The 72,089-nt window shown below is 42.4% G+C and overlaps 1 protein-coding gene and 1 long non-coding RNA gene across 3 annotated transcripts; one reads left to right on the top strand and one right to left on the bottom strand.

Moving 5' to 3' along the window:
• Positions 1-26,716: 26,716 nt before the first annotated feature.
• On the bottom strand, positions 26,717-60,333 carry alx4b (ALX homeobox 4b). 2 transcript variants are annotated; one of them, XM_072698182.1, is made up of 4 exons: positions 59,616-60,333; positions 40,025-40,338; positions 33,248-33,451; positions 26,717-31,973 (listed from the first exon to the last, which is right to left on the bottom strand). In XM_072698182.1, exons 1-4 carry the CDS (start codon positions 59,959-59,961, stop codon positions 31,656-31,658), a joined length of 1,182 nt encoding a protein of 393 aa, XP_072554283.1. In that variant the 5' UTR covers positions 59,962-60,333; the 3' UTR covers positions 26,717-31,655. The 2 variants fall into 2 exon arrangements, with proteins under 2 accessions (XP_072554283.1, XP_072554284.1); XM_072698183.1 differs by having other exon boundaries at positions 33,323-33,451; positions 59,616-60,331.
• Positions 60,334-60,453: 120 nt separating this feature from the next.
• Positions 60,454-65,045, top strand: LOC140578158 (uncharacterized). Its single transcript, XR_011982202.1, has 3 exons — positions 60,454-60,615; positions 61,218-61,306; positions 62,367-65,045. It is a non-coding gene; the product is annotated as an uncharacterized lncRNA (long non-coding RNA).
• The last annotated feature ends 7,044 nt before the right edge of the window (positions 65,046-72,089 follow it).

Genomic DNA, 72,089 nt, shown 5'->3' with positions numbered 1-72,089 from the left:
TTGGTGATGCAATTTCTCTGTGTTTGATATATGCTGTCATGATTTTTCAGACTGTTCTCTGTGATAGATTAATTTTGCAGTTTTTCTGACCACTTTAGACACCACGTTTTTTTGTTAACCACAGGATGCTTAAAGGATGAGTCAGAGTAGATTTCCTTTGGGGTATACAGATTCTATTTGTGTGTTTGTTTGTTTGATTGTTTATTTATTAGGTGATAGGCCTAGTTACACAAGTGTTTTTTTAATATTTAATATTTCTGCAGCATTTGCATGATTATATGGGTATAAATTTACTGCAGTATTAAGAGTTTAATTACTCATAATAAATAATCCATGTGTATTTCTGTTACTAATACAATAAAACAATAAACTCATAAATTTTGATTATATAATTTTATCTGCAACTTGATAAGAGAAATGCATTATCTTGTTTATGTCCATTCAATCATAACACTATCTGTGTTTTTCTTCCTGGAAATCTCAACACTGAGAGCCACAATTTCAGGTTTTTATTGGAAACGCATGTGTCTGATGGAACCGTGGCTTTTTTCTCCGTATCTATATGCATCTCCTATTTAATAACAGGATTTTGGCCTCCTCAGCCTGTAGCATGGCCGCTGTTTCTGTTAGGAACGGTGAAAACACGAGTTTGAAGTGTGCCAAAGCCCTGAAAGGGTGTTCACTTATATTGAGATGTAGGGAATTTCCTGGGCTCATCCAGCTGTGGCCCATTTGGCACTAGGCCTTATGAAAAGCAGCTGAGGGTGTAGGGATGTGAACAGGTACAGCCAGGCCTTAAAGAGTAGCGGAACTTGAGTGATACTAACACAATGAAAGCTAAAGTCACTGATACTAAGTGGGGCTTTGTGTCTCTTGGTGCTGCTGAATGTGTGTGGGTGTAGGTATATGTGTGAGTGAAGGTTGCTATTAAATAGGCCTTTAATGGTACAATTTTTTGTTGTGCGCAGTTTGGTTTGTTATTTTCGATTCTGTACTTATGAGACGGATGAATGGATTGACATTAGCGAAATCTAAATTCACGACTGGTTATTCAACGCAGAAAACATGTTAATTGTGGCTGTGAGTCGGTTAGGGCTCATGTTGGTTACAGTCAGTCATGATCGGCAGTTTGGGAGTCGTTTGGTTTCCCAAGAAATTACACTGGCACTGGAGAGAGAGTAGCTGATAAGACCAAGACTGTCTGTCGGCTCTGTTATACTAATCTGGATATGTTGCTGGAAAGACATCCAACACGGCAACTCATTTTAGACGACGTCATTCGAGTGTATGTGTGTGTACGACACAAACAGCCTCTGCAAGTTAGTCTGCCTGTGGCATTTAAGGTGCTTTCATTATTACTTTGATGTTATATGTTTGATATATTCTTGATGTTTTTATTTATTTTATATATTTTTTATAATGTGTGTTATATATAAAAGCGTTGTTGATTTTGTTATTCAGACACGTCAAGACGCATCGCCTTTGACTTACAGCTGTTCCTGAATGTTTGCAGTTTTAATAATAAATAATTTCAAAATACATTTTGTTTTCCCTGCTGTACTGAAATTGCACCAAACCATGAACCCAAAATCAGTCTGTACTGAACCATGAATTTTGTGTAATGTCACTTTCCTCCCTTTTATACATGTATGTGGTCATGCATGCTTGCATAGAGTTTGGATCGTAACATAAGCATTTACAGAGAGGCCTGGGTTTCACTCGTATCTCAAAAAGGCCTTGTGTGGTGATGCCTGCAGCTCACTTCTGCACACCCATGGGAACTGAGCTTGTTTGGTGCTGTAATTTCAATAGTGAATCCAGAATGTGTTGTGTGACAGAGACCCTACCTGTGCCGCATTGTTTTGTTAACTCTACATACGGCGTTGTTTAAATGGGTGTCTTTTGGACTTATTAGCCTCCAGTGAAATGTGATCTGTTTAAGGAGATAGTTCTTGTCAAGCCAAATAACAAACAATTCCTCTGCCAAATCCTAGTCTATGTAGGCACTCCATCAGCATTAAGTCTGCCTTACTGCCTGCATGGTGCTTCAGATTATAGTTGAGTAGTGATGGACAAAATTACGCTTCTTGAACCATTTGCTGTATTTTTTAACCCCACTAGATGGTGCTCTTGGTTTGCTTTGGAGAATGCTTGGTGCCCTTTTTTGAACAGAGAGCACCATCTAGTGGGGGTAAAAAGTACAGCAAATGGTTTATAATGGTTTATGGTTGATAAGAGGCGTCTTTTTGACCATCGCTATAGTTAAGCCATTTTCTGACTGTAATGGGAACTCCTACTGGTAGAAGAAAAATATTCTACAGGTGAGGGCAGACTCTCTACCATGGTGGTTTTATTTGGAGCAGGAAAAAGATGCTAAGTGGTGAAGGGAGGAAATTAGGATGACCGTCTCAGAAGCCTCCTCCATGGCACCTACAGGCCAGTGTAGTCAGGCGCAAACATCAAACTCTACTTATGATTGAAAATATGAACAATGTGAATATAGTGGTCATACATTAACCTCCTGAGACCCAAGGAAAAAAGTGTCCTTCAATTTTTGGTTATTTGTCTTAAGACATCTTACAATTTAGATTTTTTCAAATGTATTTTTATTTTTAATTTCACAGCGTGTCCTCTTTAGTGTACAACAGGAATAAATGTGTTTCCTTACATCAGTGAAAAGGTAGATGCAAAAACAACATGTCCACTACAATGGACATAAATGAATGGATGTGGTCTCAGGAGGATATATAGTACACCGCTACAGCCTGGCCATACACAACCTTGAAAATGATCAGATCCTACCACCAGGTGGTGCTGCAGCAAAGCTTTCCGGTTTCTTTTCCAAAAGACGGCAGGTGGGGAACAGCCTTGTGAATGAAGTGACTGTAAGCAAAGCCAAATTTACACATAAGAATCCTTAACTAGCAAATAGATTCCTGTTTGGGTGGGAATATATGCAACCTTTTTAGAGCTTACGCCACAACATCCTACTTTTTTTTTTTTTGGTTGTCTGTGGTATAGAGTGCAGTAAGATATGAGTTACTGAAGCAGGCAGGACTACAGGGTTGCTATCTTGAAGGGCTTGCAGACAATCTGGGTGCCACAGTTTGTCTCCTTCCCCTATTTGCAGCTCTGCCAAGGGGACACCACAACCACATCTACCTCATCTAGACAGGAAGCGTGTTCATCACCAAGCCTTTGCAGACGCATATGGGAGACATTCCTCTGCACAGTGGGAGTGTTTGGGGTGGGGGGGGTGCAGCTGAGGTGGTGTCTTTTAATCCCCATGAAACCTACCTCACCTACAGTATAAGTGTGCACAACTTGATCTTCCTTTATCCTTGCCCCCCCCGCCCTCCCTCCAACCCCAAGCATATGCACAGACATCAGCACGTATGCAGAAGACATCCCCACATCGTTATGCCTTTGGCTAATGCTGTAATTATGTTCCCTCCAAAAAGTGGTCCATAAGTTACCTCACATGTGTCTCACTAATGCTAATTCTTTTCTTTTGGTAATGGTTATGTTTGTTTGCTTAGCAGAGTCATTTACCCAATACTTTATGGTTTTATGCTGCTTTGTTTATAAAGCTTGATTTTGTTGAGGGGAATCAAATCACATGTGTGGCTCTGGGGCTCTGAAGGCACTTTTCCAGCTTGAGATTTAAACCTGGACTTTTTGGTCAATGTTTTTTTTCGGTGCTTCTAGAGAGCTTCTATGTAGGCCGTAGCTGAGCCACACCATGGGGGGGGGGCAACTTGGGAGTCCATAAAAGATGTGAGCGGGAAGGTAGGCTAATATTCCAATGTAGGTGCATCCCTACGGAAAGTTAGAAGATTTGACAAGAAAGACAGTTTTGGCAGTGTGACCTCTAACCCATAATCCCACAAGGCTATTGTGCTTATAAGTGGACCAGTTATCCAGGATATCCTCCCTAAACATGCCATCAAAAAGAGCAATTGTTTGTGTCAAATTATTATTCTTCAGCTCAATAGGATAAGTAGAGCAGGATAAGTAGAGCAGGTAGAGTCATGGCGCTCACATAAATACAGTGGCAAAGTGGTAGATAGTGCTTCTGTAGAGATTTCAGCTGGTGGTTATATGGGCAGTGCCTCAAAAGTACCCTTTGGCACACCTCTGGGCTCTCCGAGTCTCTTCGGGAGAATATGGAAACTTGGCGTCTATCCCCTCCACCCACCCAATGGTTTAGTCTCCATTGGATACCTGAACCAAGTCACAATAAACAAATGTGAAGACTTTCAAAAAAATCTACAGCTACTCAAGGTGGTTTTCATTCCCCTTTATCGGCTCAGGCCCATCTAACAATTAAAACAACCGAACAGAACAGACAGTTCATATCGTGTTTCCTGCCCCCCGGTGGAATGGCGCTTGGTTTTGCCCAGGACAGCAAGCCTCCAGCCCTGATCCAAGAACTCATTGTCTCCCATTTCAGTGGCCTGTCAGTTTCACAGGACAGAAATGAAGACTGTAAGGCCTATAGCGCCGTGAGGACAGGGCCAGGCTTCATCTTACTGGATGTGCTACACGCTCTCCTGTGAGAGTCTGCATCCTTAACAGCTCGAGCGTGCGAGGAAGCTAGCAACACAAAACAGAGTGGGTCAGGGGGTGAAGGGGCACGACTGTATATCAGCGTAAGTGCATGCAAGACACAATGAAAGAATTTACACAGTAATGGGCTTGCAGGATGTATCTGTCTGTTCCCCCAAAAAAGAATGTTTATATTTTGAGAATAGGAAAAGCTAAGTCAGTGAGGTGGAGATGTTTACCTTTGGACCAGTACACACGTTTCTGTTGTAGATTGAGTTAGGATAGTTAATTTAATGGAAACAGATTGGGTCCTTCTGACAATGATTCTCATTCACCTTTGATATACGGCCTTGGTTCAGACCTGTCTGTGTTCACGATGGCAATGGATTATCTTGTGAAAGCTGTAGTCAGTATACTGATTATCATCTTGGCATTGCTATCATATCACCTAATTGTGCACATCATAATTTAAAGGTCCCTGGCTATGGTACATATGTGTTGCTTTTCACAATGACTGATTAGTGGAAGCCGAGCTCTGAAACCTGCAAGTAGAACTCCTAAGTGCAATGCTACTGCACTTAATCTGAAATGTGCTCCTGAAATAAACTACTTTACAGAGCTATTTCATAAGCTTAAGTGGGTCCAATTTGACAGACTCTGCTTAAATTATTGTTAAATATGGTTTAACCAGAATGTTTTTTCTCCACCAAGTTATAAGTGTACATGGTGGTTTTGGTAAAGAATCACCGTGAAGGACCCATGATGCAACCCTATCAGTCCACCAGTAGCACGGCAGTTAACACACTCATAACCCGATGGTTGCTGGTTCAAGTCCCAGCGGGGGCTGCTTTCGTGTCCTTGAACGAGGCACTTAAAACTGAAGTGCTCGCAGTAAAATGTTCAGCTGTGTATACGAACTAAACCGTCAGTCAGTTTAGATAAAAGCGTCAGTTAAGCTGCAAAATAATAAAGTGGAGCAACAGCCGGAGGCCCTCGGCCCTGGCCAGCCGGCGTCCCTGCGCCAGCTGGGATCCGGCTATCATCTGCGTGGAAAACGTCCAGCAGGCATGCGGTGGAAGTGTTTTCCAGCAAGCCAACAGCAAGAGAGCATGTCTGATATGTCAATATGATTATTAGGGGTCAGAGCAATATCCTTCACTGGTATGTCTAATAATTCTGGGGGTCAGCTGAATCTGAAGAATAGCACTGCCCAGGATGACTGCTGGTGTGTGTTTTTTTTCTTTCTTTGGGCAGATTTAGGGATTGTAGGTGTCTATGAAGAGCTCCGGCTTACACGCGAGGTGGGAGTTTGGGTCAGCAGGCAAAAGGCCGCTCTGTAGGATTGATGAGGTGCCGCCATACGCGGTATGTCCGTCCACACGTGTCCGCAGCTGCATCGCCGCCTGCCTCCTAGCCAGATGGGTCACAGGCAGGTATTTCCTCATGGTGACCTGGTCTCCGCTCAGTACCCAGGGGTCCCCACTGACATCTCAATCCCTCTGGTTTTTCTGTGTTTGCATACGCCACTTGTAGACAGATGTTGTTAAACATGTGATTCTGGTTTCTGACAACAGAGGGCGCTCTTCGCGCAGTCCTCACTGTCCAACTTGAAAGGGCAGCTCTCTGCGTCCCTCCACGTTTACCTCAGTGATGTCACTCTGCCCCCGTGTGCCTGCCTGGTCTCACTCTGCTGTCACAGAAATGGTTTATATGGGTGTATGAACTCTGTCACCCCCGCTGGGCTCGCAGAACCATGCTGCTTTTGGGAATGGATGGACACAGCTGTCCAAAACATCCCTGACGTCAGGAGTCAATCGATAAAGAGTCTAGAATCCAGAAGAAGCGTATTGCCTGCTTGTTTTAGACCCATCGCTTCAGACTGCGTCTTATCTGCTGGTCCAGGTCCCAGTTCATGTGCTCTCACTGTGTGCCACGTAGCTACAAGGTCTGGCCCCACAGTCTGTGCTTGAGTGTGGCCCTTATTACCGTTATAGGTAACGTGGCCCCCTTCGTCACACCAACCATGTCCAGATAATGAAATTCCCACCAGGGGGAGGGGGAAAGCCGTCGGAGACTGACACCAGGAGGCAGAATGAAGAGATTTGGCTTCTGGCCGTGTTTCATCAGTGCCATAAAGTGGCCTATATTAAACTCCTACGCAATCCCTAAAGGTCTTCTTAAAGGGCTTTCTTTATGTATAATACTTCCGCTGATAAACATTAGCTGTTCTTCACTCTCATTTTCTTGTTTTTTTATATATTTCTCCAAAGGAAAACTAGAGCCTCTCATAAACAGAAAGCAGCTGTCAGTATTTGCATCCCTCGTGATTAGATACCTTTAGCTCAGGTACAGCCACTACGACTGGTGTTTCTTCAAAAGGTGCTGAGATTGTTTTTCCGTTTGGCAGAAGCAGCATGGAAGGGAAAGTGCTCTGTTATCTATGCAGTGGTACAAGCTCATGAGATGTTTACAGCTTTGGCAGTAATGGCCGTGTTGTGTGGCCTGTATCTCTCCGCTCCCTGGCTGAGCGGGTCAGCCTCGTCACATGAAGAGCTCAGGCATGAACCATGTCTGTCTCAGTCATGCCACCACCAGAACACAGCACCAAATCATGCCTCTCCTCTGCCGTGTCCCGGACCCTTCCCTCCTCGTAAACATTCCAGCGGGTGCTGTGAGGGAGTGGGCGCCCCCCCCCCTTCCTGGTTTGAGGGAAAACTCTCATCACTCACTGATTTATAGGCCAGCCTTGTGTCTCCTAGGGGATCTGAAAGCTTTTTTTTTTCTCTCAAATCTGCTTCACCCCTAAAAAATTAAAAATTAAAAGCCATTTCTGTTTCCTTCCAGTGTCAGTAGTGTAGGTCTTTTGGACGGCGAGAGGAGAAAATAAGCATCTCTCAGTCCGCCAGCAGTTCCACATGGGCCAATGAAACAACAACAGACGGATGGGTCTGTAAATCACTTGAATGGTGGTTGGGGGGGGGGGGGGGGTGAATGACTGGTTGAAGAATCTCACAGGTAAGAAAATGGAAGGGTTAGCTAATTGAAACTGGGATTATGCTCACCCCAGGAGTCAAGGATCAGCATCTTATGGACCCTCAGCAAAGTAATTGCACATGTTGGTTTAATTAATGGCTGGATTAGCCGGATTGTCAAATTTACTGTAAACAAAAGTCTCCCTTGACAGCCATGCTCCCTGTAGACAAAGGGCTCCTTGAGGGCGCCCCCATCATGCTTGGTGAGAGAGTGAGCCGTTTGGGCTGTCTGGGTCCTGGGTCCTAATTGATAACAGCACTCTGCTGGAGTTGAACCGAGGGTCTCGGGGAGTTGGTGGCTCCAGCGCGGCTCATTGACACGTCGCGCGGCGCACATGGCCTGCCGTGTCACATGATGATGGTGCCGCAGAAACCGGCGGGAAATGTGTCCCCAGGGAGACTGACTGTTTCTTGAACAAAGTGCCATGCTTGTCTTGAGGGCTTTATTTCCCAGCGTTATTCATAATATATATGCTGGATTGTGTCAGCGCCTTCTGGATAATGCTAGTGACAGTAGAATTGTTGGGAGGAGGAGAAACCTCACTATAGAATATTGTAAGAAAAACCCATTAATCACTGTAGCGAATTATAATGAAGGGAACATTGTAAAGTAGCTTTAGGTACAGTTAATCCGAGTGTCCTGTTAAGCCAATCAGGCTCTAAAAATACATAGAAAGTTCCATGTGGCAAGAGGTCTCACAGTCCCTGTCTCTCGTGTATCAACCTCACCCTCCCATTGGCCAGCTGTTCAGCTCTAGGTGGGCGGAGCTCCTTGGCTCGGAATGACGTGGTGATTTGGGGCCGGTACCACCACTTTAAGGATGTCCGATAGAGATCCTTCAATGAAACCTAAGGTAAACACCATTGGTGACATTTTGAGACAGAAGGATGTGTAGGCTTCCCGTCAACATGGCCTCCGATGAGTCCTGGGTGTGTGGCGAAGGAGAACGTCAGGTATCCTGGGACAATGACGCAGGGAGCCTGGCTCTCTTTGTGGATCGTTGATGTATACCTTTGTAAAAGTGACTCGAGCATACGAGCGTGGTGGCTCACGTGTTTGATCTGGCCGTGCACAGGCCATGGGCTCTCGATGGTGCTCAGGTCAGGTTTAAGGGGCCTGCCTTCTGTTGTAGCAAGAGAGAGCGTCTAATTGGGTTCACAAAACCGCCTTCCCTCTCCGCTTCACTGCCCCGCCGGACCCGCGCGAGCGCTCAAGGTCGGACAGGATGGATCCAGGTCACTGCGCCACGGCGCCTCCTAGAAGGAGAGAGACCTCAGCATGCTGCTTGATTGATCCTTATAGCCACTTTCCCTTTGAATGCCACCCCAGCAGGTCAGACAGACTTCCAGGTCGATATACGACCAGGTCCAGAGGTTCCATTGGTGTCCCTAATGATGTCTGTCATTAATATGATTGAAGAAATGGCTAAGCGAGATATGGTCACTGAATTGTAACCTTTGGAACAAAAGATAATTCTTCAAACTCGGGAACTCTAGCAAAAGTAGGAGAAAGGGAACATGTTTGTATGGCGACCCGATGCTGATAATGGTGGAGGGACGTGGAAAGGAACTGCGATATTTCTACAAGAACCATGCAGCCTGCTACTGCTGCCCACTGTGGAGAGAAACTCTAGGCGGTGGGCCTGTCATTACTGACAGGCAATGTTTTCCCTGGGACTATGGGTAAGCAGTACCAGAAGTGGGTGCCATGGTCAATCAAAACAGCCAATATTCCTCTATTTATTTCTCCTATGCTTTATTTATTTGGATGCCGTTGCCATATACAGTCAAGTTCCAGATTATAATGTCATTTGTGGCATTTTTACTTCATACAAAGTATTTCCAGTGCCATGTCGGCACTGAATTACTTGAGCAGCATATAGTCTATGACAATGTGAAATTCTTAACTCCTTTTTGTCCGTGGTACTGATTTTAAAAGGTATTTTAATATGGCAACAGAGAGAGAGAGCGATATAATATATTGTTGCCATAAAAGTCCTTTTAAAAGAACTGTGTTTTGTTCGGTTCTGATGCTCAGAAATTTGGCCTAGTCTGCTTCTCATAAGCTGTCAGTCTTATGGCGGAGAGGGGACTCTCGCCACAGGAGGGAGCTGTGTAGAAAACGCATGAAATGGGTCATGGTACGTGGTGCTCGGATGCAGTCGCGAGCCCAGGCTGCTGTATTTTCAGTGTGCTGGTCAGGTCTGTGCAGCCACCTACTGGAAAGTTCTGGAACTTTGATCTGCATTTTACTTACTTGGCAGACGCTCTTATCCTATGCAGCATATGATTAAGAATGTAGGGTCAGACAGTCACTGAAGCGATTGAGGGCTCAGTGGCCCATGCTCAGGGACCTAACGGTGAAATCACTCTCGCAACTTTGGGATTCAAACCAGCGACCTTTCAGTTGCAGGCAAACCCTCCTAACCTGCTGACTTGTTCTGCAGCTGGGTAGATGCCTCCTGTAGCTTAACAAGTAAATCATTATGCTAATAATGTAAGAGTTGTGTGTTTCAATCCCGGAGAGTGAACATAAAAATTGTAACTCTTCCCTCGACTCTAAGTTGCTTTTGATGAATGTGTCAGACAAATGAATAAAAATGTACATTACTGCATTTTTGGAATTTGGTCGTCAAATTGCTTGGTCCACTGTTTTGTCTGTCCACCACACATCCTGAATTCAAACACTGACTCCATGAGGATGATGAACAAGCGTGGTGGGGCTGCCTATTGGGGATGAGGAAGGCACGTCCTGAACTTCAGCGAAACTGGTTGAAGACTGACGTACCAAAGTGCTTCTAAATTATTGAAATGGTCCCTTAAGTCACGCTGGTGGTTTTTAATAGGCCAGATAGCCTTTCAAAGGCTGTAAAGGGGTGTGCTGGGGTGGTAGGGGTCAGGGGGTGATGGTGTATGTGTGCTGCTGGACAGGGACGCCTTGCTGCTGTGCTCTTCAACTTTAACTCTTGACTCAAGTCCAGAGATGAACTGCTTCCTGTATCCTTATGCATGGTGTTTTTTCTCTGTGTTTTAACCCCTTCTGACCTCATCCTGGTTTATCACAGCTTCCTTACATTCTATGACGTCAGTTAACTGTACCAGATTCCCAATCCTGCGTACCCTGAAGAACCCTCAGACGCTGTCATCCATATTGTGAACCAGACACTGTGTGTGTGTGTGTGTGTGTGTGTGTGATTGTGAAAGTCCTTGTGTGTCCCATCAGTACCAGGAGTCGCAGACTATTCCTGCATGTGCAGCCCGACACCATGACGATGCACAGTGAAACTCAGTCGCATCACCATGAACAACAGCAAACAGCCCCCCCCCCCCCCTTCCGGTCGCTCCACAGTGTCAGTGTGCATCAGGATCCTCTGCTTGCATGATTTTGCAAAGGACAACCGGTGGGTTGCATGAGCTACGGAGTGCAGAGGCTCTGGTAGAATAGCTAAGCCAACAAATAGTAGTCTTGGGCCCTGCAACACTGCATTGATTGATCACCACAAGCCATTCAAGAAGAGCACAGTCTACATGATGCGTGCATACTGTCAAGTCGATGGGACACTGCAGAGAAATATGAGCAGCCCGTTGATAATTAACAATTAGTCCCAACATTGATTTCCTCCACTGTTAACCTCTATCTTTTTTTCATCTTCCATTTTTTTTTCCCCCGGTCCTTTACTTGCTTTCAACATCAGTTAAGGCTCTGAGCACGGCCAGGTCCACAAGAGGTTAATTGTTCTGTGTTCCTGGCTTTTAACTTCTCCAGCATGAGAGGATAGATGAGGTACTTTCTCATCATATTCAGTGGAAACATGTTGAGGAGAATTGGACCAGAATACTAAATAAATCAAAGTTTTTTTTCAGTTCTCTATTCACTGGGATAGTAATTGAAAGCATATTTCAGTAGTGGGACCAGGAGACTGTGAGGAGATTTGCTGCAAACCTCTCCGGACACCCTGTTTGGCATGTGGGGTTTCGGGGGGTTTCAGCCCAAAGGGACTTGCACCCTGCCAGTGGCTCGATGTCTTTAAAAGACCCCCTCCCGTCCCGGGAGACAGAGGGTCACCAGAAGGTGCGGTCATTAATCTACAGCACATATGCCAAACTCCAGGCCCGTCTGCCTCATCTGGCCCCCAGCAAGTCTTTACGGCCCACGAAACGATTTTGATATTGCATTAAAAATGGCCTGGGAACAGAGATGCAACAGTACACAAACTTTGCGGTTTGGTGCAAACTTTGGTTTTGGGTTCATAGTTCGGTGTATTTTCGGTACAGCAGTTATAATTGTTTTTAAATTGTTTATTACTAAAACTATAGAGCCAGTGACCTGTTAGGTTGTTTACGGTACAGCACGGGTGTCAAACTCCAGTCCTGGGGGGCCGGAGCCCTACACATTTTTGGGTTTCCCCTTGTTTAACACGCCTGATTCAACTCCTTGTGCTAATTACCACACAGCTCTTGAGCTGAATCATTTGTGGTGGAACAGGGAAAGAGCTAAGCTACACAGGGCTCCGGCCCCCCAGGACTGCAGTTTGACATCCCTGCAGTACAGGTTCGCAGTGTCTCTATTATTAAAGGCCAGTTAACGTCCACGGAAGTGTGGCTGTGAGTTATTACAACCTCTGGTGCAAACACAGCCAGGAACAACTGTAACTGTGTGTCTGACGTTGACATGTATGAATAATGAAACCAAGAGATGCTTATTTTATTAAAAATAATAATGTAAAATGTAAAAATAATATAATATCAATAATATAAATCTTAATGAACTAAATCCCATGTTCTGTCTTTCCAAGTATGGTCGCATATCTGTAGAGATTAACATACTTCTTAATGTCATGCTGGCCTACTCCTCATATGTCCTGTTTACACTTGGTTTTAAAATAAGTATTGAGCGGTCGGATCGCGAGTGATGAGTGCTAAATACGTGTAATTAACCACCGAGATGCATTGTGATCTGATCACTCAAACCATTTGCCAAACCAGTTAAGCCTTAGAGGTGCTTAACCTCAAAATCTGTTGAAATCCAGTTGAATAGCTTTTTTTTTTAACCAGTGACGTCTGGATGAAAACTATTCTATGCAGATATAATCGTCCTTACTGGTGCCTTTGATTGGCATGTTTATATGAAACATATTGGCATTGAGTTTTCATTTAGAGAACACAGTAAAAGTACAGTGGCTGCCAAAGAGCATGTATATTTAATTTTTCGGGTCTTATGCAGGTCCCAGGGACCGGGCCCCACTCCAGAACACTAATGCCCATTACTGGCAGTGAGAATCTCTTTAGTGGTGAAACAGAACTCTTGTTTTCTGTGTTCTGGGTGAAGTAAGTTTTCACCACTCATCACTATCACCAAATGCATCAGTGCAACCTATATCTGAAAGCCTAGATATTTTTCTTTGAGGTGGGTCCTGCTTGGCATTGTGTCCATGATCCTAAGGCTCTGTGCAATACCAGCTCACCAGGGGGGCGTGTCCTCTGACAGGGCCCGCCTTATCTCTCTCTTTCACGTCAGCACTCAAGTCAGCTGTCATTTTTGCCCTTTTGGTAGTTTATTATAAACAGAGTACATATACCCATCATATACTGCATAACAACAGAAAACAAGCAAGTAATCTGTTATACTTTTTAATCTGTAAATGTTTGTGGTGTATAAATATGTCTCATCATGCAATAAACCATTCCTGTATAACTAAAAATACCCATATTCTCATTGCAGGAAGACGAACATTGCATTTCACTATACAGTAGTACAGTGTACGATGGTATGTGACAAATCAAACTTTAAACTGACATTGGGGTGGCTCAGAATCTAGCACTGTTGCCTCATGCCTTCAGGCTTGTGGGTTTGAACACCCACCTTCACTCCACTCTGTGTGTGTAAAGTTTGCATGCTCTCCCTGTACTGCGCAAGTCCCCTTTGGCAACTACGATTTCCTCTTGCAATCCAAAAACATGCAGCTAGGCTAATTGGTGTCTCTAAAGTGCCCCTTGTGTGTGCGAGTGCATGTGCCCTGTGATGGACTGGCATCAAGTCCAGGGTTCTCGCCAGCCGTGTGCCCTGTGATGGACTGGCTCTAGTCCAGGGTTCTCGCCAGCCGTGTGCCCTGTGGTGGACTGGCTCAAGTCCAGGGTTCTCGCCAGCCGTGTGCCCTGTGATGGACTGGCATCAAGTCCAGGGTTCTCGCCAGCCGTGTGCCCTGTGATGGACTGGCATCACGTCCAGGGTGCTCACTAGCCTTCTGCTGCATCAGATAAGCTCCAAGCCCCTGCAGTTTTGTTCTCAGCTGTAGTCGCCTTTGTTTATGATGACTGTAGGAAACTAGCTAAAAAGGTTGCTGCTGAAATGCCAGACATTTTCAGGACTTTGTAATAGACGTCCTGGAGACATCCTATAGCTTCCTAGACTTCCTAGAGATTCTGGATTGGACACATGTGGATAAAAGGAAGCAAGGAAAGCATTTTAATACACTCTACAAAGTGGGTGTTTCTCAATATCAAGAACACAAAGATCATATTTGTGGTCTTTGCAAGATTGGTCTTGCTAACTTGCCTCCCAAGAACAAAATTGGGCTACATTGAATCATGGGATTGTTCTCATTTGGTGAGGATGCAACTGAAGTATATCCTTGATATTTGGGCCAGGGCAATAGCGGCATCTGAGGATTTTTACCATCATCTGTACTGTGTCCTCTGTTCTTGAGTATTGGAACTGATCTGTGGCAATGGAAGATGACGTAAAACGGGTACACGAGAACTCAAGTACCGTCAAGTACACGCTGAGAAACACCCAGTGAGTCACAAGCTTCGATGCATGTTTGTTTTGCTTCTTTTCCCCCGTTTGCTTTCCCCTCCTTATAGCACTGGTTTTGGGCATCGTGTTGGTCTTGTCCAGTCGGGCTCGGTCTGCCAGTGTGGCGTTTTAATGCATGTGTGTGTTTGGGGTTTTCCACAATAAGGAGATGCATTGCTCTCACATGGGCTCGGGCTTTGTGTGTCACTGACTAGTGTGGCAGCTCAGTGGCGAGAGAATGCGGGGGTGTGCCAGCCGTTTCACAGCACTGATACGTAGAACCTTGAAAGTAAGGAGCGGAATCTTGAAGTCAATATGATATCTTAATACAGTAGGTCGCCAAAGAGGTTCCTGGAAGACAGGAGTAATACGGATGGGGTTCTGCTAATGACACAGGCAGCTGAATTCAGAACTAGCTGTGGGGGAGTTTATGTGTAAAATCAGAGCGAATATCGGTGCAGTAATCAATGTCAGATGTAACCAGAGCATGTACAAGAATAGCAGTGCTATTTGATGTAAGAGATATGCGCAGGACACTGATAGATGAAAATATGCCGAGCGAGTTATATTATTAACACAAGCTTTGAAAGGTAATGTACTGTTCAGGATAACACCAAGACTTTTAACCTGGGGGATGGAGGAACAATGAATTTGTCAATTGTTAAAGAAAAACTGTCAAGTTTGACTTAAGCAGTTTTAGTACCAATTATGAGAACCTCTGTTTTATTACTATTAAGTCTGAGAAAATTAAATGACAGCCAAAATTTAATCCATGTATTGGCATGATCTGGTATGTTGATACAGCTGTCACATTGGCCAACTTTAGTCACACAGGTCTAAACAGAGAGATTGCAGGACTGTGCTCTCTCCCCCTCTTCTTCCATCATCAAGACATTTATATGTACTGTTTAAATTACATTTATTATTCATACATTCTATAGGCACTTTTTCAATCTTATTATTCAAACAATGCCTTTGAAGAGGACGGGGAAAAAAATCAATTTTTCCAATAGTGTGTTGGGATTTTTCAATTTTTCATCTTTTCACTCTCTCTATGGAAATTACTGAACATGACTGTAGGGGGCTTTGGGAATATTTTGTTTTCCAGTTAAATTAGGTTCTATTTATTGCAACATTCATGTCATGAAATGAAATGTTTCATTTCAGTTTTATCATTAGTGTCATGGTGGGGGCGGTCTTATTAGGCTCTCAGATGAACAAATGTACTGTGATATCATCAGTTTTATGTGTGGAAGTCTTGCATACTGTACAGACCACAGGACTGAAGTGATTGCACTTCTCCCCTATTCCTGCTCACCTCTTAGTCTGGTCACCTTTAGTTTAGTCTGAATGTAATCATTGTAACATCCTTAACTCTCAGTGTTTAAAATCTTGGTGTATTAAACATCAGAAGAATTTTCCCTTTGTGATAATTTATTATTTATTTTTGTTGTCTTGGGGGTTGACAGATGGATGCCAAAGGATGCAGCTGGGCCCTGGGTGAGGGCTCTGGCAACTGAGAAACCAGAGCAGAGCCAGGAACCCTTGCAGATCTTACCACCGCACATTTGAACATCTGAGTCAAAAGTTACCATTTCAACAATATGGTTAATTTTATTTACTTGATTTTGCTTATTTTATTTGTTGACCTGACTGGCTGCTTGATGGGAAAATGCAACATCAGATTAGCACTATACTGCTGAATAGCATCATCACTGACATCAACTTTCACTCTACGGGTGACTTTTTTCTGTAGCGAGGCCCCAGCTGTAAGTGAATGTTCTCAGTATGTGGTTTTCTGTCTACTTTACTGCAATGTCACCAAGGCAATGACAACCGAGGGAGGGAGGGGTCATGATCCAATCCTAAGGAGATCAGACCTGGTCAGCCTTGTTGACAACTATACTTTTGATTCAAAGAAGACCAGGCCAGAAATGGAAAGCTAGCAGGGGACCAGGTTAGATCAGAACAAAGAAAACATTTCATACAAATGATGATGTGGATTTGGAATGATCTTCATAGTAAATTTTTGGATTCATTCAAATCAGCAAGATATCAAATTTTCTAACATTTCCCATAATTCTCATCATGTTTGCTTCCCAGATTAGTTGCTGTCCCTGCAGTATAAGGTAATGTAATGTAATGTGGCCCAATTCAATCCATGCTTGGGTCTGTGGGACATTACTGTCTGTTGTATTAAAGTTGGCCTGTAAGGACAGCCAAGGCTCATATTGGCAGGAAGCATCATCTACCAGCATGACCTTCCCAGCAGCCCTCGCTTTGTTCCAGTCTGGTCAGACCCTATCAGAGTTACTGCTACGGATGGTGCTCTGTAGTTCCCAAAACAGAGGCCTTGACTGCAGGTCAGCTCAGGTGTGCACAGGCGTATGCTTTCAACATGTCGCTCGTTGCCTTAATGTGATTTAAATTCATCTCTGGGCCACATCGTCACACGTTGTAATGTTCTGCAGTAATGTAAATAAGTAATTAAAATATCACAGACCTCAGGACAAGAACAATCCACTCTCACGTGTAATCTTGCCTCTTTTGATGTCCCATGGAAGGGTCGCCAACAAGGATCTGATGAGTTCCTTTCTGATAGCAGGCGGTAGCAGGACATTTTAAAAAAATAGCATGAGGGATAGAAGAGCTTAAATTCTGCAGCTGAAACTTTAATAGATGGTGCTGGGTGCGTTCCAAGACCCAAGTGTCACTGAGCTCTATAGAAGAAACCATGAAAAAACTTTCTATGAATGCTATGTCTTTAAGAAACACATTCATACGACATTATAATGCATTCATAACGCATTATATACATGGCTATCAATATTTATAATAAGTCATAACACATTATAGCTGTGTTTATTATGCATTATGAATGCTTTATGAAGTACTCCTCTATAATGCACTTTTTATGATGCAGGATGAAGCACCCTTAATTCTTATACCGACCATTATACAACAGTTAGTTCTGACCAAGCAATCCAATTGGAAAAGAGGTGTTCTGTGAGAGCTGTTATCAGAGTATAACCACACTCGGACATTTCACTTCAGATGTATCACTCCGCTTTACAGGTGTATCTAAGAACTGTTACTTAAATTTAAATGATGCATAGTAGTTGGAAGCGAATGAGCTGTGTTGCATTGGAATGTTTGTGTTGCTTGGCAGTAGTCAATAGTTGGCTGGTAGGAACTATTTTTTTTTTTTGCAGAGGCCCGTAAATGTTTAAATAATCAAGCAAAGTATTATCTGTCTTGGCTGTTACCTTATAAGTGCTATTTGATGAACTGTTATATAAAAACAATAACATACTCAAAGTCGTGCGGTTGTACTCCAATATATCACGGCTGTAATTATCTTCGGCACTCGCCCTGCAGCCTCGTGCCTACAACCAGATAACAGCAATAATATATTAGAGTACAACCGCACTCCTTATGTTATTGCTTAATTATAATGCATTTTGAAGGTATCTATAGTGCATTATCGATGAGAGCTTCATTGAGCTTATGAATTATTACAATCGACACCTATAACCCCTTGTGACTGTCAATGGAAGATGCTGTAATGCTTAATTAATTATTTTACTTACCGTTATAATGAATTATGAAGGTATTTATAATGCATTATAAATCACAGGTTCAAGTAAAGTGTTACCGAAAAGCTTATTTTTTTTTATGGCTGAAGACTAGTCTGACACTGAAGACTAGGTCATGAATTGGGCTTCTGCACTTACCAATGTCATTAAATAGAATAGCGTTTGGGAAGGTTGCTTAAGCCATCACTCTGTTACCATGCCGACGCTGCACTTTTTTAATGTTGGTGTGTGTTCAGTTCAGATCGCTCCCATTTCTCCCTTTTCACCTTTTTTTTCTCCCAGTTTTTCCTCTGTGATTATGGAGGAAATGGTTGGCTTTAATCTGGCTGTGCAGGCTGTTGCTCAGGGGGATTTATGGGTCTTTAATGTAATCCAAGTCTGAGGGAGAGACGTTTTTGGCTAATGGTTTGGCAAGCTGAAAGGTCACGGCACACGTCTCAGGCTGGTTGGTAACACGGATTGCTTTCGAATGTTCTTTTTTTTTTTTATATGTCTTCGCTTTTTGGGTGCATGTTTTGAGCAAACTTCAATAAAACGTTTATTGAATTCAGGAGATGGTGGTTGCTTCCCAATGGATAATATAAAGTGCCCAGTAGGTTTTTTAGGGATAAAAAAGTAGCTTAAATGAAACAAGTTGTGAAAATAAGCAAAGTCAACTTTAACGTTGCATGTTTGGCACGTGTTGATGGAAAGACAAATAAGGTGTTTTCAGAGGATGGGCTCTGATTTGTATGTCTCTGTTCCTTTCTGTTGTCTCAATTAGTTCATAATGGTTAGTGGGAAGAGTCTGTCCCTAAAACTATGGGCCACTCGGTGCCATTACCAGCGTGACTAGAGAAGGCAGCCCTTAAGTAAAGCCTTTATAGTCCGGAATGGTGACTGTGTCAGTTTAAAGGGTTCTCTGCCCTATTTCATAATGGCTGATGCCAGTAATCTGTACAAGGCCTCAGGTCCCCTCAGCCCCGCTGGGAAGGTGCTGCCAATGACCTTTATTTACTTCAACATGCCATCCATGGTTTTACCTTTATAATCACAAAAATGCACAAATTTCCCTCCCTTCTCCCTTCCCTACTGAGAAGTAATTTATGTACCATTAGACATGCGTCAGGTTGACCTGACATTAGTCGGTATTTACTGTTGTCTTTAAATCTATTGATTCAACTTAAAAAAGGTGATTGAGTATGAGCTTGTTTATGGAGACCCTTGACTGACAGCTTGGAATATGAAAATTAAGTGGATGGAGGAATTAAATATATCCTTGCCATAGATTTCTTCATTAAGACAGCAAAGGGGGCACTTTGAAGTGTTCTAATGGCCCACTGTTGCCTTTGATTAGAAACGTCAGTGGAGCTTGGCTTGGGCTTTGTGACCCATTAGAATTAACAAGGGCTGTTGACGGGTCAGCCCAGCATTTCTGTGGAGATCAGCGACAGGCCTCAGTACTGATGAGGATGGATTTCCTCCCTGCCTTCATCCCTGATTGTGTTTATTTGTCTCAGGCAGCCTTAGCCTTTCTTAGCTGCGCTTGTTTGTCAGTTTAGAGTCGAAATCTGGTGCCAGCAATTCTCTTCTCAGCCTCTGGGTTGTGTCATTTTGAATCATTGTTCCAAGCTTTCAATGAAACTGGCCTTAAATCAACTTTGGGAGTTGCTCAATATAGGGACTGGCATGCAAGTCAAAATCTGAAATCTGAGATGTATTGAGACTGTTAACAAGAGTCTTGGCATCGGCGTGGGTTCGAAATCGTAGTTTGTCAGGATCAGGTAAAACAAAATGTCTAGTGCCAAAGTTGGCCAGAAGAACCAGCCCTTCTCAGCTGGCCTAAACAAGGATGTGCACAAAGTCATCATCCTTCCAGGGTTGGCGAACACCTCCATCCCACAAGAACAGACAAACACAGCTGAGCCAGTCATCTTGACTCCAGGATGAGCAGCTCTGATTCCCTTAACCACCAGACTCCATCCTGACGGCATCTGTCAGCTTTCCTCAAGGGAGCTCTCATTGACACACCCCGACCACCCATACAAACTTTGTTCAGTGACTTGCAATCTTTTTCTTATTCTTCTCCGCCACAAAGGCTGCAGGGGATCAGAAGCGCACAGCTATTTGTAGAGCTGGAGGATAGATTTTGTGGATCTTGACCTTCCACGGAAAGTATTTCACTCTTCACAGCTGATAGTTACTTTCATTCACTCATTTGGGGGTTGTGGTATAGCCTTCTGGCACAGCAAATCACTTCTTTCTCATTTTTTAAGCTTACACTTTGTTCATTTACATTTTTTCCATGGTTTCAGACTATACAGGGACAAATTGGCTGAACCTGAAAAGAAGGGTTTTCCAGTGCAACCGGGGTCCTTCTATAAGCCACAGCTAACAGTTCTGTATTGGGAAGAGAAACATTATTATATTATATTATTACTGTTTTTTTCCATGCAGATACTACCAGGAGATCAGAATATGAGCTGCGAATTTGTTGAGTACAAATCTATATGCCTCCACAACCGTTAAAACACTTCGCATAAAATGCTAGAGCAGTCCTAACATCTCAGACCCAAAAGTCATCCAAAGCATCAATCAGGACAATTTTTTTTCTTTACTTGTGCCACCTCTAAGAATTCACAGCCTCTCTACTGGGTAATAGAGGAAAATAAGCAGTTCCCATAAGCAGATATGACTGCTATGCTAGTACCACATTCTAATCTAGTCAGCAGCCCTTGGCTGCCACTGATGACATCATACCGATGAGACAACTTGCAGTTTAGAAAAGACAAGTGGCTGTGCAGTTATACTACAACACAAATGTCTCTTTTAAAAATGTCTGTGTGCCTTCATTTTATTCGGGCCAGCTGTTCTGTTTGAAGCAGTCTTTTTTAGATCAATGTTGTTGCTTCCTGATTCATCAAAGATTCCCTCATTGTCCCCTGAAAACACAGACAAGTATGAGGGAGGAAATATGATTCTCTCAGACAGGGTAGGTTGGCCCTGTGACCTCACTATTCTGACTTTGTTTTTTTTCCCCTGTGGTAAAAGAGAGCCTCACTTGTGCCTCAAAGCCCTTCAGAGAGAGAGACAGAGAGGGGCCGCTTGTGAGAGTGTAAAATTGTATATGGAAGATTAATATGCTTCCACTTGTGCCAGTCTCCATTGCTCTGAAGCTTTCCTGAGCTGCCTGGTTTCGAAAAGCTGGTTTGATGTCTGAGGGCTGATGACAGCTTGGCATGATGCTGTCCATAGCCATGCAGATTAGCTGCCACTCACCTGGAGCCACTTATGGCCATTGAGACAATTGATGGTGATTTTGAGGGTAATCATGTGAAACAGCCAGCAGGCCGGAGAGCAGCAGCAGGCCTCTCAGGAGGGGATTTGGGTCCCGACCAGACTATCGACTTTGCCACTATGAAGGCGATCGATGCTAAAGAAGCACTCAATTTACAAATTCATCTCAGACAAGATGTCTTGTTCAGAACCTGGCCTAGATGTTCCTGCAGAAGTGTCTATGACAGAAAAGGAACTTTCATATACTACTCGGGGGTCCATGGACTCTGGTCCAAAGCTACTAGCCTATAAAGACATAAAAAAAAAAAAATCCTACTACCACAAGTGTCTTAACTGCAGTTATGTCCACCTGTAAAATTGTCATTGTTTCTCAGTCATTGTTGAACACTTTGAGGCAACTAGGACAACAAATGGCACCATATAATTATAAAAGGATCTTAATTAAACTTTTATTTACTCCATCCATCCATCCATCCATTCATTTTCTGTAACCATTTGTCCTATTCAGGGTCACGGGGGTCCAGAGAATATCCCAGAGGCTACAGGCTCAAGTCAGGGAACAACCCTGGATGGGGCGCCAACCCATCGCAGTGTTTTATTTACTCAAATATCCAAAACAGGACACAGACAGAATATCAGGCTGTCTTCGACGCAGTGGTCCCTGAATCTGCCGGAAAAAGATGTCGTGAGAAACTGGCATCTGATGGGACCTTGGGCTGTGGCTGAGTCATATGGCTCCAGAATGAAATGTGCAAAGCAGGACAAGAGTGCAGAGGGTTGGTGACCACTGGGGAAGAGCACCAGCTCAGAGTCAGGAAGCAGAAAACAGGAAATGGGACACAGGAACCGGCCAGGAAATGAGATTTTTTGCAAACAAGGGCCTAAGACACAGCCTGACAGATTAAAAATAAGAAAGAAATTCAAAATCTGACTTAAAGATTAACGTAAAGGCTAATTTGCATGTTTCACAAACACAGAAAAAAAAATAATCCTGAGCAAGGTTGGCTGCTTTATGTAGTCTTTTTATAGCTTATATACCATCCTGATTATCCCCAGAGTAGACAAGGTATTGACATCTTTGATTTAGTCGCAGGCATAATAAGGTATTAGTTTATATCTTTGGATTTGGATCAGTTTCTGTGAAGGAATTGTTATCGGGGGCGATAATGAACCCACAATAGGTCAATAAAATGCAGAGGAATGCTGCATCGGTAGGACATTCGGTGCTGAATTTATTTATGGGCTGAAAACATTAATTCTGTTCAAATCATACGATATTTTGTGTTGAACTTATTTTCAATGGTACTTTAACTTTGAGAAACAACAATCAGAGAGTCCCTGTGACAACTGCCTGACCTGCTTAACGAAAAATGAACGTCGACAGGGGGGAATTTAGACTCTAATTGAACCACCTAGACGTCTGTCACCTTGTTTGAAGTTGATTTCTATCACTGACTCACGGACCCTCATTTAGGTCTGGATGTTTCTAAGGTCAGTTGAAGGAGTGGCTTGTTGTCATAGCCGTATCACACCACCTTACCTAATCTGTAGGGGGTAAAGTTACACAGCATAATCACTGGAGGCTGAGGTTATCTTAGTGTAACCCAACTGATTTCTTGTCCCTGATCCTCAATCACGAAGGTATCCCTGACATCAAGATCCTACTAGAGTCAAAAGAAACTGCTTTTTGCTGAAATGAAAATAGACCAAAATGGCTGAGTCTTAAAACACAAAACATAACAGTATTTTCTTTCACTCTTGGATGTAAAATGGCCATGTGGTTTTTTCTGAGTAAAATGGAAAAAAATGTGGGCTTTCGTAGTAGTGATTATGATGCTGATCCTGGATCTTCCAGGGTTTTTCCTGAATTTAGTATTTTAACTACCTGTACACACATGAGATGGATGTGAGCATGAAGACCTGGGTGGACAACAAACAGCAAAACTCAAGCATCACCAGCACAGCAGCGTTGAGGTTATATGAAGATCCTCCAGTCATTTTATTCTTTATTTTTGCACTAATGACTGACATGTGGTTTCATGCAGTAGTTCTTGCATGTGGAGACCAAGGCTGGAATCCAGCAGAATGTGGCCCATCATGCGTCACTTATTTGGATATTTTGTGTAACTCAGGGAGCTGTTAAAAGAATGTTGGACGGTTTTCAGTAAAGCCACTTTGTCAAAACATTTTTTTTTCCCACCATACTGGGTGAGGTGCTAACATATCTGGTACACACCAGACCCTTGGGGTCCATTACTCTTCACAGGAGTGGGAGGCCGAAGATGGCTGGCCATCAAAGAATGTGCCCCTTCTGACAGGCTGGTGCAAACACTCCCCTCTGATCTTACACCCGCGCCTGCGCTCCGACCGCAGGGACACAGCACTGCTGACCAGGTGCAGATCCGTCTAGTGGAGCAGCGCTGGATTTTTACTGTCTTATCTGGGTGGAGAAGATGCCCTTTCCCGATAGGGTGTGTTCCCCCGAACTTGCCTAGAGCTAAACCATCACTATCGTGCCCCCCCCCCCCCGCCCTCTCCTCTCCTCCCTACTTTCGTCTGTTACGGCTTCCTTCCCACCTCTTGCATCCTTCAGTCTGACCCTCTGCATATGGGTAATGAGGCTGTGGCGGCACAGAGAACCCATAACTCATCTCCTTTATGAGCTTGGCGGAGTCTTCGCTGCGTGAAGGGCATGCTGGCATGAAAGCCTGCCCCCCCTCCCCCCCACCACCACCCCTTGCCCCCGCTATCCCTTGCGCTCATTATTCGGCCATTAGTTGGTCTCCTCCCCCTCCCCCAACTCCAGCCAGACTGAAGGCTGACACCTCTGCCCTCATCTCATTAATAACAGCCTTTTATCAATAGGTGTTGAATGTTATTTTAAAATTTATAGTGTGTGAAATTAGTCTGACGTTTCAATAGGGTTACATTTGTTAGCATTTATTCTTGGATGTCGAGCTGAATTTCCACAATAGTAGGTGTGTATTTGGAGATATAGGAGGACACGGCAATGTATAATAATTGTTTCTGGGCTCATCCCACAGAAGAGCACCTTTGACAAGCCATTCTTTATCTGGACATCTTAATCTGGCATAGTAGAGAGTTAGGAGCTTCCCAAAGAGCTGGATCAGGAGCATCTCTGGGCCACTCCTCTGCTCCAGTCATTTCTCCCAGGCTGCAGTGACGTTAGTTCCTTGCATCTGAAAACTATCATATGCTCCGTAACAATCATCCCCATGCCCTTTCCTTCCTGAGTCACATGTCCTGGGGAGCGCGCTGGAGCCACTGGGCTCTCTCAGCAGTCTGGCGGCTCTCTCGTTCGCTCACTTGGCCCAAAGTGATTTTTCAATTGGCACCCAGTGGAGAATGTGCAAACCCATGGGCCACAAACCCTGGACCTCAAGCGTCCAGTTCCAGTCCATCGCCTGCTCTGGCTCGCCCGACCCGTCTGGGGAAAAATGACAGGCTCAGATTCCAGACGAAGGAAACAGAAACCAAATCCTGATAACGCAGCCAACTAAACTCAACATCGTGCAGGAAAAGAATGGGAGCAGCGTTTGACAGGATGACGGATTTTCGCTTGTCGTGCACGTCTTGAGACAGTCCGTAAGCGCCTGTTTGACCTTGGAAGTGAGCACGCTCTGGTGTTTTGGGGTGGGGTTTGGGGGCAGATTGATGGAGGATGCCTGCTGCTCACCGGAACGTCCCACTCTCTCCCAGCTTTGCACTAAAAGCCCAGGTCCTGAGCATGACAAGGAACGCCAAGAATTGGGGAGGATCCAGCATGATCTCCGGTAGCCTTCACGTCTTCCTGTCCTCTCTGCTTTATGTGGAAAGACACTTTTTTATTAGTCATTATTGATTTTGCAAAAGCTTCTAATTCTGATGATGATGGGCTCTGAAACCTGGCAGATGTATCCAAAAATCAATTAATAAATCTTCATTACTGATTATATTATCGCGGTCAATATATTTGTCCATTATTACTGGATATTTCATTCTAAGGTTCAATCCCAGTTACTTTGCTCAAGGAAGGCAGTTGCTCTATGGACGGATGATGGACGGATGATGGATGGATGATGGATGAATGATGGACGGATGATGGACGGATGATGGAAGGGACATGGTTGAACATGTTGTATATGGGTATAATAGCAGGGCACTTAAAAAGTGACTTAAACTGGTTCACATCCTTAACTGTTAAAGTGGCTGCCCACTTAATGCTTGTTTATGCTGGATGCGCAACAATAATGCTTCCCTACCAGGATCATAAGACCAGGCAGTTGATGATAATGACAGCCAGTCTAATGTGCATTATATAGGGGCATCTCATTCCTTTCTCCAGCTCTGACCACATCTGCTGCTTGACAGTTCCGGAATATATGCATGAGAAGCTTCAGACCTTCCTCTAAGATCATGTAACTATGAAGAGTGGACTTCATATCATGAGAAATTTGAGGTACTACAACTAGAATACCACACATCTGCACCATTTGGGAAGAAAACATAGCTCGCAAGCCACGTGTTCCTAATGACACTGATTGTCTTGTTGAACATAGACTTAAGAAAAAAAAATACATAACGTAATTTCCTCTGGGAAATCACTGGAAAATAACTCCATTTTAATACTGGATATGTTTTTTTACGCGTTGTGTCCATGTCCCATAGGAACCAGGGGTGTGTCACACGATTTCAGTGTTTCTAATACTATGGCCTTTCATTGACTTTCACCAAGAAAATCACATTATACTGATAAAATTCCTTTTTTAAAAAAACCAAATGTGAAGCACTGTGATTTGCTGTCAATAGAGGTACTAAACAGACACGAGACCCCCCAAACCAGGCTGAATGTATTTAACTTTACGGATTTCGCTTGTGAAGGGGAAATGTGATATTGCTGTTTTAAACCCATCCACCCAAAGAAACATATACGCCTCATGAAGACGATCACATTATGTGCCATTCAGTGGATCAGAATGGTGCATTGCTCAGTGTCTGATTTTTATTGTGCCTTACGGTTGAAGATCTGGCTTATCCCCATAACTTGTCATGAGTCTCCGTCTGTGTGTTTGTAGTATTATTGTCTCTGATTTTGCAGGTAGCAGTGCCTCTCTAGTGGGATCCTCCTTTTCCATCCCTCTGCTCTTCTTCTCGGAACCTCTCCGGCCCCGATAAAACTCTTTGCACATAGCAGTCAGTTTCCAGCACTGTTGTCCATGGTCGGCTGTCACCTGTTGTTAATATTTGTCCTGTAATCCATGCTGTACGATGTCAGCAGTTCAAAAGGGCGCTGTTAGTATTTTTGTCGAATTCAATTAGCATGAGATTCATGGAGGCTCGCAGATCCCATTTCAAGTTCCCAGGTTTTCCAAAGCAAACAGGATTTGAGGGGTCTTCATGATCGACTTTGAGAGGGGCAGGATTAGCCAGTTTTAAAATGGGCAGGGGGGCAAAAGGACGACACCATGTGAAATCTCACAACTTTTTTATTTTGATGTTGGTACATTTTGAAAACAATTGCAAATAATTCAAATGAAATAAACAACAGAACAAATAAAACATAGCCATCCACCCCCCACCCCCCTGAAAAATAGAGCATGTCAGCTTGAACTCTGAAGGTCAGATCTTTATCATAGCCGCTGGCCACTTTGGAGCCCCATCATGGGGGTTTATAGGAGTCTTCTACCCCCCACACCCGGGGGACGTGGCGCTGCCATCTCACAAACCAAACTCTTAAAAATAGTCCAGTACTAAACTAGTGGGAACAGTCCTGGAGAAAATGACGCTCACATGCAAAATCACTGGGGATTGTTTGCCTGCAGTGGATCACTTTACATAAATACGCCTTGTGTAGTGTGGGGAATATGTGGCAGGAATGAACCAGGGACACAGACATTTATATACACTGAGCAGTGGACAGGGGGAGTTGATGACCAATTCCTGAAGGTACAAACTGAAAAGCTGCTCTGTGACATCACTCCGTGATTATGTAGTTTTTCTGTTTCCATGGCAACCAAAAGGGAATAAACTCTATCAGATGATGGGACCATTTTAGGGATATGCGGCAAACCTCACTCTTGCATTCCTACTTTTTTCTAGTTGTTTTTTAATGCATGATGGTTCTTTTTGTGTGATAAATTTTACACTTAGCTTTAGAAACATAAGTAAAATGCTCTTGCTTTGCCCAAAATACCCAATCATTTTTTTAAAGATCTGGTCTTAATCTAAATAAAATTACAGTTTAAAAACAGTTTGTAAGTGCAATAACTTATTGCGATAACTCACACAAAATATATGACGACAAAATTAAAGGTGAAACATTATTTAAAAAGCAATACAATGTAGCTTAAAGCCAACTTTTTAGACGTTCATGTACAAATTTAAAACAAACTTCAACTCCATTTTAGCCCAGGAAAACTTCAAACGCACACAGATAAACTTCTTACAATGGATTATAATAATACTTTACAACAAATTAGTTACATTTTCCAGGGTTGTTTTCTTACCGCTGTATATCAATCAAATTTACAAAAAAAGATAGTGAAATCGCACACGTGCACACACAAAAAAGTATTATATTATTAATCTTGAACTTCTGTTGCCCTGTTTCAGTAGTATTAGAAATCGACAGGAACAGTAGAGGGAGTGTTATCTTTGAGACCAGTAAAAGTGGGAGTACTTATCTCCTGCCACTAAGACCCAAGCCACTATGGCCCCCAGGAAGCCAAACTGAGACACAATGCTCCATTGATTTTGTTGATTGTACTCATACAATGACAAACACATTGGAAAATACTGTCATGGATTTGAAACTGGTGTTCAGGGTATCTGCACGTATGTTATTATTGAGGGATGGACACATCACTGTATTGGTCCAGGAAAATCCCATAAATACTGACCTTCACAGGAGGGGATCAATAGGCATTCTCAAAAATAGACCCTATTAGAGATGGACTATTTATGGGCTATTTATGGGCTATTTATCAATAACCCCTAATCCACTGTTGCATTATCGGTATGTGCTGTGATTTGAGGAGTGCACAGAGGACACTGAAGTTAGGAAAGCTGTTTGGGCTCCTGCAAAGACGTGCCAAGAAATTGCCCTATGGAGGAAGTAATTGCCATCTGTAATTATTATTAATATGGAGAGAGAGGACGTAATCTGTGGTCTGCAAGGCATTATGTAGATTACACAAATTAAATTCCATACATGGGGAAATCCTCTTTCTTGGGTAAAAGGAAATGCAAACTGTCCGGCTGATGTGGAAAGCATGCGACTCCACCCACTAAACAGAGATGTAAGGCGTGACAGGTGGCATGACTGAAGCAGTTTCTAACCTCTGTCCGCTTGACCGCCTTCCACGTTAGCGACGCGATTTGTGCCGAGCAGCTTGGCATGGGTTACACTCTGAAGCTAACAGAGGCCATAGGGCAAAATTATCGCCAAAAGCAAGGCCCGCTACTAAAGTCTCACTCTCCGCGCCCATTTTAATCGCTGTCACTTTGTTTCGCTAAATGAATTGCACAGTTGGATTCCCTGACCTTACAATGCCTGTTCTTTACCTCAGGTTGCCAGATCAGTCGTTTTGATTGTATTTCTGTGACACCAGAGTAAATGTGGTTCCTATTTAGCAGTGCACTGATGTTGTAAATATGGGTTTTAGGTTCAGTTCTCTATATGAGCCAGCCTTGTTATGCTGTTACTCAAACCTCCGGAGCCCGCCTGATTTCTCAAACCATGAAATGGGTGAGATGATGCAGATCCCATGCTTCAACCCTAAACTGTCCTATGCGCCCATAGTGGGGGGGGGGGGAGGTATCCTGGATTTGACCTTGAGCGTCTAGGCGCTCAGGGAGGAGAGCGGAGGGCGGGAAGCAGATCCTAAGCTTTGGCATGCTGGGCGTTTTTCTTGAAATGGGCTCCCTTAGGTCATGCCAAGAACTAAACGAAGTTTGGCTCAAAAGTCGGCCACGCACACCCAACTCAAACGCTTATGCTGTCACATGGCTGCCACACAGAGTCCTAAGAGGAGCCCCATCACAGTGTTCTAACAACGCTTGACACGGCACTGTTACAGATCCAGCTTTTGTGCTGCAGCATGAGGTCAACATTGGAGGACCGTTGCAGGACGGATGCGTGGTTAGATGACTCAAAGTCGACCGTGAGGGTGAGAGACAAGACTAGGCCTCTGACGTTTTCAGCAAAGTTTCAATCCTACCCCAATTTTTGCCTATAGTTCTGGTTTGTAGGTTGCATTGGTTGCATGAACCTAATGCGGCTCCTTCAGCTGCAGGCTGCTGCTCTGAAGGAAGCAGAAGAACCGCCCCTTTAAAAGGCTAACTGTTGGAAAGGGCTCGCCATTAAGTGCTCTGACATGGACTTCTGCAGCTGCGGAGTCTCCGTGAAAATAAACAGGGATGGAAGAGCGAAGTGGAGCCATATATTTCCACAAATCCATCACTATGTAAAAGTGAGACCTTCATCTGGCTCAGCAAACCGTTCCACATGTTGAGACGCATTCTGAATGGAAAGGAGCTGACGTTCTCTTGTTTAGCTGACTGACGGCTTATTTTGCATCGTGGAAAAAAAAGACTTTTCCTTTATTGGAAGCACTTATTACCAGCGTTCAACAGCGAGAGGCGCCTTCATCTTCACTTGTGGAAAAGAACCGGTAGCCTGGATCTGGCTCACCAGAGTGGCTGAAGTAAAAAATATATTATTGATATTGACAGCTGTAGTCAGTGTTTTATAATCCGCACTATATTGTGACTACGCGCCAAAACACGAACTGGTAGACTGAGGCTGCAGTCGTCTGAAGGGGAGCAGGCCAGGCTGCGAGATGGCATTCAAGGCTGCCGCTGTGTGTTTTTCCTGGCTGTGGGGTCCCTCTAGTATTTTGGGGGGAGGGGGGGGGGACTTTTCCTGTAACCCGAGGCTAACGGAGGGCTTTCTTTGAGGTCCTGCTGTGCCGAGCCAGGAAGGTTACCTGTGCAAGTGGCTGAGAGAGGAAATGGCATGTCCACTTAAAATCCCTGCCAATCTCCTGTTTCCCCCGACTGTCGGCCGAAACAAGCGGCATGCCTGTCTGGGGCTCCCAGAGCCCCGCTGCCCGATCCTGGGCCGGCAGGCCGGCCCGGCCACTCTCACACGCAGAGGCATCCCTATGGGGCCACGTGCAAAAGGGAAAAACTATGCAAAACAGCAGCCACTCAGGTCCAGTTTAAAACAACATAGAGTCCATTTCTAAAATGGAAATGTGGGAAAGGACAAGGCAAGAACGCCAAACGCCGAATTTTCCTTTTGAACCGAAATGAACTCCTTTGAGTTACTGTTTTAAAAATTCCTCTTTTTTTTTTTGTTCAAAATTTCAGACTGAAAAAAATGTAATAAGTGCCCTTAAAACCGTGCAGCATTAGTCTTCTGGTGTGAGTATTGTGAATAAAGATTAAAGATAAGGGCCTATTTTTGAAGGATTATGGATCTGTATTAAATTTAAGGTTGGCCAGGATTTGTTTTCAGAGGTGGACCTCATGAGCTCAGTTGGTGTAGACACTCACCCTGAAGTGCAGTGACAGTGACAGCTGCCAGGATTTGATTGGATGTGGTGGAGCAGTGGCATGCAGCTGCCCCCCCGCCCCACCTTGGAGCTCCACGTGCAACTATAGGCTGTCGGCGCGCGATCATCACCCCAACTACGCTAAGATTGTGCGCCCAGAGAGACGGGAGGCTCAAAAAATAATATCATGACATCAATACTGGTCTCCCTTCTGCTGGCTAGACAGACACGTTTCAAAGATGTTTGTAGTTTGGCCCAGCTTGGGTCAAGGGGGAATACATGTGGGCGGGGTATGTAAGCGGGGGGAGGAGGTGTTTGAGGAGGGCATAGGAGATCACCATACCAGAAAATAAGTGGTGAAGCACATCCGTAACACACTTACAATATTCTCACCCGTTGGAAAATTTGCTAGCACACAAAGTGTTTTCTGTCTATACGTCGCTCTGATTTGTTGCATAGCAGTGAGGTCTGGCTAAAAGGTCTAGTTTTGACTTATTACCCAGAATTTCTTTTTAGGAATTAATTTTTCTTTCTGCATTTCACACTGCCTCACCTGATTTTAGGGCATCCAGTCAATTTGCCAGCCTTCAAATCATGCCTCTCTGATCTCTCGCAGGACTAAGAAATCCGGGATATAAAAATAGACCATGCTTTCTGTCAGCGTCCTGTCTCCTTTTCTCAGCACTTTTGGGTGTAGCTTCTGTAACGGCTGTTGCTATCGTGAAGGATTTATCGACATGTTGTAGCTGTTGGATTTTGGGGTGTATTGTCTCGTCTCACATCCTCTGTCTTGGATTGGTTGGCATGGTAACAGGTGGACCATGGGTCGCAAACTGATGACACGGGATCATCATGTGGCCCAGGAGATGGCGGCGCTGTGCTCCTTGGCCTTCATACGCAGTGCGGCGATGCTGGACGACTTGCGGTCGGGGTCCATGTTGAGGTCATAGCCGTTGATGCCGGCGCCCATACCGGGTCCCCCGAACAGGCTGCCCATGTGTGTCTGTCCCATGTGACCCCCGGGGCTGGGGACGCCCAGGAAGTCTGACACCCCGCCGGTTGCGTGGGGGTGCGGGGTCATGCAGGAGGTTACGGTGTCACAGGGCACCACACAGCCGGGCACTGGAGAGCCAGCACTGCTTCCTCCGATCCATGAGGGGTTCTGGATCTGGAAGATAGGGAGTAGGGTGTCTGTTCACTACACGACCTCTCCTGAATCTGTCAAGGCAGCAGTCTGAAGGGTGATTCACTGCATCACAGCCAATTCTATGTAACCTAATTCTAAATTATTATCAATATGATTTAATCATGTAAATAAAGCGAAACAAAGTGAGTAGAAAGCTGCTTCCCTAAAGGATTTGACAGTTGCTCTAAACTCGGAGAAAGTGCTGCATAACCCCGTGAAGTTTGCAAGTATCTGGACCTAAGAGCAAAGCCCCCTGTGAGAGTCAGGACTGTATAAATTTAGAATGGTAGGGTTGGACCTGAATAGCGCCTGGCGGGAGGGGGAGGTCAGAGAGCTGTCGAATGGGGATTGAGTGGAGGGGTGGTGCGCGGGGTGCGGGTGTGTTGGGCGGGGCTCTGCCTGTGTGGGAGGGATGCCGGGGAGATGCTCCAGATGTGAGAGGTCCCGCATTCCACAGCTGCACGCCCGTGTGCGCCGCCCCCCCCCCCCCCCAACCTCCTAGCAGATTAATGGTAATGTGCTGAGGCTCATCTTCCAGCCTCCGTGGAGCCCCCAGGCCTGCAGCAGCACCCCCGCCATAGAGTGCCTCCAGACCCAGGATATCATCCCAACCTGCCAGTGCTGCATTTCTGCATTTATAATACCATGGCCCCTCCATATCAGCACCTACTGCCTCGTCCCAACTTCATTAAATCATAATATGCAATGTTTTATAACAATGCATATCATTTAAAAATGTTTTCTTAATAGAACCAGAAAGTCAGCTGGTAACACTTCCTATGAATGCCGCGTCTATACTGTAAGAATCTATGAACACATTATAATGCATTTAAAGCAGTTTAATCATGGGTATAAACATTTATAAAAACGACATAACACATTGTAGCCTGGTTTATTATGCATTATGAATGCTTTATGAAGCTTTAATCTATAATTGGAGCTTATGAAGTGTTATAATCATCACTATACTGCCTCATGGCTGTCAATAGAAGGCGCTGTTATGCTGTATAAATTCTTTTACTGACCAGTATAGTGCATTATAGAGGAGAGCTTCATTGGTGCTTATGAAGTATCATAATCAACACTATTATGTCTTATGACTGTCAATAGAAATTGTTGTATTACTGACCGTTATAATGTATTATGATGGCATCTATAATGCAAAATAGATGACAGCCTTAAGTCAGTTGTTACCTGTCAATATTTTCGGCCAAGTAACTGTGGTCCAAGTAAAACTATTTTGGAGAGCTGCCCACCTGAGAGATGGGGATATCTACGTAGCTTGTGTGTGACCCGTCACCTGTCCCGCCTCTTCTGCTCTCCAGGGTTACCTGTGCGTAGTTCTCCGCCCGCGTGAGGAGGGGTAGCTCGTACGCCGAGGAGAAGTGCGTCCGGACCTGCTGCATCTGGCCAAAGCGCTCCCTCTTTCTCCATTTGGCGCGGCGGTTCTGGAACCACACCTGCAGGAAGACTGGAGGTCAGGGCCCAGTATTCAGGAGCAAGGTATGTGCTGGGGGTCACGAGCGGAACTATCAGCACAAGAGAACAATTCAGTACTATGTCATCCCAGCTGACCACTTGCACATTGGGCTGTGTGGCCTCACCCGCAGTTGGCAATCCATGTAAACACTGCTGGCAGTACAGATGAGCCTGTACAGTACAAGGTTTTAATCCAAACCAGAACTGCTGTGTATCACTAGACAGCCTGATCGAGGGAATGAAGAGAGAGCAGGACCCATAACTTACACAGCACTTGAAAGTCATGCCGTAGGTTTTCGCTGTCATGCTTTTAACATACCGTTCCACGCTCAGCCTGCTCTGTCTATGCCTATTCGAGCTTTATATTCTAGATTCTGTTTGCCTTTTTTCACCACTGACGTAAGTGACATTGGTCTTAATATTTAACATGGAGCTTTTCAATGATTCTGTTAACATCAGGGTAAACCTGACTTGGAAAATGTTTACGAACAAAAGCATCACTCAGATTTCATTCCACTTTTCTAATCTTTGTCACACTTAGATATCGATGCTCATTGAATGTTTCATGGGCGGGTGGGTATGGTCTGCAGAGAACATTTACATTTTAGCTAGGAATCAAGCCCAGGGCCTCTCTGTGTTTGACCTGCAGGGGGCTACTTGGCTCTGAGAGCATCCTCATTAGGCAAGCCCCCCAGTGGCGATCTGGAAACCAGCCCCCGTGCAGAGATCGTCTTCTGTCATCTTGAAACCCTGATACTGGTGGAAACTGGGCTATAATAGCAACACTTAAAAAATCGGAACAAATATATTTTGCAGACTATAAAGCCGGACCCTTCAATGAATTTATATCTCATTCCTGAGTCTGTGGGAGCTGGTGATTCATCTCTGTGCCTAGTAGGAATTTTGAATGGGATTTTAAACTATTCCACGTTTAGCCCCTTTGTAAATATGTCTTGCGATATATATAGCTGCATTCTGAAAGTAACAGAGCCAAGGTTTTACAGGATACATTTGGTGGGGCAGAGTGTCTATTGATGTTTTACGCAAGGTGCCTTACTGCTAGAAGCGGAATCACCGTGAAGTTTTTTTTTCCCCGAGCTGTAAATCTGGGTTTCGGACTAACAGACCAGTCAAGGCTGGCAGACTTTCGCTGGTGAATTTCAGTTCCGATTGTGTCCCAAAAACACAACACGGTATAGTGAGCGTGGCCCATGTGAAGTTGAGCAGGGGCGGAATCTTGTAAAGAGTTCCAGGATTTTACAGTCGGGGCTCGACCTGGAGCTGACCCGGAGCCACATCCGTGACGGGCCGGAGGGTCCCTGGTGCACTCACCCCCCCGCGACAGGGCTCAGGTCGGACGCAGCTGTGGCGAGGCCTCCCTCTGGTGACACCCACGGTTTCATTGCCCCCATGTACTTACAAGGTCAGGGCACGGGTGGGGCTTTTACAGCTCGCTACAAGGGCCTGTCACCCGGCTCCCAAATATGCACACGCATTGCTTGCATTTACTGTGGGGGGGCGTAATCCCCCACCCCCACCCCCGCCTCCCACTCCTCATCTTCAAAGCCATCCACGTTCGGTTTCTCACTGTCTTTCATCCTTCATAGACAGCGGTGCCTCAGAGTCTCAAACTTCCCGTAAATCAAGGAAAACGTTTTATATGTGCAGAAGACATTTCCTGTCATTAATGGGGGGGGGAAAAAAAACAACCAATCAACTGCAAGGTTTGGCGGGACGTATGAGAGTGTCAGTAACGCCATTGGAGACACCAGCCTGTCAATCTAACATTGATTTCCTGACGTCACTGAGGCCCTGTTCCTCGTGATCCTCATAACCAAACCAAGCTCGTTTTTCTTCTGCTTAATTGCATTCATTTGCTGATTGCTGTGATGTGTCTGCCATTAAGCGCACTAAGTAGCCTCTTCAAAGTGGAGACCAATCTTGTCTCGTCACGGAGAACGACCTCCAATCTGTGCTCAAGTTCCCCATCCAATCAGCCCAACTTTGCAGTCTCTGACATCCCCCCAGCCCATGGGCTTTGCCTAGAGTTTTGGAAGCCTAATTAAAAGTGGGTACATAAGTACATTATAATAAAACCACACTTCATGTTTCCTGAGGGAGTAAGCAATCAGGAAAAATGGCTTCCTAAAAACACTGCAGCAGTAGTGTCTTCCTGAAGAATCTTCAACACAAAGCATTATCAGGTCCTAGAGAGATTTACCCATGGTGCACCCTGTTTTTCTCAGAAAGCCACAGAAATTTTCATTTGATAAAATCACCTCTGATGTGGACCTAAAAATACTGTTCCAAGATATTTAATGGAGGCATAATCAATCAAAGAATATGAAAGTAGAGGCAGTGTTTCGATTGGGTTTAGTGGCTGTATTCTGATGTTCACCCTGAAGGCCTACAATGTTTCTGTATCCAAGTAACCTGATACTGGCTTAACTTTGATTGCGCTTTAACGTCATGGAGCAATATGCCTTGATATCATGTCATTTGTTTAGAAAATGTCTTAAGGAGGGTTTTGGAGGATTAAAGCTGTCTGTCGTCTTTTGGCTCATGTTTCTTCTTGAAGCTTGATGTACTGTAACATTTTTCACAAGAAACCTCACTGTTTTTTTTTTAATGGGTGGTACAGTCAAGGCTGCTATACATTTGGGCTCTGAACATGTCCTTTGTTCATCTTTGAGGTTTTGGGGTTTTTTTTTGGAGAGGATGCATCTATGTCACCTCAGTGAGAGAGGAAGCTTTGTTGAAGATGTCTCTGTTCATTTACAGTGCAGAGAGAAAGTAACATCTCTTCATAAGTCAAATGAAGAACCTCCATTTCAAATGTGGACTCATTGGGTGAAAGATAAGACCCAAGAAAAAGATCCTTTTTGCTTCTTTTCTCCCTCTCTCTCTCTCTCTCTCTTTCCTGCTTTCTTCTCTTCTTCCATCTCCTTAAATCTGAGGGGGGAATTTGGGAAATTGGAAAGCGAGATGGGAGAACGTTCAAACCCGGGCTTTGTTTTCATTTCGTGTTTAATTTCCTGATCCCGAAGCCCCTGGCTTTCTGAGGCTGCCCCCCCCCCCCCCGAACCCCTGAAGAGGCACGCCGGGCGGGAGGCAGTGGCCTGGCTCTCCCGCCCTCTCCCCCCTCTCTCAGGCCCCCGGCCTCTCATGCACTCCTTCCTGGGAGCAGTCCCAGCGAGCACCGCTTTGAACGACAGCGGGGGGGGGGGGGGGAGTAGAAAGGCCAAAGAGCTGGGAGGAGAGATCACGGCAGGCCATTATGGAGTCAGACGTGCTCTTTGTGACTCCAAACCCCCTTCCCAGTCTTACCCCCCATCCCACTGTCCCCCCCCTGTGTACACGCTAATGCCCTCAGTGCCTTTCTCCATACCCTGCTCAAGAGCAGGAGCAGTTATCCGCCAGCAAAAACTATTTACTTGTTTGTTTTATTTCCCAAACATCTGCTGGGAATGTGGCTCTTCATAGGGAATAAATGCCCTTGTGTTCCACACGCGCTGGAGCGACACAGTAATTGCTAAAGACGTTGACAGCTAAAGCGGCTCACGGCCTTATTAGGACGCTTTATTTATGTTCCAGCGTGGAAAGAAATAGTAGAAAAATGTGGCGCGGCGGCCCCACTGTTAGAGGAACGGGCCCCTTTGATGTGGGACCACAAACTTTGTTCTCGACCGACGCGCCAATGTTCTGACTGTAGATTCTCAAACACACCTTTATGTAGGACCCAGGTCACACCATGCAAATTTGTAGATCCCTCCCCCCCAGCCTGTGAGTTCAAGTTCACATCAGGAATTAGTGTGTTATTCTGTATTTCATGGGGTAAGTAAAATAAAATGGTGAATTGTTTAATAGGAGTTGATTCTACCTTAAATTTGGTAAATATTTCTCTTTATGGGTTTTGTTTTCGTGCATTGATTTAAAAGACCAAATAATCTCTAGGAAAGTTGGAACCTACGGGCTTTTCAGAATAAACCAAACAGCATCGTCTGCCAGGTAGCAAGTCAAATAAATAAATCATGGACGGTGTTTTTTTTCCGTTAATTTTTCTTTCCAAATTCTGATTGCTATTTTGATAATGTTAGGAAATACAGTCATGAAGAATGTTTACACATTTGTCGGTGCCGTACCTGTTAGAATATGCCGTTAATTGAATTCATCTTGAGAGTGGATTTCCCAGGTTGTCCTCATAGGAGATACGGGTCATTTTCTCTAAGCTTTGCACAAAGCTGTTTGTCCTATCTTGACTGCTTCTCTTTGCACACTTCAAATTAAATGTGGCATCTTAAAGTGCCTTTGATTTCCATGTCAGATTATTTTTTGATGGGGCCTTTTTGTCCAAACCGCACTTTGGTTTGATCATCAAAAAGAAGTTTTGAGGAAACCCTTAACCTCTGAACTCTCGGTTGCGGCTGGAGCCCGTACTGCATTAAGCAGAACTCCCTTCGTCTGTCTGAAATCATTGGACAGGGAACAGATAAACAATAGTACAGCTGGCTGATGTTCTCAGCAAGATGGGTGAGAGATAAATGCTTGTGCCATCTCTTCCGAGAGGAAGTTCAAGCTCACTCTGAAATACTGATTAAATTTGAAAATGTCGATTAAAGTAATTTATTCATAAAGCACTTTATCAGTACCGTTTACTACAATATTTATTTGCACAGTACAAATGCTCCCCAGGTTATGATGATCCATGTTACAATATTTTGACTTCACGATGGATATGATTATTCAAAAAAATTTACATGAGATATTCAACACTTTATTATAAAATAAGCTTTGTGCTAATGATTTTGCCCAGCTTAATGTAAGTATTCTAAGCATATTTAATGTAGGCTAGGCTATGATGTTTGTTAGGTTAGGTGTACAGTATTAAAATTCATTTTTATCTTATGATATTTTCCCCTTACGATTGGTTTATTGGAACATAACCCCATGGTAACCTGGGGAGCATCTGTATTCATATATCTGTATGATATTTATGAGCTATTTAGTGCAGTAAATAGTGATATCTATCATAACCACAAAGAATAAAAGTATTTGAACCATCAAAAATAATTTATGATCATAGTCATAGACGCAGGACTACACTTTAAAAAATGACAGTTGCAATTAAGAACTATTGCACACAATAATAAATGTTACTTTTGTATTGTATGACATGGAAAAGTTTGGGGCATGGTTGATTGCTCTTTCAGTGCACTCCATTGATATTATGTAAATCTAATAGTTTTTGTCGTCTGTCCATCCCATCTTGTACCCATAACACCACATAAAACAAAAGTATGTGAATAGTACAGAGGAGCCAAACTGGAAGATTGCTAAAATAGCTTGATGGTACCACATGGGGAATATCTGTGATCCAATGTTTTTTTTAACAGAGCTTCTGGGAGCAGTAAAGAAACTCATTAAAACAAATCTATGATTCTGACCTGAGCTCCAGACCTCCAGACTAAATTATACCTCCCTCCACCTTAGGCTTCTTCCTGTGTTTCATTGTTACGTTTGTTCCCACCTTGCCAACAAATTCTGAGATGGTTCTGGGCCCATCTCAGCCATCCGCCTCCTTTTATAGTTCTGCCGAGTAAGATGACACTCTCTGACAATTTGCCAAGCTTTCTCTTATATATCTGCTCGCCAACTGCACATCTGCGGCATGGCATGTCGGGATTGTGTCTGCCCTCCACAAACAAGGGGGGCTGATGGGGAATGTTCACCCCCCGGCCCAATAGTTTGACAGACAGCAGAGGATGAAAGCTCAGACCCCTCTGCTCCAAGACAGTGGGATTCATTTTGCCCTGCAATAGGCATTAAAGAACAAGCAGCCTAAATCCAAGCACTGTGGATAGAGCATGAGGCATGAGGGGTGGTCTCCATGATTGTCAGTTGCCACAGGTTTACCCTGCAGCTGGTTTTTCAAATGCTATGTGAGGGTTATGGGGTTGGACCTTCTAACCTACTCCCTGCACCAGTAGGCCGTGTCCATGACTTTGCCATGTTGGTCAACATTGTCTGCATTAGTGTTTCCCCTCACATACATAGTAATGTCTAGGATAATATCAGAGGATAATTAGCACATGGTCTTTTAATTGGATCCTGGCTTGCACAGAGACAGATCGAGGAGGTGGCCAGGATTGGCCATGCCCTCCCTCCCCAGTAAATACATGAACATCCCAGTTGCCGTTCCTCACCAAAGAACAAAAACCAAATATGGAGCATTTAATACTGTAAACCAGCGCTGCCCAACTCATCAGTCAGTCGATCATGACTTGTCTCCAACTTGATTGCGAATAATGAATAATGCTCACGTCTGGCAGAATACTACCCCAGTGCGACCCCAGGAAACTCACTGGGTCTAGTCTGGCCACCATATTGTACAGGACCTGGCTCTGGCCCTGGACTTGTAAAGGAAACATGGTGCATTGTCTCATTCTGTCTCGAAACAATGTTTTCTCCTCTGAATGGCTTCTTATGTCTTTGCTTTGTTGAGTTATGGATGACCTAGTGCTGAAGTCAGGGGAGACGTCGGCATCGGTCCCTACCTGCACACGGGCCTCAGTCAGGTCCGTGCGGAGCGCCAGCTGCTCGCGGGCATACACATCCGGGTAGTGCGTCTTCTGGAACACTTTCTCCAGCTCTTCAAGCTGGTAGCTGGTGAACGTGGTCCGGTTGCGTCTCTTCTTGCCCTTGTTGCTCTCGCCCTCGCCCTTGTCTAGAGGCCCAGTCAATTCGGGTCCTGGCCGATCGGCAGGGCCCTTGGCTCCAGGCTCCTTCACACTGAGGTAGCTGCCATCCATACCTGCAGGATCAGCATTCGGGGGCAACTCGGAGTCTGTCAGTCCAGTGCCGTCTTTGGCTAGAAAGAGAGAGATGAGAAGACATTAGAACACGGTCAGTAATATATTTACTCTAACTGACCTTCTACAGAGTCAGGATTCTCTCCAGTACATTTTGGTATCTAAAAACCTTCCTGATACGGAAGCATCATTCCCAAAATGCTGCAAAGTGAGTTAAAACAATTCACATGATATTGAAACATTGATGCAGGAAGAAGCACTGGAATACACAGTGAGGGTGAATTTACTCCATATAAGTTCCCTTTCTTCTGTGCTTTACCACAGGTTTTGCATATATTTCATAATGGATTAAATTTTTCCAAAAAGGAAGTGCTCTTTCTTTTCCCATTTTGGATTTTCTATAAGCCTTTAAACACCCCTGTCTTTTTGATGGAAAAAAATGAGTGGAGTGAGGGAAAGAGTGTTAGTTCTTATGCGAAAGTTTGTGTTTTTAAAGCCCTGGTGTTGAGTGCAGCGAACAGGGATAGTTTAGCTCTCAGGGGGCAGCTGTGCCCAGGGAGATCAGACATGTTGTGCGCCAGGTGTAGCTCAAACTGAAGCACCATGAATACATATGACCCGGGTGTATTGGTTCGCACTAAACTACTGAAAGTGCAAATATTCATATCCGCATGAGTCCAGACTCATTCATCCTGTGAATTATGGCCTAATCCTCCTTTCTTCGCTCGTGTCATTTTATTCACGGTATCATTCCTTGCAGTATTTAAACTGGGAGGAAACACATCTTGGTGAAAATCCTTCCCCGCTCAAATTGCTCCACTGGGAAGCCACTTGGCTTAAATGTGGAAGAAGCAGAGAGAATTCAGAGAGCAGAGTATCCACCTGAGGAAAAGCCTGCAGGTCGTTACTCTCTGTAGCTAATCGCTCTTTGGCTCAGACTGACCCACTGCAATTATCCCACACTTTTATAAATAATGACACAGAGTTGAAACTTGCACAGCTAGTATAACTCTCCTACTAAAGACAGAGTGACCTCCAGATGTTCTCCAGAAAAACATTTATCCGACACGTTCCTAAAGATTAATGCTTGCATATCTAATGGTGTCAGACTTCCAGACTTCTGTTAATCAGCATGGTAATGCATGATGTATTAAATCTCAGTTTAGTTGTTTTAGGACAATTTCATGTAAAGTACTGTCCATACACTTTGTAAAGTTTGGTAAGCCCTATTTTTAAGTTAGTTGGCTAGTGCCCACAGACCTTGTTGCTACATACTGCAATGATGTCTAACCATGTGACGCTCCGTCCTTGTTTCCTGTCTAACCCTGTTTGCCCCTGAGGGATGCCCCGTTTACTGACAGCCAGCCTCCGGCCTAAAACTAAGCAAACAGCCACCCCGCAGCCTAATTGTAAACCATCAGAAAATGACAGACTCTTCCAGGTCTCCCAGGGATTTTCCTGTCATGACGACAATCATGTGCCTTCTTGTCCGAGGACCAGTGACCACCAACCCCCACAGGGGCTCTCTCTTGCCTAATAACACAAGCCTGTGGTACACCATACAACCTTGCACTCATCTCCAACATTATAGAACAGTACAGGAACAAGAGGCCTAAGCGATAATTTTGTGTGCTGCTCCCTGGAAATATGCATTGGGCATTATGCATAAATCTGCATAAACTATTTGTGGTAAATGTCACTTTTCCTGTCCTGTTTGTCTTTACCGAACTGTTCTTGGCAGCGGTGATGTCTGTATCTGTCAGCCTGAGGTCCGGACATAAAACTTTCTTATTGTTGTCAACAGGTTCTCCATTTTGGAATGTTCTAGAGATGACAAATAGGTCTACTGTGGCCGGTATGATGTCATGCCGTCTCAGAGTCCTGAAGTACGATATCCAAATCCTCATAGACTGGTCATACCAAAAACCCACCCTTAATGCTCTGGTCCAGCATTTCAGACCAGCCTGGATACATGCTTTGGGGAGGTGCTGAGATTATGAAAATTCCTCAATTGAGGTTCAGGCAAACCCTTTCCAATTAGCTGGATGGGAGCAGCAGCTCCCAAAAACAGCACCCTAACATTTAGGCAACCCTGTGATGATGTCATGATGATGTGACCCTCCCCTCATTCCAAGAACCATGCTGCTATTTGCTAAACACTCGCCACATGGGCCATAGTTGACCAATGAGCATGACCTCATGAGCATAAAAAAGCTCAGAATATGTATGGGAAGCTCAAGGTTTGTTGTAAGGACCCATTCAGCCCCAAACCCCCTATCCCTGAGACACATGGTACTCCCACCATATTGGTCGGGACTGTCCCTACCGTCCGCACCCAAATCTCAGTCCGTGGGGCAGCCTCTCATCCCCCTCAACAGGGCAGTATTTCATGTCACCTCTGATTTTGATCCCTCCTACTCTGTCACAGTAATTTCTCTGTTTCCGATATAATGAGCTTAATAATGGAAGCAGGATATGCAGAATGTTCTTGTTCTATAAGCAGACTTCCTCAATAATAAATAAATGAATAAGCCCAACGTCCTGGTTTTGAGCCTTGCCGCGAGGCGAGCGCCGTCCGTGTTTCTGTTTGCCTTCTTTGGACCCTGAACGCTAAGTCCCCTTGGAGACGAAGCTGAGGCTGGGCTGTATAATGGTTCCCACATTGCCTCTTGCCTGGACCTGACACATCCTGTTAAGCATGAGCAAGCAAGCACATGCGCCCAAACGTAAATATTTTGGAGTTGTTCCTTCAAATGCCTCGAGCCTGTTGCCTCCACATGGGAAGCCTGTCAGGCCGCTTGAGATCCGGGCCCCAGGGCAGATCAAAAGCTCTTGTTTATGCCCCACATCAATGATCATTTTTGGCAGAGGTAGGCTGTTGTGACAGTCTCCACCATTTGTTCATGCGACCAGCCCTGACTGAGAAGTCTGCTCAGCACTGTGGTCCTGATTAATAATTGGGTCTGCATGCTGGGGAAGCTTCAACACGGACCCCACCTTGGGTCAGGGCTGGGGAAGAGCCAGATAGATTAAACCAGGCATCTTCACATAAGCTCCTCCCAGCGCAAGGTACAGTAACTGGACTGACACCTTCACCATTTTGCTAGAACACTTGCCCGCTATATGCACTTTCATGTTCCACTTCTTAAAAATCAGTATTCATCCCTTCTTTGTGCCTCATTTCTACCTGAATCAGGTAAGAAAGGCAGATGGGTGCCTCTGCCGCAGAGGTCAGTGACAGTTTTCTCTGTCCACGCCACTGTTGCCTGCCTGCTGTTGCTTCACACACCAGCTCTGTCCTCCAGTGTCTTTTTTTCTAAGTGACCACAGTTTGGGAGCCTGACCAAAATTGCCTAATCCTCCCTTTGCATTTGGCCAAATCAAAATTTGTTTTTGTCCTGTCAAGACCATTGTTTTATTTCCATTTCCATGTCCAGCTCTGTCCCCTCCGGTCTGGACACCAAGCGGTCCCTGTTTTTACTCCATACCCGAAGCCTGCGTGTTTTCCTCTTTGCTGGGATTGACCAGGGATTCCTGCTAAGACTCTTGGAAGCATATGGCAAAACTCTCCAAACCCGAAAGTAACAAAACTCTTGTGATATCTGGGTGTTTTTCATTTTGGTGAATCTGCTCTACAGCGTTTTGAAACAGAACCATTTCACATTTCTGACTCACGAGCCAAGATTCCATAACATCACTTCCAATCATCACGCTTGTGGAAAAGGAGGAAATCTGGACTCGATTTCCTTTCTTTCTCTTCCTCTACACCTTAAGAGGCCTAAATGGTCTGTAATGATGCAATTGCTTTGAACTGAGAGCGAGGAAGGAGCCAGAAAAATTCCACCGATATGCCGGTATTTGATTAGACTGCACAACAGAGTTGCTCGCCTTGCTGACAGGCAGGATGCACCTTCAGCAGACGAATCGGGTTCATGAGCAGGTGAGAAAGGGGTGAACTGGGAAGCTAATTGGCAGTTTAACCTGCTTTCACACCCGTTTGTAAAGCAGGAGCACAGCTTGTAAAGTAGCTTTAACTGCGTCCCAGTTTTTTTTTTACTTTGCAACCCAAATTAGTTCTTTCAAAGGTCCTTCATGAAGGTGTCTGCATGTTCTCACATGAGTATACAAGATTCTCACAGATTCAGCACCATAAGCAGAAATAGTCTGCCTAATGTCTTAGAAAATGTCATTAGGCTTCCATATGGCACTGAGAGAACCTTTCTAGACATCTACATTTAGAAATGATCTTTTCTCTCATGTTTTAATGTAATTAAATTATAAATCACAGGATGACTACCATATAAGCCCAAACAAAATTTCCCCAACATAGACTATACATCTTTAGAATTCCTTTTTTGATAAATACATGTATTGGGTATCCTCGTGGGTAGATGAAAGCATTAAATGAATGAATGAATGAAAGAAATATTTAATGAATGAATGAAATATTGAATGAATGAATGATTCAGAGGCCGCTATGGCCCACAGTTTTCTCTGTGCAGAGCGGAGTTGGAGTGGCAGTAGGGGAATCAGTGTTCTCAGCCTCTGCCGTGTCAACACCAGGCCCCTTGAGTTAGCAAGGGTCAGATGTTTACTAGGGGCAGCCATTTACTTGCTGTCGAAAACAGGGGAAAACATCAAAGTGTAATTTAACTGGCTATAAAGTGGCAGGGTGTCCCTTCTGCTTTTCCATGGAATGTCACAGAGAAGGTCAGGCAGAGGCAAATAAAAGGAACCCTGTGAATTAGACACCAAGGAGACCCCATAAAGAGTTAATGACCATATATTCCCAAGGAAGAAAATTGACTGGGATAGTTACATAACCTGTTACTCACATATTCCATATGTCTTAGTGATTTGATTAGAAGCAGAGAGCAGGAAAGAAATATCATGCTGCTTTTGCTGCAAAATGTGCTGTTTATTCGTATCTGGAATCTGATTGTTCTCTGTACTCAAATGGAAGGGGACTGGGGAGTCCCGAGAGAATGAAGGCACACAGACGGGCGTGTACACGGGTCAGATCGGTATGGGGCTGGTTTGTCGACCACTTGTGGGAATCGGCGGCCCTGGGGTGACAGCGGCGCGAGCCCCTCGTTAGGAATAACGACGTGCTGCCACTCGCAAAACTGAGCGAATCGCCTGGCCAGAGGCAGATGTGCTCACAGCTCCTGGGGAGAGAGCACGCCCCCCCCCCCCCCCCGATTACTGGGGTATAGATGCCGTGAACCTGAGCAGGACACACCAGCATTAACGCATCTCCTTGCCTGAAGCTCATCTGATGCTTGGCAGTCCCTTAAATATAAATAGCTAAAGTTCCTGTATTCTCATAGTGTTGTGTGAACACCGTCATGCAGCACTGGTTTTAGAAGTCATCATTTATGTATTTAAAACAAATGTTTAAAAGAAAATGATTTCCTTCAAAGTAAACACACACAGTCATGAAGCAGGATATACACACCCCAGCAGGAGAATTCAAAACCAAACAAACTGGTCCTTGGAATCTCTTTCTTATGTCCTCCCATTACTACATTTCTGCTATTTATTCATTAGCAATCCGCAGTATTCAAACAGGGTATTTTGCGTCTGTTTGTTTAAGATGATTTAAACCAGAGAGGGTGATGGTCATTAAATTTCCCTACTTGGGAGTTTTTGGTTCCTCTCCTCCTTGTGTTGCTATATAAAAATGAATTGAATTGAATTGAATTGAATTGAATTATAATTGTACAGCCCTCTCAGTTAAGGAGGGAAAAAAGGGCATAATGCACGGCAAATGAGGCTGTAATGCATCAAGCTTTGATTTTTTTGCCTCCCTATGGTATTATTTTTTATTTGGCATTTTAAAATGTGCTGAGGGCAGATTGTTTTGTTTTGTTTTTGCATTTTGCCTGAAAGGCAGAAAGGACCCTGCGGCTACCATTGATACTCCTACAAGTGTATCTCCCGCACCAGAGTGACCACACGGCAGTCAGAAGTTAATCCCACCGCTATGAATGCGCAAATAAATCCTCCTAAAACCTTTCATCTAGATTGAAAGGTCCCATGTTACAATATTCTATAATTTTGTTTTAAAAAGGCTGTGTTTTGTTTGTTTTGCAGTGAACACTAAAGTCCTTCTTCCTCTTTCGGTGAAGTCCTGGTTCTCCAGGGTGGTGTCTGAAACCACAGCAGGGCCGTGGTGTTTTTATGAGAGCGGTGGAATGTATAATAAGAGGCGCGAGCCGATCCCTGTCACGCTGGGTCTGGGGGTGAAGACCCGTTAGCGTTTCCCCACATTGACCTGTCAGCTGGGCTTTCAGACCATGCTCTGTCTCGTCTCCACGCCCCATTGAGGAGGCACCAGTTGGCTATCGGCTTAGAAGTCTCATTGCTGGCCCGTCTTACTCATGCCAGATTGATCTTGATATGATTTGCTGCATTAAAATGAAAGCAATGAAAGTAAAATGATTCCAGGTCCTTGTCACCTTATCTTATGTCAACGATCTGCCAGAATCAACCTTTTGTTCTTCGGGTTCTGAGACTAAGGCCTTTGCTGGCTACTTTTTATGTAAACTCTGCCCATATACAGCTGTGGAAATGGGAGAAGAAAAAAATGAAGCTGACTTAAGTTAAGAATGGGTACAAATATAATCTACAGGCCATTCTAGATGTCCGGAAACCTGACTCCGTAAAACCCAGTAGACAGAGTGACCACAACCCCAGATCCCCTTCAGTTCTATGCGGCCTCTAGACTCTTAAAATGTGAGTACGATCTGTCCGCTTCACTTTCACGAGCGAAGGATTCAAAAGGCAGAGTACAGTGTGGATGAGAGGGCCAAATATGACAATAATATATCTTTCATTGTTCATCAGACTGCAAAAGAGCAGACACTGCACTCAAGGTTTAACCGGCCATTGCGGCTTCTGTAATAATGCCACTTAAGGAACATTTGCATACCAAAGACTTCTTGGAGTAATTTAACTGGAATGAAATGCTATGACTTCCGATGCACACACACTTATGTACTAGGGCGCATGGCGGGTCTTTTAGGATATGGAATGTAAATCTCCCCCCCCCACACACACACACACACACACACACACTGTGCTGAGGCTGCAGCTGATTAAAGTACTGTGTGTGTCTCAGAGTTGCTCATCTGCCCATTGCCATGGCGATCAAGCCTTCAGGCTCTGTGACTTGAGCCCTTTGTTTACCCTCCAATGGCACCAGCCTCTTTCACAGATGTAGGTCCCTGCACCACCGTTCCCTCCAGTCCCCACTCTAGTTCACTTTGCCCTCTCGTCCTTTTCATTAGCCAAACATGAAAATGTGCCATTTTTCTGCTGACTGGGGCTTGCTACCATTAATTCTTCACTGTGCATAAATGTTTTATATGTTTTTAGAGGCTCCCGGTTTGCATGTGGTTAAAAACTGAATAGTTGTACCCATGAGTATGTTACTGAACCTTAGAGGTGAATCTGTTAAAATATACAACCATGATTGGTCAAATAATGGTTTTTCGTAGTTCTTTTGAATGCAAATCTTACGCAGGAAAGCAGAGCTTCGGTGATGTTTAGAGAAACTGTCGGAGAATTAAACAAAGAGAAAAAGTTTTTACATGGAAAAAGAAATGTTGCCTGCTATGCTTTAATTTTCAGTTTGATTCTTTTTTGGCTTGCTTGCTCAAAGCGGGGGTGGTGAGGAGCTGGGGGCGGTGGTGGTTGGGTTGGGGGGGGTTTATCCTCATGAAAAGAGATGACAGGAAGCAGAGGCCAAAGCTCATTCTCTCACCGGTCCTCTGGGAGAATTGGCAAGACTCATGAGAGAAAAAAAACAAAATGAATAAGAAAAAAAATGCATTGTTTGGAATAAATGACAAAGGAACATAGAAAAGATTAAGATGAAGACTGGAGGATTGGATTCAGACTACGCTGTCACTGTGTCACACTGTGCCACACACACACGTTGCTGGAGCTCCTAATCACAACCATGCACACACGCACAGTTTTTCAACTGTGACATCACTCTTTAAGCTTGTCCGATCAATATGACACTTTAGTTGCCATAGCTACAAACAATTCAAATATGTGAAAACTTTATTCTAAAACTGTTGCCTATCTACTTGGAGTATCATTTACTCCACCATCAACAAAATACATTGTTATATATTTTTTCTCTTTCTCAATTCTTTCAAGTTCTAGTCACATTTTTGTGCCTCAAAACAGGAAAATGCAGGCCTTTCAAAACATTAAGAGCCCCAGAAGTGAAATAAAATAGGCTCTGTCCTTGGTTCTTTACATAACGGCCCTGGTGTGCATCCCACACGCGATCAGAGCTATTGCCCATAGGGCCTGGCTACCTACTGCACATGGACATATACCCGGCCCAGGAGCACAGGCAAAGTCATGGGATGACACCACCCCCCCTCCCAGCCCCCATCCCCACAAGGAGACCAGAGATGAACTCGCATCACAAGCAGCCCATAGGACAAGACCCAAGTTCTGCAGTCCATATGTGCTCTACCAGAACCTAACAACGCCTCCCTCACAGGCCTGTTCTATTGGCCCCCATTTCATGCGCTTGTTTAGAGTTTGCCTCACATTACAAATGCTGTGTTTTTCTTTATATGGGGGGGGGAGAAGTGGTATTAATCACAGCATTATCACGTTCCCGAGACAGATCAGAACCAACCTGACTGCAATGTAGGCGTCTCTCAGTGAGACCAGAGTGCACAGTGAAAGCAAACGTTTACGAATCTTGGATAAATGCAGACCATAGGATGTGATTCTTGTCTCTGGCTTACCACGTTTGTTACACTGCTGTCATGGCTGAAAACGTATGTGAACATTCACACATACAAGGACTTGTATTGCTGGTGCCCGGGGATGTTGCCGTTTTGCAAAAAGAATGCATAGAAATTGCTTCAATCACTTGAAATTCAACCCCAAACCCAGTACGGTATTGCTGACTTGTAGTTTATTTGTACAGGGCATTTGTTTAATGAGGTTACACAAACCAGTCACCTCTTGTCGTTTTGCGGACTCCCTACGGATCCAGCGCTTGTCTTTGAAAGTATGAGAAATGACTCGGCAAGTGACCGGCGTACATCTGACTCAGATTAATGGAGGAGGTCTCCTGTAGTGCCTGCACATTCTTGCCGTCTCTTTAACACTCGATCAATGAGACGAGCTCGATTTCATTCGCCGGTGCGGTTAGTTTGGGGGCCATCAGCCCCTGCAGTCTCAGTCCGTTTCAGACTTCAGTCTTATTAAAGCTTTTGTTTTCTTCGAGGTGTCTCACGTTGCAGGACACGTACCTGTTGTAACTTGCTGTTTAGGCTGGTGATAACTGTACGCCTAAAGAGAATGTTATTTGTTTTTTTAATTAGTCTTTGAAAGAGAGCAAGTCAAGATTTCCATGTTAATATTTCGGTCAGACTACACCACAGGGAACTGAACTGAAGTCGTCTGCTTTTGATTCATCTCAAATCTGAGCATTTTAATGTCAAAATGCTTTGTTGAAATGACGAGTCTTGCTTTTTTTGGAAGCTGAGAGCCGTTCTCTTTTAGGCAGAAGTTAACTTAAGGCATTAAAAGGCCAGCTCTGAATTAATTGACAGTCATTATTTTGTCAATTTATTTGGGTTTTATTGGGTAAAGCCTTTTTTCCTGAACATCAGTGGGGTTTGATATGTAATGCATGGGTCATTGGCAGGTTCAGCTCAACACTGGGAGGAGGAGGAACAAGCAACCTCAGAGTCACCCGAAAGTAATGTTGGGTATTATCTTCAAAGTGGCCTGCAAACCGATAATAAAGCAAGGAAAGTTTCTCCGTACCTGCTGAAGGTTAACAGAAGTGATAACTCACAATGTCCGCATGGAGTTCGCTACGGAAACATTATTGGCAAGAAACTGTAAAATAATTAACATGAAGGATAGACTAGGAAGCACAAACTTAGAAATGGAGAGAGATCTCAGCCATCATACTCCAGACGGTGATGTTTCAGTTAGTCTGGAGAGGATTTCGGTTGGATTTCAGACGCTCCATGTTGTGGGGCCGTCGCTGTATCATGTATGTGCCACCGTTGAGGACGACTTGGACTTTCCCAGGCAGTTAATCACATTCTGTTGCCGTTTAAGATGCAATAGAAGTCGTCCTAGATGCTCCCTTTGTTTAAACACATAAGAACACTGTGGTTCAGAATGACAACCGATTTGTGTGCATGTCCCAAATCAAATTAGACGCAAAACTTTCGCAGTCGTATAGTGTGAATTGGGTTGTTTGTACGTTTTGAACAAATGGAAGGAAATGTGGTTCCAATTTCAGAGAAATTCCTTTAGACTGGTATTCAAAAAACAAACTAACCTTTCCAGTTCAATTATACTGGACTTGCATTTACAAGGCCTGCTTAAGAAAAGCTTGCTAAAACTGAACAATTGGCATTTGGCACCTGAGAGAGGGGAAATAATTGGGAAACAAACAAACAAAACATATTGTATATGCAGTGTTGCATAGCAACGAATAATCTTGTAAGAGTCTAACTGTTCGCTGCAACCAGACAGAGACCACAACTGTGATTAAAGCTCCGCTATCACTCTATCTTTACCCTCTTGCTGCAGCCTGCAAGCAGTGCCCACCTAGTTATGAAGGACAGGTTTGTTATTTGATGGTTTTGGTCAGTATACACTAGCTACAAGTGAAAAGTCTACAAGTGAAAAGAGCAGCCGTCTTTGCACTTCGTGGGACATACTTTGGCATGAAAACTGCAACCCTGAGTGGTGTTGTCAGATGTGGCCTTTCATAGCAGAGCTTCAGCGTGTTACTGTCCAATCGGAACCATAGAATGAAAAAATTAACCAGGACAAGTCCTCGCAATCGCTCGACCATCCGCTAGTTTCTGTTTAGTGCAACATATTATTTTTCAAAACCTTACCTCAATAAATTTGAGAAAGGCGTTGTTTTGTGTGGAAAAGGTGGAGGAATTGGAGCATGTATGTGTAATTTAATGTATCTGTTAAGCCATATAATCTGTTAAAGGAAATGCACAATTTTTAAGATTTTTTAAATGTAAGAATTTGACTTGATCTTTCTCCATCCTTGAGTTCATTTTAACACTACAGCCTGCATATAATAATAATAATAATAATAATAATAATAATATGCGTCGCTGTAGTAGAAGCATCAGTAGTGGCAGTAACACTGGCAGCTGGCTTGTCTCACAGCTCCAAACGTGGGGTTTGAACCCGTCTCTCCTCGCTATGTGCCAAGGTCGTGGTTCCCCTGTAACTCACGACATCCGTACAGGTCCTTCTGTTTCCCTCCCTCAGTTCACATACATGCACTTAGGCTGCCTGGCATCTCTGTCGCCGCTATTGTGTGAATGTGCACATGTGCGCGTGCCCTGTGATAGACTGGCATCCCACACGTGCCCTGTGATAGACTGGCATCCCACACGTGCCCTGTGATAGACTGGCATCCCACACGTGCCCTGTGATAGACTGGCATCCCACACGTGCCCTGTGATAGACTGGCATCCCACGCATGCCCTGTGATAGACTGGCATCCCACACGTGCCCTGTGATAGACTGGCATCCCACGCATGCCCTGTGATAGACTGGCATCCCACACGTGCCCTGTGATAGACTGGCATCCCACGCATGCCCTGTGATAGACTGGCATCCCACACGTGCCCTGTGATAGACTGGCATCCCACGCGTGCCCTGTGATAGACTGGCATCCCACGCGTGCCCTGTGATAGACTGGCATCCCACACGTGCCCTGTGATAGACTGGCATCCCACGCGTGCCCTGTGATAGACTGGCATCCCACGCGTGCCCTGTGATAGACTGGCATCCCACACGTGCCCTGTGATAGACTAGCATCCCACACGTGCCCTGTGATATACTGGCATCCCACACGTGCCCTGTGATAGACTGGCATCCCACGCGTGCCCTGTGATAGACTGGCATCCCACGCGTGCCCTGTGATATACTGGCATCCCACACGTGCCCTGTGATAGACTGGCATCCCACACGTGCCCTGTGATAGACTGGCATCCCACGCGTGCCCTGTGATAGACTGGCATCCCACACGTGCCCTGTGATATACTGGCATCCCACACGTGCCCTGTGATAGACTGGCATCCCACACGTGCCCTGTGATAGACTGGCATCCCACGCGTGCCCTGTGATAGACTGGCATCCCACGCGTGCCCTGTGATAGACTGTATGCACCCCCCAACCCCCTCCCCCCCCCCTCCCCCCAGACAACCCAGTTCAGACTAAATGGTTAAATTACATGGAAACAGCAGGATACCATCCAGAAAGAAGACAACTGACATTTGTATATTTTGTTTCCTATACCACTTTGGACTGCTATTGAAAGTGTGACATTTAAATTCCAAATATAAATTCAGCATGCAACACTATTTACATGTCATTTTAAATATGTATAATTTATCTTTATTGTTTTTTGGACCACTTTATGTTGTAGTCCCTTCAATGGTAAAATTAAAGTAATTGTAATATTTCGTGACCTTTGTTATCATTATGTTATCATGATCATAATCATTATCATAATCATAATCATTGACATAGTATAGCACCTGCTTGCCTGATGCTTGTATTGACGGTTATACCGAAGTTTCCAGATAAACATAGCTCAACAGTCAATTCTAATGTGCATTCGTGTACAAAGCCCATTTCTGTAGCCAGTTCCTAAGTTAAATTAAAACATTTAACCCGTTTTAACCAGTTTCGACTAAATATTTTTCTCGTTAATGTGATTGCAGATCTCTTTGGCTTCCACGATGGTTATTTGCGCACTTAGGTGCACGTTCTCGACCATTCTTTGGTTTCCATCAACCCAGTGTTAAGTGTATATAAACTCGTGGTATAAAGTCAATTAGTGTAAAATCGTAATGCACTACAATCACTTTAATAAATAGTGCGTTCTGCGCGCCGTTGGAACAACCCATAATGTTTACTAAATATATTTTATTTTTGTTATTTAAAATCGCATTTATCCGAGGCAAGGTTTTCTCTTTAACAAAGTACACCTCGAGTTGCAATGAACTGCCTATATACAAAAAATATTCAGAATATTTGAAAAATTCATTGATCATATTTATTTCACGTTGCCAGATAGGTGCACGTATTGCTCTGTGACGGCTAGGTATATATTTAAATTGGAGACGGCATTAATGTTTTTTTTTTTTTGCTTGGACTGAAACTTTATTATATTGTTCACGTGACTAATGCTATAGTTAGATATGATGGCAACACAAAAGTCACGGATTCCGGATTGCGTGTCTTATATGTTTGTGTTTTCTTCTATTCCGCATGCACCTTGCTTTTAAATAATAATAATAATAATAATAATAATAACAATATTAATAATAATAATAATAATAATAATAATAATAATAATAATAATAAAATCCCCACCTTTTGTCAAAAGGTCGAATATTTGTCGAACAAAAGCGAAACTATTCCAATAACATCTGTTTAACAGCCCGTCATTAAGTCGTATTTGAATGGTTATGGTACGTCGCCCCACCCAATAAATTAAAAAGCTCGGAGACCGAGGAAAGTCTGATTGGTTCATTGGTTTATGCTTCAATTAAAGTTTCATGAAATCCTATTTAGGTTCGTTCTATAAAACAAGGTTCCAAAAAAGTTGTGACGTTGTGTAAAATGTAAATAAAAACAGAATGAAATAACTTACAAATCATATAAAGCCATATTTAACTGAAAATAGAACAAAGACAACATGTCAAATGTTGAAACTGAAAAAAAAATGTTATTGTTTTAAGACAGATATATGCTCAATTTGAATTTGATGCCAGCAACACGTTTCAAAAAAGTTGGGACAGGGGCGTCTTTACCACTGTGCTGCCTCACCGCTTCTTTTAACAACACTCTGTAAATGTTTGGGAACTGAGGAGACCAGTTGCTGGACTGTCTGAAAGTGAAGTGTTCTCCCATTCTTGCCTGATGTACGATTTCAACTGCACAACTGTTCGGGGTTCCATTGTCGTATTTTACATTTCATGATTCGCCAAATGTTTTCAGTGGGTGACAAGTCTGTACTGCAGACAGGCTAGTCTAGCACACGGACTCTTCTGCTATGGAGCCATGCTGTTGTAATACACACAGAATGCAGTTTGGCACTGTCTCACTGAAATATACAAGGCCTTCTCTGAAAAAGATGTTGTCTGGATGGCAGCAAATGTTGCTCCGAAACCTGAATATAACATTCAGCATTAATGGTGCCTTCCCTGATGTGCAAGTTACCCAAGCCATGGGCACTAATGCACCCCCATACCATCACGGATGCTGGCTTTTGAACTGTCCACTGATAACAAGCTGGATGGTCCCTCTCCTCTTTAACTTGGAGGACACAGCCTCAATTACCAAAAAGAATTAAAAATTTTGATTCGTCAGACCACAGGACAGTTTTCCACTTTGGCTCAGTCCATCTTAAATGAACTTGGGCCCAGAGAAGTCAGCGGCGTTTCTCGATCATGTTTAGATCTGGTTTCTTCTCTGCATAGTAGAGTTTCATCCTGCATTTGTGGATGCAGTGATGAACTGTGTTCACAGACAGTGGTTTTCAGAAGTGTTCCTGAACCCACGCAGTGATCTCCACTATAGAATTGTGTCTGTTTTTAACACAGTGCCACCTGAGGTCCCAAAGATCACAGCTATCCAATATTGCTATTCAGCCTTGTCCCTTGTGTACAGAGATTTCTTCAGATTCTCTGAATCTTTTAATGATATTATGTACCATAGATGATGAAATTCCCATATTCTTTGCAGTATAAGGTTGAGGACCATTATTCTTTAATTGTTGCACTATTTGCCCACGCAGTCTTTCACAGAGTAGTGAACCTCTCCCCATCTTCACTGCACAGAGATCACTGCCTCTCTGGGAGGCTCTTTTTATACCCAATCATCTTATTGACCTTTTGCCAATTAAGCTAATTAGTTGTGAGATATTCAACCAGGTGTTTTGTTGTAGCAATACACAACTTTTCCAGTCTTTTGTTGCCATTGTCCCAACTTTTCTGAAACGTGTTACTGGCATCAAATTCAAATGGAGCATGTATTTGTCATAAAACAGTAAAATATCTGTTTCAACATTTGATATGTTGTTTCTGTTCTATTTTCAATTAAATGTGGGTTTATATGTCTCGCAAATCATTGCATTCTGTTTTATTTACATTTTACGTAGCGTCACAGGTTTTTTGGAAACGGGGTTGCAGTTATTTGCGGTGGTACATTTTAAGTTCTTCCAAAACCACGCTATTTCTCTCGCCCTTAGATCTGCAAATAAATAACGCAATTTCTTTTAAATCTCTAATTTTATAACTCCGGTACAGTTTATTTGCTATTTATTTTTAATAAATTCGGTTTACATCTTTTTTATGGCTACACATTAAGTACATATATTCCCATCCATGGTATGTAGGCTTATTATATATATGCGTGTGATTTAAAAAATCTGTTGCTAGTTGCTTATTATTGAGGATTTTTAGGAGCTGATTTTTATGAAAATGACAACGATGATGTTATGATTTTAAGGATTTTCCTATTTACCATGATATCCCATTGTATCATATAATTACCGGATAAATATTTCTGTCGCAAGCGAGCACATCAATTCTAAACCTCCCTTCTTTGCGGAACTGCTTTGCTGTGCATTATATTAATTACTCAACTTTGCCGAAATATTGGAAACCCCGTTTTAACTAGCAAAACGTTGTATTACCCTGGAAATATTTAATTTTGTTACAGAGGCCTGCAGCCTGTATTTAAATTAAATACTATGTCTTTGCAGTTCAAAGAAACGTTTTACTTGTCGGATAATTGATATTTTGAACACTCGTTAAAAGTAAAGCATTCGTTTAATAATGAAGGCTGTGAGGATTTAACAGGAATTGTGAGCATAAAAATTACGTTAGCAAATATGACGTTTTATCTCGGCGATACGGTTGTACCGCGGAGTTTTATTGGTTAAGAAGCTCTTTGAAGGGTTATTTGGAGGTAACGTGATTGGATTTGAGTATCCAAGCATAGAAACACATGGAAAATGTTATTTCTGAATCAGATGACTTTATTCTTTAAATTCTACGTTACACGTGGATAGCAAATGACACTACTTTAGTGAAAGAAACCCCGTAGAGCAGGATTAATTTCTACAACATGGTGATTCTTAGAAAATGTTTTTTTTTTCATTGTGGCATAAATATTTAAGTAATCTGTAAAATATAGGCTAATGTTTTAATATCTTATTTCTGTCTTGCAGGTGCATTCATTTGATTCACTTTTGCCCGTACCAGCCATTTCAGATACAGCCGCATTTAACTACAGAATAAGCGTTTTACTTATACAACTTTCATTCTTTCTGAATATATAAGTCTATTGAAACTCCCAATTAAAAAAACCGACGGTATGAATATTGACAGCTGTTAGTTTAGCCAGGACAGCCGGCGTGGTTGTGAAGGGTAGACCAGTAATAATAATAATAATTATTATTATTATTATGTACTCATCACTATTGACAGTAGCTGTATTACATTAATGAAGAGCAGCTAACGTTCCGTTACAGAGCAATGCAGCGGTGGTCAGGCTAAATCAAGGCCTAAGTGTTTATGTTGTTCTGTTTCAATTTAAAAAGACATTAGCTAAGAAAGCAAACATTTACAGCAAGGTTTACGGACGCTTTGAAACATTAGACCAGAATACGTTTGTCGGACAGACCAATGGTCCCAGAGGTTATTTAAGAGTCACAGTTATACTCACTGATGCAATTTCCATTATAATTTCAGGCGCTGTTTAATTATTCTTCTGTGAGGTTTCGCGCTTTATGTATATGCACATATACATCCGAACTTTAGTATTAAACCAAAACCGATGTCAATTTTAAAGTATTTCCCTTCATTTTTGGTTGTTAATAAGACGTACAAAACAGTAGATATTTGGAAAGAGTGTGGCTGAGCTTATAGTAATTGTCAGCGCGATAAATCATTTTCGTAGCTATAGTTTCGCAATACCCCAGTCCTAAGACAGCATGATCATTTTTATTTATGTGTATCTTCTGTCCTGCCTCTGAACAGAGTTTCAGCTCGTGTTTTCTTGCGGTCTCCCCTCAAATGTGCTCACCCATGTTTGGGCAAAGCCCTAGATTTTGTGGCAGTTGTGTTAAATTTATAGTTTTTTAAACTGATTTTCCAGCGCTCGAGCTGGACCGAAGTCGGAATCCCCTAACTGAGCTCAGTTAATGCAAGTTGCTCGGCACGTCTGAGTTTTATTAAAAGAGCGCAAAACACACACACACACAAATAAAATGAAGATATTTTATGTGCGGATCTGTCGCTCATTATATTTTATGTATTTGCATTAGTGACGCATTTTATGACGTGTGTGCCACCAGTGAGGTTTATTCTGCAATTAATGTCAAATATTTTTATATTTTATAGTATAATTTGTATATATTTTATATTTTTATATTATAAAGAGCTCGGATGTCCAATGCATTATATAAATGTAGAAGCGTTTTAACATCAAGCTATTATCTAATATGATTTATTATGAAACTCTTAGCATCCTCTGTATCTGGTGCGCTTAAGGCCATTAAACCACGACGATGCGGTTATTTTATGACAGCGTTTTGCATATTTTCTATTGTCCCGCACTTCGACCCTTTACTGCATAAGTGGTTATGAAAGATGGCTGGATGTTATTGTCCTAAATGTTATTCATTCATGATTACTGCAATACTTTTGATCGATTGTCAGAACTTGCGACACACCCAGTGACAGTCGTAGTTGTTTTATTATTATTATTATTATTATTATTAATGGACATGATTAGTGTGTAAATACCACGAACATGCGATATTTTAAAATTCCGTAATTCTGAAATTCTGTTATAGTTTCCGACCTGACGTATTTTTTTTCTTTGCTAATTTTTTGGAGTATTTAGGCTGTGTTTCTTTATTCCGTTTTTTTTTTTGGTATCGTAATAAACACGGTTGCATGCGCAATGGAAAATAAACTTATATTTAAATAATTAATCAAAATTTGGAGAGAAGTGTGAACCGAACAATAACTTAAATAATTTATTTGTGTAAATTATATGTGAATACTTTATTATTATATTATTACATTACATAGACATATAATAACTCACACGCCGTGTTTGTTGTTCGACCATTTCAGGCATATTTGTTTACTGTTAATTGATTATTGTGTATGTGACTGGAATTTTATTCTTGTCTTTAACGGATAACCTGTGCCTGTTAATATATTGAAGTCTGCTGTGGAGTGTGAGTGTATTTTAATCGTTGTCTATCGGGATATATCACTATCTGTCTTTTATGCACGACTTTGATTGATGACTTGTTAACTTAACCTCGGCCTTCTTAAACCAGAAGCTACTTTCATTGTAAAAATTTGTTCAGGAAACTAAATTACCAATCTGCACTGTGTTCTATGGGGGGGGGACCATAAAACCAAATTAGACTTTAATATTTCCTATTTAAACATATAGAGGCAGTTGTATATTAATTAGAAAATAATTTAGAATGTTGATCTTTAATTGAAAGAATACGGAAGTTCTTAAATGCGGAGTTCTACGTTCATTCTATACCTGCAAACGCGTTAATTCAATTGTCCGATTCATCTTAAACATTAAGGATTGTTATGCAGATTATCACATTAATCATAATTTCATTCAATCGTTAAAGAGAAAATGTAATAGTCAGTAACGTTATGCGTCTCAGAAATTGTTTTGTTATAAGAGGCGGTCGTAATGCTGAGAGTAACGTGTTACGTTTACATCATATATTTTTTACAGTAATCCTTTAATTATGCCGAGTAACTCTATAAATGTCGGTCGTGGGAATGTAATTCCATTTCCACAATTTACGGGTGGATAAGGATTTTGGTAACACGTTTCAGAAAGTAGATTTTCACACATTTCAACAGTGCTTCTGTTTTACAATGAAACATACATGATATATGTATTTTTAAGGAAATGACATTTAATTTTCAAATATTATATTCTGACACACTTCCTCTAAATCAACCGCACTTAAAAAATAGCGATTCTGAAGGCTGACATTTTTCCGTCACTTCTTACGAACTACAGAATCCTTTCATTAGTATTGCTTGAAATATAAACATTTAAGTACCTTATTTTGCCCATAATTTGCAGCCGTTTAAATTGTCAATACCGGTTTTTTATAAGTTGGTATATCTGACCACGGATAATGCAAGGGAACTGCATACGCGTACGTAAATTGAACACGGCGCCTTTTGTAATGCGTATAACTCCCGCGTTTTGTGGTACTCACCATAGCAAGAAATGAGCGCTCCGTTGTGTCCGCTCTCTTGGTGATGTTTGCTTCCTTCAGGGGGAGTTTTGCAAGAGGATCTCTGCATGAAGAGGTGGTATTTGTTAAAGGTGCCTTCCCCAGAAGTGGCATCCAATGACTGGCATTCCTGTTGGAATGGGCTCCGCGACTTTTCCCCGTATGCCTGACCTTTGTTGGTCAGGAAAGTGGGACTGTATTTGGTGTCACTCGCTTGGAATGTCCTAAACGGGTTTGCCTGGTGATCCCTACCTTGTGGTGTAGACGGACTATAATATGAATCCATGGATGTCATATCGCAGTATGAAACGCACGTCTCGGCGTTCATTCCTAAAAAAACTTAGAAGGGAAAAAGACGTCCAAACTTTTTTTTCCCTCTCTTTCCTTTTGGAGAGCGATGCAAGCAGATTTGCTCTTCCTCTCTTCTTGTTCCGCAGGCGAACACACATACACACTCACACACACACACAGTGCCGTGGCAGCTGGGTTTGGTTATAAAATGATTCAGATGTTTTCCAGAAACTGCAAGCTGACCCAAAGCTAAAAAGCCCCCTTAAGGTTTAGACTGGTAACAAAAAATGCCTCTTTCTTCAGAGGATGCTTCGCAGAACTCCCTGGTATAGACTTTAAGTACAGAACTGGCGTTGGTTATTATGTAGATGACGTGATGAATGCGTGAGGTCAGACCTATGCCTAAAAGAAAAAAAATCCTGTTTGTTGTAAATATGTGGGGGAGCACTGAACACATGACATTAATGTAATTAGGATATGAATATATAAATGATTGAATGTGAAGGGCAACACGGAGAGAGCAATTTAATGGTTATGACACAGTTGATTCGTAATGGTTTGTGAAGGGGGTACTTGTCTGGGCTCGAGAGCAGTACAAAAGATCATCATACGCGAGCTAAACTCAGTGATAAGTCAGTAGGCGATGCATGCTGGTCGGACGACCTCAAAATTACCTTATTCCAACACACACGTATGTGCATTAAAAAGTGACTTTGCCCTTTTGAATGTTTAGTTGTATTATATAAGATGCCTCTGGTGTTTGTCTTTATTCAAGTGTGAAGAAAGACAAACATAAGATTTATGAGAATATACGCGCGTATTGTTTTCAAAGTCCGTCGAAAGTTACTGTCCCACGGGGTGAAACAGTAGTGAACAGATCGGTGATGGTTCCGTTAAACTATCGAATGGATAAGATACATATTGGTTTGAAAATTAAAGTTAAAGGATTTATGCCACGTCAGTTCCATCTAGGTTTTGACACTCTCTCAAGGCTGTTTCGTTCGGATTTTTTTTTCTGTAAAATTTTGTATAATATAGATAGGACTAGTATTTGTTATTTAAATGTGTTATTTTAAGTGTTATTACCATACTATTATAATATTACTATTATTTTTATTAGTAATGTTACTTAATTACACAAAGCCTGTTATGTATGCGAATAGAAATGCCATTCTTTCATTTCTGTCAGCTTATGTATTTTAGAATTGCTATTAGTAATTTATTTACTTGACTTTTAAAATATACCCCGTTTAATTCCCTCGACTGCCTTTATTTTTTGCTTTTTCGTTCCAGATGCGTTTCCGCAAATGATGCGGGACAGTACTGTTTTAATCGATTGAAACACCAACAAAACACGATCCGTCAAAAGCAATGGCTATTTTGTGAGTAAAGTTATTTATATTAACTGTTATTATCGCTCCCTATTCGTTGCGTTTGCGGTGAGCTGAGAGTATTAAATATTTCGGCTGCTCTTGTTTTTCTGTAATTAAAAGTTATTAATTATATCAAATGATATACAACTACTCAAACACCAAACACAGACATAAGCACTGGATATATGCGTAACAAAATCAAATTGTAAAAATCTGCGATAAATGTTATTTTACATACATGTATGTCAAATGTTTCTTTTGGTAGTCCTCGCAAATAAACATACAATGTAATGGGTATAGTTTTATTTGTCAACCTGCATTTGACGTGTACTTCATTATTACGCCCAAAACGATTTAAATAATATTCTGACGAAATCCCAAGTATCTAGAAACGTGCGGAGCTAATGAACTGAATTCCGTCAGTATACCGTAGACATGTGGGAAGGTGAGGGACAGCAAGGTGAAGTTGGAGATGTTCATTTACACTGACTTATCCTAGTATATCCCCCTGAGACCCCACCCATTCATTTATGTCCATTGTAGTGGACATTTTGTTTTTGCATCTATCTTTTCACTGATGTAAGGAAACATATTTATTCCTGTTGTACACTAAAGAGGACACGCTGTGAAATTAAAAATAAAAATAAATTAGAAAAAAATCTAAATTTTAAGATGTCTTATTTCCTCCAAAGACAAATACCCTAAAATGAAGGACACTTTTTTTCCTTGGGTCTCAGGGGGTTATGTTTGCTTTGCCTGTGAGTGACCTTAATCCATACCAGAGGCGGCTCGACCACTGATATTTAGGGGGTAGTGCCGGCTCTGTTTCTGACACACTATTATGAAACGAATTGTATTGAAATTACTCAAACGTCATTTCAAAACACAATTTCTCTCTTCTTTGGAAAAATTCACTATTATAATATTGTGAAATGTATTATCATATCGCTGCCTAATTTTTTAGCTACTAGCCGCTACTGAAATTTCATGCATACATTGATTTTGGTTGTCCTCCTACAACCCGAACAACGCGCAATGGTGAATTCGTTGTTTTCCCTTAATTGCACAGGACGATGGACCTTGGCGGACATAAACCGAGAAGTGAACACTGTGAGAGACAGACCAGACTTGTGGCACCAAATCAATATTTTTTATCTATTTATCTGTCTATCCGTCCTATCCGTCCTGTCCGTGGTCGACTGAAAAAATATCGAATTCAGTATTTTGAAGTTTTTGTTTTTGCTTTCTTTTGGCGCGTTGTTTTGTGTCTTCCCATGATTGTTTTGTCGCACACTAAACATTACATCAAATTTAACGTGCGCAGTATAAACTAGCAGACTTCGACCACTGCATATTTTATCAGATGCTGGGACGTTTTCCCTGTTGTTTGAACGTTGTTTTTAAGTCAATATTTAAATCCATTACAGGCAATAGTATATTATATGCATCATTTAAATGTATTTTGTTGTATCTTATTTAAATCCTAAATCGGACACCGTTTTGATAGCAGTATAGAGTCTCGTGTCATTATTAAAGGAATCAATGTTAAGTCTCGCGACTCCGATTATCCACAGTGTGGTTGTGATGCGCTTCCTTGGAGGTCCGTTAAGCGTATACTTGAGATTTCACGCACTGGTAAATGCAGCATTCTACGTTTCAAGAACAAGCGTCCCAAACGACTAACTACGAGACTAACTTAAAATATTTCAAGTTAATACTTAGTTACGTTGTGTTGGTAATTCAAAACATTTGTAGTTGCGTCGTGACTCGTACTTCAGTGGCGCACCCCTTTCAATTGCCAAGCATCTTAATTTCATCTACTGTCAATGTGCATTACAAGTAATTGTCATAAAATGATGTTGGATCTTTTTGCAAGAGTGGGACATGAGACCAGTTGCATATTTCCAGGGGCACCGCCCTACTTTGACAGGTGACTACTGGCAAGGTCATCTTAAACCGTGTAGAAAAAAACTAGCTGCCAGTTTTATGATAAAGGATTTTTTTTCCTCTTCCAGCAAAAAAAATGTCGGGTAACATTCATGTAGGCCTATAGCATATGACTGTGCTTCGTATTTGCATATATAATTTGCCTTGACTGAAATATTGTTACAGTTACAGAAATATTGTTACAGTTATGTTTTATATTTGCGAACAGTCGTAACATTTTGTCAACTCTAATCACAATTTACAGTAATGCACGTTTGCAATTTGTTTTTTGTTTAAGCCACACTTCCCTATACAACATTAACAAAACGTTATTGGCGCTAATTTACTTTATTTGATTCGACCTTTCGAGAATATTTAAACTGGTGTATAATCAAAATAAGTAAAGCATTGAATACTTAGTTACCAAATGTAATGAGGCTAGATAAATGGCGAAATTACCGCGTGGGCGGCGGTAAGAATTATTGTGTTGAAGTTATAATAATTTTTAGTTTTTATTTGGAAATATCATCATTATTATTGTTGTTGTTAATATTAACAATGAATATTAGGCCTATTTATCACATGACTATTATTATTATTGTTGTAGTTGTTATCGTTAGTAGTGGCTGTAGTATAGTATTAGTATGTTGGTTGTAGTAGTATTAATATGTTGGTTGTAGTAGTATTTTCTAGAACAGGCATGTTTATAAGTTGTTTCGTTGTTGAGTTGGATGTAGCGGGAATGTTGATTATATTTAGCCATTGCTCTTTGTGTATAAGTGTTCTGTTTCTTCCTCGATTGACATTTCGGTTTATCTTTAATCTGTCTTTTATGGGAGGCAATTAACTTTTCTCTGTAAATTCACTCTAGCTTAAATTGATATGCGCTGTCCAACGCTGACAGTCTCAATAAACCGAAGACCATTAAAAATGGCATCCAATGCTCTGTTAGCCCATCTACTCCTCATAGCGGCGGATTTAATGCTTTGTTCTTTGAAACCCGCAGTTACTAGTGATTTTGTGTAAAACCTTAACCTTTGCTTTATTTAAATTTGCCTAAAAGTAAGAAATGTATATCTACAGTATTGTGCGCATCCGGTTATGCACAATAAGAAATCTAATTTAAATAGAAGAATACTACTACGGCTACTACTACTACTATTAATAATAATAATAATAACAATCAAACAAATAATACAATAAATAAATTACTAATGTTACCAATGTTACTGCTGTATTTAAATCACTGTTTGTTCTGTATATCCTGTGTATATTCCCTGGACTCATTTGTATAGGCATATATAGCATAAGATTTTATAATGATAATCTTTGACCAAGGAATTTAAATCGAATGGCATTGTAATTACTTCCCATTTAACCTTTCGAATTTATTACATTTTTCCTTGGATTAAAGCGATTAGATCTTCAGAAAACAGAGTTATAAAACTGTTAGGTAAAAAAATTCCGAGTAAGATTTTTCCAGGTGTTTGATCTCATTAAAGCGCATTTATCTAGTAAACTTCTCAATTCAGCTTCATTATACCACCTGTTTCTCGGCTACACCTGCATATAATTATTTTGTTTGCAAAATCGATTAAAAAACTATTAACGCAATGTACGTACTATTAATTATAATTCCTGTTTCGAAAGAATTCGTATTTTTCGCTGTTGCTATTGATTTGGGTGCTTTACGTGATATTTATTGTCAGATCGGGGACAAATGGGTGTAGTGGTAATATTACAGTAGATTCTTGTTATTATATTTTGTTAAAGTTTGTTCTGATTAAATAGAATTGTGTTTCAGCCAACGGCGTAAGGTATAGTTTGGTATTTATTTATTTATTTGGGGGGGGGGGGGGCATTACTTGGCCATTTTAATGCAATGGTCTATTTATTTGGGGGGTGGGGTTGATGAAGCAAAATTAAATGTTGAAAGATTGAGTGAATTTTATGAGCGATATGTTGAAAGGAAACGTCAAACATAAGTGGTAAATTAACTATGTTTTTTTTTTGTTCCATAGTATTTAAACTGCGACACTTTAATGCAATTAACTATCGAATTGTGATAAATAATACATTTGTTTTGGTCATTTGTACGTTGTAGATATTGTCGAAGGTTGTTATTAATTGGATGTAATTAAAATACAATGCTTGATAGTTCAATTATTATTTTGTCCCAGGGTGTGACATCTTTTTGTAAATGGAATGTCTATTGAAGTAAAAATATATAGATTTGTATTTTCCCAGGTTGTTTGTATTGTATTTTTTTCTGAATGTGTCGATCACCGAATGTTTGGATATTTTTGTTCAGATCTTTATCCAAATAAATAATTAAATACATAAGTAGATAAACAAACAAACAAACAAGCGAAGTAAATGGAATCTGGCTGACTAAATCGCAAGGAGTTTTAGTGTGAACAAATGCGCTATTTTTCATATTATTTGTATTATTTTCCAATATATGATCACCCATGTCATATTTTTAACATGTCGTGTATCCGAAATCGACTGTTACCTTGTCCAACTTTTCATTAGTAATTTTAGTCGCAATATTTATGAAGAGAAGATATTAATTTCGATTAAATGTAGTTTAATCGCACAATTTCATGTATTCATACTGGGATATATTATTTAACGCAAAATGTTTTCCGGTCTATTTTCCCAGCGTATTTTTTCTGTAATGAGGTCAATATACAGTAAAGTTTAATATTGTGAGTAATTAAAATACTTTGATAAAGTTTATTAACCGTAGTCTTTAGCTCTTGTTTACATTTCGGCTGTATTCATTTGTTTGGATATTCATTAAATTAGTTCAATAAGGAGCTACTGTGCTTAGGTTCTTTTTATTACCTCCAAAAATAGCCACCGCTTGCTCATCGGAATCAAAGTTTTCCCACTTCACCACTGCAAAGTTTACTTTTTAAATATAGGACGCGAAAACCCTGAGATGTTTAAGCCACTCAAAGCTCTGTGTTTGTCAAAGATAACAAACGGTCAACGGAAACGTAACCAAGAACGCTAAATTTTACCACAAGCCTTCGCGCATTTTTAATTCTGAATGCCGTTTGCCTTTCTGGCTGCCCACGCATACAAGTATGAAAGCCAAATACGCGCTTTTTTGTAGACTTGATGGATTGTATTGTTAAGAGCAGCGCTGCGTTCCTTTGCATGTGTTTACATTCTCCCTATTATGTTAGTTATTCAGAAGTACGACGGGCCCTGTTTAATTTACTGGCCGCTTAAGTAAAACAAAGACAGCGGCGTCTCCTTTGGTACCAGCGCTCCCCACGGTGTTTAATTACCGCGTGCTGCCGTAAGCACTCATGATGCGTCTACTGAACATCAAGCCACCTTAATGTCAGGCATTTCCAAAAAAAATACATGGCACACTGCAAGTCAAAGTCCAGAAACTACGGCTTTCTTTCCCGCATTTTGTTCCCTTGTGAAAGATCCCACTAATTGAAATGCATTAATAAGAGAGAGATGAGCAACAGGCCACTGTATATCACAAAATAAATGCTGAGACTTTTGCTGAGACTTCTCAGCAAAATAAATGCTGAGAAGTTATTTCATTTGTATTTCATTCAGCTTCTACAAAACTTTAGATAAACATCTGATGACCTTGTGTCCCAGACAGCACTGACCTCCTTGTCCTCTCCAAAAATGGGAGCAGCTTTCCCTAAAATGCAGAGAGGGCAAATCAGAATTGTTGTTTTGTAACTGAATAGCTTAAAATACTGAAAAGGAACCCAAGATGCAGGAGCCCCCCCACCCTTCCCATCCCCCCCTTGGTTCCTGTGGACAGGTATCTAGCAGACATGATGTAATTTGCTTATTTATACTGCCATTAGGGACAGGCCGTGTTACAGGGCTTGAGGTGGGAGCGGCAAATCTGCTTGGTACTAGAGTTGGTGCATTAAGCATAGGAGCTGTCAGCGGGGGGGCAGGCGATGGCAGAACGAATGCACAAATGCAAACCGGCCCTTGTGTCCATGCATGGGTAACGTGGCGCCGCGCAAGCCGGCACACTCTCCTCGCCTGATTGGGTATGAAAGGAGCGACCAGCCAGCTTGAAAGGTGCCTATATGTTTACAGCCTGCTGTCTCAGAACGTCAGTGCTAATTACTTTCAGCAAAGCCAGCCTCCGCATCCGCATTCGTTGCTATGAAAGCGGGGCCTCTTGATACCAGGACTGATAAGTGATCAGTCATCGACATGGAGGGCTGCATGGGGCAGAATGACTGAAGTTGACTGCTGGCACTTTTTTATGCTAACTGAGTGTGTCTGATTTGCGTCCCCCCCCCCCCCCCCCCCCCCCCCCCCCCGCAATTCCATGACCTCCTTGTCTTCATAGATCAGCAATCTCATGTGCCAGACTCACAATAAAGTAAAAAAAAAAATTGCCTAAATACTGGTGACACATTTCGAAAAGCTCAACAAAATACATTAAATAATATTAAATTCCATGCAGAATTCACGCATGTCTAGTGTTTTTCCATTTGACATTCATTAGCTAGTGATGGCCAAACTCATGTTTATCCAACAAATCTAGGTGACCATTGTCCCACGTTCAGGCTAGATAAAATGCAATTTAAATGTTCAGACAATGCTTACCTTGCCTATGGTTGCTCCTGTCTATTCGGCATGTGGAAACCTGAATGGCCACGTCTGTTTCTCGGTTTCCCACTGGAGATAGGCCCAAGTGTTCAGTGATGGGCCAAACCATCCATTTCACGCTGCAAAGTTCAGCTGCAGCTCCGGGCCAGATCTATGGGAATGAACATTCCCTCTCAGATACCTGAAAGTCTCCATGTCCTGAGAGCTGTGTTTGTGCTTTCTGTCCCAAAGTAAGCATTAACCTTTCAGCACTGACGTGTTCACATTCTAGAATGATGTAGCCTAGGTTATTTTTCGGTGTTGAATTGTGAACATTTTAGAATGGTGTAACTTGTATGGCCCTTCAGCATTACACTAGTCACATTCTAGAACTCCAGAATGGTGTAACTTACCAGTGGCTTAGCTGACAGTAAGTATGGAATATCAGCACCTGCCTGTATAAGGTTTTCAATTGTACGAATACTTCAAATGTATTCATTGAAAGAAAGCTTGCACACTGTAATGCCCCTACAAATCTGTATTAGCAGCAGTATTCACAGCTGCAACACTGACATCCTTATTCTGAGCGGACTTGTATACAGATATCGGCTCATGTCTGGCCACAGACACCTTAACCAGATCAACCATGCAGCACTGCAGTGAGTTAAGGATCCCAGTGGATACAGTGTGTCCTTTGTGTGGCATGCTGATCCCCCCAGGCACGATTGCCATTTCTGATGAGTCTTTGTAGCTTGTCCTGTTTCGGAAGCAAAAGAGGTTTTGAATGTCCTATGCAGCAGCCCCATCGTCTTAAAAAGTTGTCTTTCAAAAACTCACTTTTCTGCAGTACAGTGTGATGTTTATTGCTAGTGCAGCAACACCCTGTCACCTGGACCCTGCTGTTTCTGGGATGCTATTGCCTGTCTTCTCTTCTGCATTCCACTTTCATCCTCTAATCACTGCTGCCTTAATATGTACATTGCATATATTTACATCATATACAGCATGTACATGCTGTGTATTGGTTTAGTTTATGAGGATTCAGTCAGTGTCGGGCCTGAGGATTATAATAATGCCTCATTTGTCCGTCGCTTTGGACAAAATAAATCAAATGTAGATGAAAAACATAAGGAAACTTTGATATATTAATGTACGGAAGTGTATAAGTTAGGCTGTTTTGGAGAATTTTCTGTGGCACATTCATGCAGTTTTTGTAAAAAAATGAAGGTAAATCTGCTACAGTTTCTGCTCCTTTCCAGTTCATCCAGTTGCCTTCGAACCAGTTTTCCAGTACAGGGGTGTGCACTGCTGGCATTTTTTCAATCATTCTACATATATATTATTGAAATATGTAAATGTATAAATTCATATGTGTTATGTATTTTATGTGTAAATGTTAATATTGTATGTAAATATTAAAGCCCTGATTGACTGTACTGAGTTTCACACCATTAATGATGCTCATCCATTCATGTGCAAAACATTTTTTGTGGATTTATGGAAAATAATTTATATCTACATATACGATTGAAACAGTGAAAACAATGAAAGCTAATAATGCAGAGATAAATAATTTTATCAGTATTTTATCAGTATTTGATTTGTCAGTATTACATCATTTTTAGCTTCCAGACAGTGTAATATTACATATATTTAGATTATTAATTAATAGAATTTACACATATTTGTGAGGTTTCCACCCTCACATATGATCGTTTAAATTTCTTTTTTTATATTGTGGTGTGTGGTTTTTCTTAAATCAACCGGTCATGCTTTAGGCACATTAAAAACCTTAATATTATTAATAAGTTGAAAACCATATATTAAGTCGAAACACCACACTATCTTGCATTTATTTTATTCTAAGGATCTCCATCTCAGGCAGTCTAAAACATTATTCATTAGGTTTGTATAATTGTACGCTGAAGGTAAAACAAATAACACCTACATTCTGTTGATTTTAGGATTGCACTGTTTATGTTTTTATGATAGTATTTATTTGAAAAGTACTTACCAGTGCTACTGTGTAAGTCTGAAATTGTTTGCTTTATTTTGCTTGCCGTTTGTTGCAATTCATGATTTTTATATGCGATTTAAGGGTGCCAAGTATTGTTGGGCCTTTAAGAGAGAGCAGCAGTTTCCAATACAGCATTTCTTTGCTGTCTGATTGAGCACCGCTAGCACTGGCTGGTAAATGTCTCCATCAGAAACAATAGAATTTTTCACTCTCTGACATGAACCAAAGGGGCTGTACTCAGAGACGTCTGCCCTCAATAAGCACTGACAAATTTTCCGCTTTATTAAAACGTGAGACCGTTTTCTAAGCCACGACATGCTCGTCCCCGGAGGATTGTTTATCAAAGACTGACCACTCTCTGCCCTTTGCAATGTAACCTAAGATATTTCACGCAATGCTTAATGAAGAACATGGTTTCAGAATAGAAGGAAATAAGTGTAGGTGAAGATAGTGTTACATATGACTGTGTTGCAGGACCGTGGTAACCCGTGGCGATTAATCAGATGCTATGATGAACATTTTCTCATAAAGTACAGCACAGGAGCATGTGATGAATGGAAGTTGCGGTTCGCTTATTTCACGGGGGAGGGGGGTCCGCTGCAGATGCAGGAGAAGGTGCTGCTCTAAGGGAGGTGGCAACAAACCAGCCAGCCCAGATGAGGGGGTGAGGTGTTGGGGAGGGAGGGGGCACATAAGCACAGGCACCTTTCGTGCTGCGCAGGTATTCGTTAACGAGGCTTGTACCATAGTTTTCATCATTGTTTATTACCGACTAAATGCCCTCCTGTAAAAGAGTGGCCTTTCCCCCCAAAATGATAATGAGTTTTCTTTTCTGGGGGGGTTGGCTTTGTAACTGCAGTGAACCCCTGCCCTTCGAGCTGGCTGCAGTTTTCGCACAGGATGTGAAGACGGATCCATGCAATCTCCGTATCTAATGTCACCGTTCCTTCTCCTATGCATTTTCCTACGTCCTCCTTCAGCTTTTGATTCTAGCCATGAATTTTAAGGTATTAAGGTGTTTAAAACGATGTGTCTGCCGTGCCCTGGCCCCCTCTGGGTGTAGTCTCAGACCCCCTGAGAGCCAGGCGTGAGGCCTGATGTCACCGTCTGTGTTTTATGATGCTCCATGGCCTCTGTGCATGTATCAACCACTACAGCCTTCAAGGTTGAGAGAGCAGCATTTTTTGAGCAGTTGTGTCCAATATGTGGTATCGACTGACATGTTTATTTTATTTATTTTATTCATCCACTTACCCATCGACTGTTTTTGTATATTTTTTGTATATCATGCCATTGTTTCATTTCTGGAATTTAATATGCATTTGTTGTGTTGTGTAGGGCAAAGAAACTATTGAAATCGAAATATTTGCCTACGGGAGAATTATTTACACACAGTCTTGCGTACTTTCCGTTTTAGACAAGAAGTACAGAAACACAAAGCACATATGTGGTTTGGGGGGGGGGCTGTAGGATTTATTTTTTTGTTTTTTAAATTACCTGACCTGGTGGGTCCCTGAGCCAAGATGGTGCGAGAAACGTGAAGCTCAGCAGCGACGGTGTTGGTTGAGGCAGACGGGACTGACGCGGCACGACTGTGTCCAGCTGCCCTCCAACTCCATTCTCCCATTTGCCTGCTAATCCATTCTTTCGCCATCACTGCTCCATGTGTCACAAAACAATTAGAAAACTTAGAATTAATTTTTATCCCTGTACCACACAAGCCATCCTCAAATGCATCAATGGGAGTCTGAAGATTTTATATCACAATTCATTAACATGAAATAACAAAACAAAAACACTTTTGAAATAGGGGCAGCCTTTGATTATTTAATCAAATACAGTGGTACCTCAGAACTCAAACTTAATCCGTTCAGAACTCAGGTTCGAATCATAAAAAGTTTGAGTTCTGATCGAATTTTACCCATAAGAAATAATGGAAAACCAGTTAATTGGTTCCCGGCCCCAAAAAATTACACCTAAATATGTTTTTTTTTTTAGTATTTAAACACAAAATAAACAGGATAAAACAAGAAGAGCATATACTGTACTAAACACATCTAAGCACATTTATCAAAACAGTAATTTAGTAAGAAAATAAATGCATCCAAACAATGTGTAAAGTTAAAAAAATGTGTCCTGCCTTGATCGTCCGCTCTTTCCGTGTGTAAACGCCCCTCGTTAACCTCGTGTGTAATCCCCGTGTGATCAGCTGTTTCTGGTTGTTGTCATTATTCCTCTGTATTTCGTCCGCGT

The sequence above is a fragment of the Paramormyrops kingsleyae genome, chromosome 13 (genome assembly GCF_048594095.1).
Source record: "Paramormyrops kingsleyae isolate MSU_618 chromosome 13, PKINGS_0.4, whole genome shotgun sequence".
Lineage (NCBI taxonomy): Eukaryota > Metazoa > Chordata > Actinopteri > Osteoglossiformes > Mormyridae > Paramormyrops > Paramormyrops kingsleyae.
Note: the sequence above shows the minus strand (reverse complement) of the source record. Positions and strands in the feature narration are given on the sequence as shown.

What these genes read in the sequence shown, in the direction of transcription:
- alx4b (XM_072698182.1), bottom strand. Translation starts at nt 59,961, where the DNA reads ATGAACGCCGAGACGTGCGTTTCATACTGCGATATGACATCCATGGAT. An exon ending in AGCGCTCATTTCTTGCTATG is followed by an intron (nt 40,339 to 59,615) that starts GTGAGTACCACA and finishes CTCTCTTTCTAG; the next exon opens with CCAAAGACGGCACTGGACTG. An exon ending in TAGATATCCCCATCTCTCAG is followed by an intron (nt 31,974 to 33,247) that starts GTGGGCAGCTCT and finishes CCTATCTTCCAG; the next exon opens with ATCCAGAACCCCTCATGGAT.